Below are 67,517 nucleotides of genomic sequence, written 5' to 3'. Positions count from 1 at the left end.
ACCTTCAGGGATGAAGACTCCACCACTTCCCTGGGCATCCTGTATACATGTAAACACTAGGAGAAAACACCAAATGATCCGGGGCAGATATAATATATAACAACTGAAATTGTGATGGAGCACCTGACACAATGTTCCTTGAAACTCATAACCTGTTCAAATGTGGTCAGTACAGTGAAGCAAACAAGATCATCACTGCTGTTGTTTGTAGGCTATATATGTGGGTATGGATATGGATATGGATATGGATATGGATATGGATATGGATATGTACACAGGCACTACATTATTGTGTGTATCTAAATATAAGATGTCATAGACTATGAAAAGGCAGATCTCATTTTAGTGGCTGAAGATCAGTGCAGAAGGGAAAATTCAGTGAAGAATGATGTGTCTCTGCTGAAAAATTTTGGTTTCTGATTAATCTCTACTGCTGGTCAGCATGTTACAGATGTGTTTGCCTTTGTGTATAGTTGTGCTCTATAACACTATTTAGGTATATAACACATTTGCTGCAGGTCTATCAGAAGTTAAATATATAGCTATACTTGCAGATATTTAAATTGCTACATTTAGCAGATGGTTTTTGAATCTTTGGTCGCCACAAACAATTCAAATTTGAATTCAAATTTTTTAATGCCAAGTACGAAGGAACAGGAACACTTTTACTGGCAAACCAGTTCCTCATTATGAAACCAGAATGGCAATACTTCAGTGCTGTTTTGTTTGCAACTCTTTTTCTATACAGGCTATAGATTTTAATGAGGATCTAATTTTTTGCTGTGAGTTTATAATACCTAACTCAATAGAGTCCGCCCTTTAAACTGAATAGTTAACATGTAATCTAATATTATAGTATTATTTTATAAAATAAATGTTAAAAACAATTGATTTCTTTCCAAAATCTGTTTCTGCTTAGAGACTTTACTGATAACCACATTAAGAATAATATGCCTCTCTGTTAGTGCGTGTGTATTATTATTTAGTTGGATGTTTATACATACGTATCTCATGAGGTAAATTCTGGACAACTGTTATTGTACCCTCCCTTTCCTGTACACCAGCTTAACTTTTACTGAAACACAAGACAAAGTTTTCCCTGGTCTCTCAAGACCTTTTGGAAATCACTACATTGAATTAAAATTCTAAAGCAAAGATATATAAGTAGGGAAGGGATCTTGAGCTATGCTTTTGACCACCACTGGCATTAAGGTAGGATACAGACTGTCCCTTTCAGATTATCTGCTCTAACCTCAAACCTCCACAGGAAAGAAGGTTTTCCAACTTTTCTGTTGTGTAATCTGTTAGACCATTGAATTATGCTTGTAGTTAGGAATCCGTTCCTCAACTTAAGCAATATCCTCTTTCTTACAAACTATACTAATTATTTTTGTCCCACCTCCAGCTGCCACAGAGAACAACTGATTTCTCTTTGTTACAACCTTTCAGGTGTTGAAAAAACAAACTAAACTCTTAGTCCTCCAAACCTTTCCTTACCTGGAGTATGAAATCCATTTTTTTTTCTTTGTAAAACCTGTGTGTTGCTTTCCTGTACAACTTCCATATTGCCCAAGATTTTTCTTAAAATACATCTTTCTTAAAAGGTGCTCAAAATTACCCTCTTGAGTCCTTGCCTCTGCACTTAGACAAGGACTAATGCTTGGCCGACACTACCTGTGAGCCACCTCAACCCCAGGCTCCTTTCCTGTTGCCTGGGTAGCCTCCATTTTCTCTTTATAAATTAGATTTCTTCTCTTCCTTGAAGCATAGCTCTTTGCTGAACTTCTGCTTGATTGTTGGATTATATCTCCAGTTTGTTACCATGTGAAGTCCATGTATTCTGAGTTCCCTTTCATATGCACTTCCAGTCCTCTCAGTATGGCAGCAAACCATTGAGTGTTATACCTTGAGGTTACTTTTTTACCAGCTGACTTTATTCAGCAGCTGTTTTCCTAGTTCTTATATCCCTGGCTGTGCTTATGAAGATGTTGCATGTACAACATCAAAAATATTAGCAAACTCAAGATCCATCACAGCTCCTGACACTTGCTGAATCTATTGTCAGAAGAGAAAATCACATTGACTTGACATGTTTTATTGTTGTGAAGCTGATGTTGCCTATTTACCATTTTATTGTCCTACAAATGAATTTGCTCTAGTGTATTTTCAGTTATTTTAGTTGGCTGCTTTGTCTATAATTTCCCTACTCCTTGCTTCAGTGTCATGGTTTCCATAACACTCATGTCTCTTTGTCCTTCTACTAGTCCCTTCTTTTTAAATTCTTTTTAACTCCTCAACCACTTCTCCCTCCTCTTTTTCCTCAACTCTTTTGTGAAACCATACTTAAAATCAGTATTGTGTTTGCCTTTCTCCAGTTCTCCAGAATATCCCATTTCTTTTTGTTGTCAAAAGCTCTCACTGATCGCTCAGAAATTGTTCGGCTAAATTCCTTAGGTTTTGTGAAATCCTTTGACTACTTTTTTTTTTTTTATTATTAATAACTTATTCTTTCCTTCTCTTGGCATGTTGTAGGTAGAGTTTTCCAAGTTTAACACTCTTGGTAGCAACAAGTGCTAGATGTCTAAGTGGTTACATTGGCTATAACAATTTTAGGGAAATTCCCTCCCATAGCTCTCCCATGCTGCTAGCAACACAGAATCTATAAATATAGACAAACCACAAGCATTTTTACCACTTTAGCTGATTTATGCAACACGATGGTGAAAATGTCATCAGGCATTACCATTCCTCCCTATGTTAGAGGAGAAGTTGGAGAAGTTTTTAAACTTGTGATCTGTGGGTGCCTCTGATAAATTAGGCACAGTGTGCTAGAAATGACAGTGATTACGATCAATTTTACAAACCAGTGAGGCCACTTTCTTTCAATGCCATGTGAAAATAAATATGAAAAATCTCTTTTCCTTCTATTTAATGCACAATATGTGTTTCAGATAATCAGGTTGATTGTTCATGAGGACTCACAGCATTGCAAATGATGGGTCTGAACCAGTTTCCCAGTAGTTCCACTCCCTTGTTTTTCTGCAGTAAGTCAGCTAAAATATATACATTTTCTTCTGATTTCTGTTGTTTTAAAATACAATTTGGACTGAGCAGACTGTAGGAATCATAAATAATAAATAAATAAATCATAAATAATGTAAGAATAGTGAATAATAATTGGAAAATTCAGGGCATTAAGGCACCTTCTTAATAGAAAAGGAAATCCATGAAGAATCTTCATTTTTATATTTTAATATGCCAATATTTAATAAAGGTGAGGATGTATTTTCATAAAAAATGAACATCACTAGCCAGCCTCAAAAGAAAAATCACATATCTACATGCAAATATTTTCATTAAACGAGGCACCTCCGTTCCCTCCTTACCAAAAAGTCAGGCTACTCCCAAGATGGGAATTCCTGTCTGTGCACAGACCAGCCGCCCGAAGAAGCAAACGTATTTTAGCTTCAGTACATAGAAATGGCCTCAAAGTGTCACTAGAGAGCTATCGATAATCTGGTTCTACGTACATGTCAAGGTTTTGGACTTTGTGATCTTTTCACTCAAGCCCCACTTCTAATTTAATCCTTTTTATTGCTTGAAATACCCATTACTGTGTGTGGTGATTAAAATGCCCTGGCCACTTGCACTCAGATAGTAAGTCTTTTGGCATCACAGTTCAACTTTTAGGAAGGGAAAGAGCATGAAGTGAGAAAATAAATTTGTAAATAACAGATTCTAAAAAAAAAAAAAAAAAAAAAAAAAAAAGGAAGTTGGTAATTAATTCCCTCTGCCTTCATAATCTTGACCAAGACAAATAGAAATGTGATTTGAACAATGGTAGGAAGTGAAAGAGCCTAACCTTTTCTGCATTTAGCCTGGAAGCTTTTTCAGAGTAGAGGCTGTCTCTTGTATATGTTTACACAGTGCCTGGCACAAGCAAGGTTTATATTTAATCTGGGCCTTTCGAGTCTGTATCACAATATAAATACTTCCTAATAGTAGTTTGTATGGGAACGAACCTTTGTTTGTGCTGCTGTTCAGAAGCAGTCCCCGACCATGCTCCTCCTTCGGGATTTCTTCCCAGCTGGTCACGTCACTGTCATCTGCTATTTGACTGCCTTTAGTGTTGCGGATTCATGAGAAAGGAAGCCTGTAGTAAGATCATGGCAAATGTAAAAATGTCCAGTCTCATATGCACATGGTGTAGGTTTTACACATATGTTGCTTCACTCAAATGCTACTGGGATCATCTTGTGTTCTGCTTTCTTTAGTGTCATTTTCACCCGTGTGGCTTTCTTAAAGAGTTACACTACACATGTTCCTTGTTTTATCTTTGTCACAAAAGACAAAGAGTGTAGTATTTTTCCTAATATCCTCAAGAACAACTTAGTACTTCCATCTTTTCCAACTCTACATGACAGAGCCATGCAGAATGTTTCCAGTGATTACACCTGATATGTCTGCCATGAAGCATTTATGAGGAGACTAACTTCAGAAGTACTATTTTGTTTCTGCTTCTATATATCCACAGATTATTAAACTAATGACTATCATAACATGTATGCAATAACAACAACAAGATGCAAGTAAAGCCCTAAAGCCTCTTTAGATTAGATTAGATGAGATTTGCACTGGGATTTAAATAGAGAACAGTTGGCTTTGAATCTTTCTCCTCTGTTTATTAAAGTTGATGGTCCTGTTCTGACATCACTGGAAAGATATTTTCCCCTTCTTTCTCCCCTTTGGCTCAATTTATAATAACATCAGAAGTTTCATGATCTTGAAATGACAACTTTCTGTGTAGGCAACACAAAGGCAAAAAAAATACCAGATAACACAGCATTCATTGGATACCAATGATCACCAAAAACTATCAGGTTTACATTGAAAATAGCAAACTTTTCTGATGATTTATCCACGTGAGCCTTTAAGTACATTCCTGCATCATCACTTCAATGTATAGGCTTGTCAAGTATTAGACAGACTTCATGTGGTGGTAATAGAGAAAAAGCAAGACCCGAAGAACCTCCAGGGTATAATAATGAGGTTGTTTCCAGTGGCATGTAATTTCTGTCATTTGTAACAGCAACTTGTGAAAGTGCCCCTGTCTTTTGCCAGTGTGTTCCTGTGTGTCTTCAGTTTCTTAACACAGTCACAGTTTCTTATCCTTTTACTGCACAAGCTCTGTTTCAGGTTGCAGGTGGATGCTGCATGAAAGAATCAAATGTATCTCACCATTAGCAACATTTACAGGGGAGTTTGGGGGATTGGACTAGCTGATCTTTCAGGGTCCCTTCCAATCCCTAACATCCTGTGATTCTGTGATTCTGTAATTTTAGAAGTGCTTTGTATTGGTTAGGTTCCCTCTCATGGATCTCAGTGACAGAAGAATAATGCCAAAATAAGCCCATCCCAAAATTCCTTCTCTAATTTAGTATACACCTGCATTATTTCTCCATGTGAGCACTAACTTGTAAAGTTAGGTGTTAAACAGCAGAATAAAATACTAAAATAGAATTCAAATATACCTATATAAAAACATCCAGGGAAATGGATTCAGATACATTTTGGAATTATTCTCTCCCCACTGTTTTAAGTTTTCTTCCTGGATATTTATTAGAAACCATATGCATATGTAGGATATGCAAAAAATAGAACCAGGGGGGGAAAAAATCATATTTCTTCATGTATATTGAGTATTAGTCCATGATTTCTGCCATTTTGTTGGATTACTGAGATGGAAAATATTTGCTGTCCAGTCTCCTCAGAGGTGCTGTGTCTGGTAAGCTTCCTTTAACAGGCTCCTGAACTGCAACATGGGGCTTGTGACCGACTGGCTTCTTGATTCATTCCTGAAAAACATTACCTTCATCAATTTTGGATTTGGCTTCCTTGGTGGTTTTTGAAAGTGGCTTGGCTTTGCACTCCCGTAGAAACAGTGTCTCTCATAATTAAACTATATATTTTATAGACAGAAGGGGGCTACTTCACATCTATGACAGCCTTGCTTTAGGGGCTAGGAAAAAAAACCCCAAAGTTTCTTCATTTAGTTCTTGAAGTTGGGCAGGATTTTTTTTCCTCTCTTCTTTTGTAAAGGAGTTCTGGTCCAGAACTTTCTTTTCCAGTGAGTAGCCTATTAGCAATGGCTCCACGATAGGTTTTATTTCCTTTGAACAGCAGCTCACCCTTGTAAGCATGGATTTTGTGTTATGTAATTAATTTAAAATATTCAGGTAGGTCTACACACCAAGTTTCAGAGAGATAACTACTCCAGTATAGGCTAGCAAGTAATTTCTTGCAGCTATTAGAGCTACCCAGCAACCAGTAGATTCATGGGTGTGTTATTTTCTCTCTCTTGTTTAGAAATCAAGCTGTGAACTTCAGGAGACAAGTCTAGTTTGGACTGTACCTAAGAATAAATCTCAAGTCACTGTGGTCTCTGCTAATGGCAACCATCAAATACTTCATTACCGACAGTATCAACTGTGGTGTTGGAAAGGACCTCACAAGGCAGTGTTGCTTGGCTCAAAACTATTCCTCTCCAGTGTTCTTCTAATGCAGGCATGTACACATCTACAGGAATTAACCTAAAAATCACAAGTCCTGGAACATTTACCTTCTTCATGATAACGATGCATACACCACCAGCAGCAACACTTCCCCATGTTGCTGTTCTGAAATCAGAATTGTGTTAGGCATGATTAAAAAAAAAAAAAAAAAGGAGAGAGAGAGAGAAAGAAAACCCCATTTTTAATTGAATAATGGCTTTGCCACTTTACCTAAATTCATCATCCATCCATGTATCTTGTTTGGGTCTTTTGAACTGCAAGTATTGATGTCCTGTTTCATCTAGGATCTTAGTAGTCCTGTTCTGGACATGTCTTCCTATAACAAAGACTGAGAGCAAAGATGTACAAATAATACTTGTAACGCTCCTCAATATTTCAAAATGTTCTGAAAGCATTAACTGAAGTTTTATGTCACCTCTACCAAATGATATCATCCATATCCTAAAATAGGGGCATTCTCAAGCCAAGTCTCGTGCTCTCTTATAGAAAGTGTACTCAATAATATAGCCTAAATTTAGATATTCTTAACTCTCTACTTTGTTTAAGGGGCAATACTTTGGTCACTTACCTGTTTAGCCATAATCCTCATTTTTATTCCAATTGTTGGCCCTCCTCTGATCTCCCCAATAGGCAACGTTCCCACTTCAGGGCGATCTCATCTCAACAGCTGTCTCAGCAAACACATGGCAAAACACGCTACTACAGCTTCCCTTTCTATAGCAGCTCCTCAAAGAAGCAAAAGGCTCAAAAATCTCACTGGCTCTTCTCAGGGCACATCAATACACAGACTTTCAGTAACCTTGCACTTCACCATAGCACCACCTCCTACATTCCTTCCTGCATGTACCAGGAGGCTGCCCGCCCTGCCTGCCTCTGCCCCGCTGGACTCGGTGGCAACCGCAATAGCTCCCATTCATTGTCAATTAGCCGAGGTCCTCGGAATTGTAAAGAGGACAAATTAACCTCACTGTCTACAGTATGTTACAAACACAATATGCTATTTTTCCCTTTCTGCATACTTGAGGAAGGAAAGTACCTGCTTTATTCTATCCCAGTGACCTAAGCAGGGTAGAAAAATTGGCCATAACCTAGAAACGGGATGCTTTCAACTAAGCTACATCATTATGGAAAACACATTTTATCTCAGTCTCTTAAAACCCAGCAGACGAACGTGGAAATGAGATGGGTATCACCAACTATGACCTTTTACTACTCTTTTACTACACAAATAGTATAAAGGCTGAAGTCACAGGACTGATTTTGCAGGAAACCATTAACTGGTATTACAGCTTCAGACTAGAACATGTATTATTCTAGATTTTTTAAAGCAATACAAAAGGACTTGCAACTTAGAAAAACCCAAACAATCAAAGCAGATGAAAATCTTTGACCTTTATCGAATCATCTGTAAGCGAAGTTCAAGAGTTGGCTGTTTCAAACAGTATTAGATAAAAAAAAGCCATCCTTAAAGCACAGACATTCTCTCTCACAGAATAAATACCCCTATATGCAACATTTGCATCAAACAGGAGCTTTTGGGTATGTCAGAATTTGATACATGGACACTCGATTTGTACATGTGCTTGTGTACACAAGTGGGAAGGTGAACACACTCCAGTAGAAGCCAAAGCCTCAGCTCCATTTCCCGCCCCCACCCTGCCTGTCACTTTTTTTGCCTCATTTCCTTGCCTGAAGGCAAATTCCCTACTAACTCACATTAATAACTATCAGGACCAGATACAGAATCCAAGCGCTTGAGGTCAGACATTGTGATTTGGAGACTCTTAAATTAAGTTTAGATACAACCAATATAGGCATGAAATTTGAAAGGACTTTTGTACAACCAAGTTTTGACCTTGAACGAGGAAGACTGTTGCCTCAGTCTAAGTAAATAAACAGAAGCAAATCTCTAGAGCCTCCAGTCAGGAAAAATTAGATTCCAGTGTAAGTTTTACCTAAAAATATGACATTGTTTCAGCACAACAGAAGTTACCTTGTTCATAGCAATAATAACATTCTGCTTAAAAAGAAGCACAGCAACCCAGGAGGTAGGAAAATCAGCTTGAAATCACACATTTTAAAGTCACATGCATTTGAACTCTGAGAGAATTTGTTGAAATTACAGTACTTATTATGATTAGTATTTTCATCGAGGCATAACAGCTACCAATGCAATAAAACCCAAGGCATAAAGCTTTCCTGGTAAGAAGATTAACCATCTCACCAGTCACTAATGCCCAGCCCCTTCATTTTCCTTGTATATAAATAAGAATATTCTACAATTGCATGGGAGTGAGCACTCAGTCCCTCAGGGATGGAGGGAGGAGGAATCCTCTTGCACAACTCTTTGGCAGGAGGAAGCAGCTCAAATCTCCTCCATTTCCACTATTCCAAAGTCCCTTCCGATTCCTGCCTTCTGAAACCACAGAGCGAGGTCGAAACTGGTATCATCAAACCTCACCCGACTGCTGCGACCAGATTAGTAGACCATGCAACTGGTCTTCTTAAGATGTATTTTTAAAACTCTACCATTATTAAGACTTGGAAACAGATTTCAAGCCAAGCCACAGAATGATGAAGTCCCAGGCCAGGAGCCCAGCGGCTGGGGCCATTCTGCACCACGAGGAACTGAAAGTGCTTCAGAAAACACCACCAGCTGAGTGAGGAAAGAACATGAACATTTGAAGAGATCAGGTTAGGAAAAATCTGAAAAATATCTTTACTAGCAATTATTTTATTCATATGTACACATACAGTTTAACCAAAAAAAAAAAAAAAGGCAGATAAAAAGAAATTCAGACTTCTCTTTAAGAATCCTTGGATTTAAATATATATATATTTATTAAAAAGAGACATTGATTTTATGGCCAAGACATCATGCGTCTCAGAACAGGTTTTTACAGCCATGTTATAAAAACCCCTTAGCAAAGCAGTTATGCACTAGACTTCAAACACATGTACTCCAAGAATGACACTGGTGTGGAGGATCTTGTTTTACATCCATTTATTTTTGTCCCTCAGCAATTATAGCATAGTTTCAATACATTTCTAAAGCTATAGAGAAATACCAGGGCAACTAGAGTACATACAAGCCAAAGTTAAAATGGTAGACAGCTGAATTTAAAAAAAAAAAAAAAAAAAAAGTACGCATTCAGCAGGAAATCTACTATACTTCATTCAGTTTAGGCTTTGTTCTTTAGGGAACAAGGTGCTAACGTGCCATTTTCTCATAAAATGAATCATAATTGCTTCCAAAGAGTTTCTGCTGAAAATTTAGGTGGAAGCAAATAAGTGTAACACTAAACTTTCTCCTATAAACCTAGAAGCAACACTTTCTTGAATCAGTTTCCACCCTCCAAATACCACTGCTGCTTTTCTTGTATGAACACACTGATTTATTAAGGCATAATATGCCCTGAGCAATACGCTGGAAAATAGCCAAAGAGCCTAACAATTAAAGGCAAGCACCAAGTGATTATTTTTATAGACAAATTTTGAAAACTGTTTTGTAACTCACCTGTACTTGGGAGTAGCACTTGAGGAAAAAAAGAAAATATTGCTTTTAATTTGAGCAAAATGGCAGTGTTAATTCCCTCTTTTTCCCTCCAGGCTAAAGTTGTCAAGCTAATGGTCTAGGTACCTAAGTAGGACCAGCATACCAAGAGGTAAGTGGGACATCTATTCAAGAGCTTAATTTTTAAGCAAGTCATCATAAAAAATTCAGTGCCCCACCCTAAGCAATTCAAATTAAATCTCATTTTCCTCAAGAGGCAAGACTCTCATACACTGGATACCTCTGGTCTTAAAAGCAAGATGGAGCCTGAACAGGAGAATCACACACTGTACATGCTCAGACTGCCATCCAGTCTGCTTTTTAGAACCAGAAAAGCCTACAAATTACCTGGTGCACTGCCCAATTTCTCTAAAAGATGCACAGTATTACAGAGTTCCAGGATCTAGGAAGGTAGTTTTCAAAGCTAGTGCTAACAGCACACGACTTTATACAAATTTAGGCAATACTGGCTAGTCCCTTTAAGCTACTGGAGTATCCATAAAAGAAAGACAACCAAATTATACATTTTATTCACATTTATTTTTCGCTTTTAGTGTGCTCACAGAAAATTAGAACACCTTAAGCAGGAGTTTAATAGCAATTTTTGTAAGCAAAGTTACATTCCATCTCTAAGTCAAATTGGTCAAAGCTTCTCCAGTATTTACAAAAACATGATAGACAAGATGCTACACAAAAAAAAACATTGCATCTGAAGAGTTTTCTTTTATTTTCAAAGACAACTGGAAAAGAAAGCATTGTCTGCTGTAATCAAAAACATACCACAGTATAAACAGTAACCATTCCACTTATCACAGCTTGGTTGAGTTTAAAATTTGTGTTTAAAAGGTCCAAGATGACTGCAGTTTTACAAAAATGGGCAGGGTGGAAAGAGTTGCAAACTTCATGTGCTTCTGGATATCAAGATTTGTTTTTTTATACAATAGTCACAGTTAAAAACACCCTGCTGGTAATACATAATTACACTTTATTAAGGTCATAAACCAGCAATAAACAATAAAGCCTATACAACTTGTATTTCTACTTAATCACTGACTGATACAGCTAACATGAGATAAGTGAAAAGTTCCTATGGTTTAAATGAATTCCTAAGACTATGATCTCTTTATCTGGGTATTGATTTTTATTTTTTTTTTCCTTTTTCCTTTCCTTCTTAATCAAGACTTGTAGTGTTGTAAACCTTATAGAACATCTGCCTCACAAAATACATCGTAATAACTTTCTTTTAAAAAAAAGACTAACCCCTTACATCATTTCTGACGGGGCGCACTCCCGCCAAGGGCTGCGCACCCCAGGTTCCCCACTGCGGCCCCTGTCACTTCATTTGATATCCCTTATTGACCCACCCATCTCCTTCATATATGGGCATGTCCATAGACCGATCAGGAAAAGTTTTATAATATGAAGAGAGTTGCAAAGTATAAAAAAAAAACAAAAAAACAAAAAAACAAAAAAACCCGAACCAAAACAAAACATTAATACTGATGAAAAAAAAAAAAAACCAACCCAAAATATAGAGGGTGGGAGAGGAGGGCGGAGGGGGCCCCCCTCGGCCCGTTGGAATGGCGGCAACACACAACGATTTAAGATGGGAGCTGCGGGGGGAGAGAAAAAAAAGAAACGAGATATCTTTTAAATCAATCCCTGGTTGTAGACAAGTTCTCCGAGACCAGTACCTGGCACCACTCCAACAAACAAACAGGGGGGAAGAAAAGTCCGTCGGCGAGGGGCGGTGGCGGCGCTTACTCCGCCGGCTCGGCGGCGGGTCCCTCGGGACTGCTCTCGGAGGGGGGCTCCTGCCGCGCCGGCGCCGGCTCCTCCGCGGGGGCCGCCTCCTGATCGCCGCTGCCGGCCTCAGTCGTGGCGGCGCCGGCGCTCGCCGCCTCCTCCGCCGCCTTCGCCTTCCCCTCCGCCTGCTGCTGCTGCGGCTGCTGCTCCTCGGCCGCCGCCGCCGGGGCCTCTTCTCCCGCGGCCTTCTCGGGGGCGGCCTCGTCCGATTTGGCCTCCTGCGAGTCCCCCGCCTCCTCCTTCGCCGCTTCGGCGCTGCCGGCGGCGGCCGCGCAGGCCTCCTCGGCGGCGGCTTTGCCCTCCTCGCTGCCCGCCGCCTCGGGGGCCGCCGCCTCCTCCTTCCCGCCCTCCGCCGGGGCGGCGGCGGCGCCCTCGCCCTCGGCCCCCTCGCCGGCCTCCTTCTTGTTCTTTTTGAAGGAGAAGCCGCTCAGCTTAAAGGACTTCTTGAAGGAAAAGCGCTTCTTTTTTTTTTTCGGGGTCTCGCTGCTGGATGAGGGGGTCGCGCCCTCCTCAGTCTTTGGGGAGGACTCGCCCTCCGCCGGGGAGGCCGGCTCGGTGCTCTCCGCCTCGGCCGCCTCCTTCTCAGAGGCGGGCTCCGACGAGGCCGCCTCCTCCTTGCCCGTCTCCTCGGCGGGCGCGCTGCCGTTGGCCTGCACCTCCTCCTTGCCCGCCTCCGCCGCCGCGGGGGAGGCGTCGCCGTTCACCTTCACGTGGCCGTTCTCCTGCAAGACAGCGACGGGCGTTACCGGCGGTGCCGAGAGGGTGGGGGGGGGGACACGGGACGACGCCGCCGCCGCAGCCCTCCCCCCTCAGCGGCTTTTCCTCGCCCGCTTTCTGCTTCCGCGGTTGAAACCCCCGGGCCCTCCGCCGCCCTTCGCCGCGGCGGGCGCCCCCAGCGGCTGGCGAACCGAGCAGCGGCCGCCAGAGGGCGCCGCGGCTCCACTCAGCGGCCGCGGCGCCGCGCACCCCCCCTCCTCTCCCGGCGCGCCCCGTCCAGCCGCGGCGGCGGCGCGGGGCGGGGAAGGCTAACAAAGCTCTCCCGACCCCGAACCCCCGCCCGCCGCTGCCCCTCTCCGCCCGGGCGATGGGGCGAGGCGCCCCCGCCTCCCCCCCCCCGCGCCGCATTTGCATCTTTCAGGCGCCCGGAGAGCGGCTGGCTGTCCCGGGCGGCAGCTGCGGGGGCGGCGGGGGGTGCCCGCCCGCAACGACGCTGCTGCTCCGCGCGGCAGCGGAGGCACGGCCAGCCCGGCAGCCGGCTCACGTTGGGGGGGTGTGTGGGGGGGCGACAGAAAGCCGTGCCCCGAGGCTGCCCCGGCTGAGCTGCTGTGGACGGAGCGAACCGCGCAGCCCCTGCCCCGCGCTCCCGCCCGAGGGGGGTGACCAACGCCGCGCTCCCGCCGAGCCCCCAGCCCGGCGGCTCCGGACCCCGCTGCCACACGGCCATCCTGCTACCATGAGAGGCGTTTCGCGCTAGTCACCGAGTGTCTTCGGGAGAGGGAGGTTAAATGGCCAGAAAAGCCAAGCCATATAAGATCCTTCCGTTTAAGAGCCATTGGGACACTTCACCATAATACACGAGGGATTAAAAAAAAAAAAAAAAAGGAAAAAAATACGTCCCCCCCCCCCGCCCCCCGCAGGAAAGATAAAGGAACGAACCATTCAAAGCCGAGCCCATTTACAAAAAAAAAAAAAAAAAAGGAAATTATTCCTTTGCCTCGAGTTGCAAAGATAAAAGGATCGACCGTATTCTCCATTCAATGTGCCACTGGGGCATCAAAGGAAGAATTAAACAGGATGCGAAAGAGAGGCCGTCGAAGTTGGCTTAAAAAAAGCAGTAGGTTTAATATCTTTTAATTTTTTTTTTACCTGTCCATTCGCCTTGGATGGAGATGCAGCCACTGCTTCCCCAGGTTTCTCGGCGGAGGCTTCGCCCTTTGCAGCGGTCTTGGAGAACTGGGCACCCATGCTGTCTTATTCAACAAAGAAACTCAACAGATCCAAAAGGAGGGGAAACAAAGAGCGTTGGGTTGGTATAAATACTGGGCGACCAGCAGCAGCAGCAACACACACACACACCAGAGGGGAAAAAAAAAGAGAAGAGAGAACAGAACCGATTATAATGCACTCCTTTTAAAAAATTTAAAGTTGAAGAGATCAAAAAGCAGCAGCACAGGAGGGAGGGGAAAAAAAAGGAGGAAAAAGTCGAGCAAAAAAAAAAAAAAAAAAGGAGCCCAAGTTTAGTAAAAAGAAGTAATAAAAAATCCCAGATTTGTAGCCGTACTGTAGACAAGGAGAAAATGGAGAAATCTCCCTGGTTGCTAATAAGATGCGGAGTCCAACGCCCAAGTGCACAGATGAATGGGCTTCCCGAGCGGTGACGGCAGCCCTCCGCCCGGCGCCGGCCAATCGCCGCCGCGCCACACAAAGGGGGGCGGGGCCTGGCCGCTCGGCGAACAATGGAGCCGCGATGGCAGCGGTTTGAAATCAGCCCCCGGCCGATAATGAATGTGCCGCTCCGGCGCGGCGCGGGCGGGCGCGCGGAGCCCCGCGCCGGGGGAGCGAACAAAACACCCCGATAAAGCGGGGCGGGCGGGCAGGGACAATGGTGCGAAGGGCGTGCGGGTGAGTGCGAGTGTGAGTGCGAGTGTGAGTCCGTCCCGGCCCCGCCGCCCGCCCCCACCCGCTGCCGCCGTGAGAGAGCAACAGATAGTGTGTGCGAGCCCGGGGCGGGGGGAGAGGGAAGGAGGGGATTTGCTGCCACCACCCCCCCCCCCCCCTTTGCTCTTTTTTCTTTTCTTCCCTGGGTTTAATTGGTCGCGATTGTAAAATCGCCCCCAATTTGGAAGGTATTTGAACCACGTAGATCGGGTTTCGCCAAACGAGATCACGAGTCGAAATTAGTAGGTCTGTAGGCCAGATGTTGCAAACGCTAAAGCAGCGGCGGCAGGAGCTGCTGCCGAAGCAGAAACGGACCCCTCCCCCACCGGGATATTGTCTTGGAATAAAATATTTTGTGCTTAGCCTACGGCTCTCATTAAATTCTGCTGTCCGATTATTCCTGATTTGTGTTTTTTAAAGTATTTTCTGATGCGGCGACCCATTTCAAGATTACATTTCCATGCCCTCAAGTAGCGGGCGAAGCGACATAATCGGGGAAACATTTGCGCTTTCCCAAACCCGAGCCCCGAACATGTATTTACGTTGAATTTAAACCCTCGAATAAGATGTAACCCGAAACTAATGCGTGCGAATTAACGTTGATCTGGAGCGCTTCGTAGCGATGGGGTGGGTGAAATATCACAGAGCCGATTGATTTCCTTTCTCGGGGGAGGGGGCGGTGTGTGCGGGGAGCCGGCCGGCTCCCCTCGCCGTGCGGTGCGGGAAAGGCTGGTCTAGAGCCCCCTCCCCGTTACCACTACCCCCATTTAAGGAGCAGAAACGAGCGTCAAAACGATCGGTTTCCAAACTCGGGTAATCTCGTCCAAACACCTCTTGTTTATAAACAAGGATGTTAAATTATTGCGATAATGAAGGGCTGCGGAGCAGGGAGGCTCGGCCCAGCCTCCCACCTTCCTCTCCCCGCGGGTTACCCGGGGCTGGCGGGGTCGGTGGGCTTTGTGCGGCCGTCGCCGCCTTTCGGTAACCCCGGCGAGGGCAGCCGGTTATTTTCAGCCGCTCAAGGGAATATTTCGTTTTGCAGGGACAAAAGGGGCACTTGGTTGTTTTGAGGGGGATGGAGCCTCTCCCTCCCCCCCGCCGCATTTCACGCACAGCTCCCCCGCCGCCGAAAGCAGCCGCTGCCCGCCGCTCCCTTTGTCTCGGCGGCCGCCGCCCGCCCCGCTGATCCCGGCAGAGCGGCCTCCCGCTCCTCAGCGGGGCAGCCCCTGCCCCTGCCCCCACCTGCGGTCGCGCACCCCGCGCCGGCAACACCCGCGCCCCCCGGGGCCGGCGCGGGGAGCGGCCGCGGGCTCCTCCGGGGTGAACGCCCACGGCGGGGCGGGAGTGCCGGTGCCGCCGCCGCGCCTCGGGGCTCCCTCGGCGGGGTCGCGCCGCCGGGCGGTTTCCCTGGCGACGGCCGGGGGACGGCGGGGGCTCCTTGGCGGGGCCGGGAACGGGGCGGGGGCGGCCCTGCCCGCCCCGGCGTCACCTGCGGTCGCTGGCCTCGCCGCTGCGGGGCTGGGCTGGTCTCGGTGGGGCCGGGGGCGCAGCGGCGGCCGCTCCCGGGGGCCGCGGTGGCGGGAGCCGGTGTCCGGAGATCCCTCGCCTGACGTCCCCCCCCGCTCCGGGCGTGCGTGGGGGGTGGTGCACGGCAGAAAGCACCGTCGACAAGAGGGGATGGAGAGAGCTGCGGAGGGCTTACCTTGTGGCGTGACGGCAACGCGACCGTGGGGCACAGACAGCCGGACAGCTTCCCGCTTCGTGATCCACCTCCGCTTCCCAAGGGGAATTCCACGCTTAGTATTTTCGCTGCTCCTTTTAATCCGGATATTAAGCAGATCGTGATTTTGGTGGTGTTCTTTGTTGTTGTTATTGTTTGGGTTTTGTCTTGTTTTAACACTGGTTGCTGTAACAGATCATCTGAGAAGACCTGATGGAAGACCATGACAGGACTTCACAATCAGCATCAAAAGTCACCTGTCCACCTTGCATGGGTATATATGCAATTTCACCTATATGGGCGCATACAGTTTTACTGTATCATAGCTACATCTGAATCTCAGAGTAGCGTCACTGAAGAATTTCACAGAGTGACTGTGGGAGTTTTGATGGTGTACGCTTTGCATTATGCTTTTGGTACGTTTTTCAACCATTTCAATATTTTATAACTATAAAAGAAAAAAAAAAAAAGAACAAGAAAAAGCCTTGACTGATGTTATTCTAGATGCTTAGCCTCTGGACAAACAGAAAATCTGGAATATATGCACACTCTCTCTCTCAGTCCCAGGACACTACAACCTGGACAGCTAACTCTGCTTTCTAACCTAAACCCTTGAATGTGAGGTGCAAATACAAGATTTAACCCCTTGACTGACCTCTTGATCCCACCAGTTACCAGGCTACTCCGTGTCACACCACACCTTTAAGCGTCAAGCAAACAGATACGCTGGAGGGAAGATTCCTCATTCTTAAACTTGTACTTTACTCAAGTTCCGGTCTTTTCATCTCCTTCCAAGGAAAAAAAGGAAAAAACCCAACCCCAAAACAATCCCTCATTGGTGTATTGCAGCAGGACTAATCAGATATGAATGTGAAAATACCAATTTTCTACAGTGCCTTCCACATAAAAAAAATGTTGCTGCATTTCTTTGGCAGGAACAAGGATGAACCAGTGTAAAGGTGCTTGTGTGTAGGCTGTTGGAGATTCAGTGTCTGAAGAAAGTGGTACCTGTGTTAAGAGTGTTTGTGTTAGGGCTTTTACCACAGTAGCTATGGCAGCAAAAAAACAGATTCCTCATGTGACATGGCTGACAGTATGTCCAGGAACATGGCAGCCATGATGAAGGGACAACTCTGAGGAGCCTAAAAATGAACAAGAGGACACAGTGCCAGGGAGCTGTTTTCAGTGAGGCAGAATTCACCTCCCTTAGTTCCACCAAAGGTTAAGGGCCTTGCCACAGCTGATTTCCTGATTTCTAATTGTGTGTTGCACCGCCCAGATTAAGTTTTCTTTCTGCAGTACTTCCAAAATGTGACTCCTCTCAGCACATTTTGCCTGAGATTATTTTCATCCTCTACCTTCTGGTATGAGGGAAAACTGAGGTGTGGACTGATGAAATGGTTTGTACAGTGCTGCCCAGCAAATCAGTGTTGCAGCTGACTCAGAATTATTGATGCTTGACTGTGACTTCATGATCATTAATACTGAATCTGTGCCTCACAGCTACGGTTTCAGTTGGGCTTAAATACAAACCTTTGTGTCATGCTAGCCGGGTATAAGCATGGTATATAGCGCTTATATCCTGTCACAGAACAGGCTTCCTAGAGAGTCTGTCAAAGCCCCAAGATCATCATTGTTTAAGAGGCATTTGGACAATGCCCTTAATATTATTTAACTTTTGGTCAGCCTAGAATTGGTCAGAGAGTTGGACTAGATGATTGTTGTAGGTCCTTTCCAACTGAAATATTCAATGATTCTATTCTGTTCCATTCTATTCTGTTTTCACTGACCTTCTGTGGGGAGGCTTGAAAAAAAGCCTCTACCTTTCAGCCCAAGAGCAGCTGAGGCAAAGATGCCCCTGCAAAGTGCTTGGCCGCTTTTGAAAAAAAAAAAAAACAGCTGAATTCTGTGCCATGCTCTGGGTTATGTGGCTATGGAAATCCTGACCTTGCATCAGGTCCTGCAAAACTGCAATTTGCCACCCTATGGAAGCATGACTTCCAACTCCTATAACCACTGCTCAACTTCCCATCTCATTAATACCCATCTGCTTTTTTTTTTTTTCTTCTTTTTTTTTTTTTTCTTTTTCTTTCCCCAATACTGTATAAACTTTGCTTTTCATCTGTTCCTGTGAGGTAGGTAAATGGAATGGTACTTTCATTTGACAGTTCAGGAAAAGGAGAAAGTGGCTAAATAAGAGCTCCCTGCCGGTATGGCAGCTGCTGTCCGGAGTCCCCAGAACACACATCAGAGATACTCACCCACAGCTAACGTAAAAGCACAATCATGAACACATTTTAACTCCTGTTAAATTTTGAAACTTTTGAAAACATGTCCTAACTTGCCACATGTAGATGGGACATGAATGTATTTAACACATTTGCTGGCAAATGCACTAAAACGCAACACACCCTGTCAACACTGAGAATTTGAAAACATGTTAATTAAAAGTTTTCACTGACACTTTTTTTTTTTTTTTTTTAAATACACCTTTATCCTCGTCCAGACAAGCCTTTAAAGAAAGTGAATCTAAGAGTGGTTTTGGGAGTTGTAATCCAGTGTTTACAGAAATCCTGCAACAGTGTGTGCTTTCTGGTATTCCCATTGTGCCACTCCCCTGGGCTATCTGAGGTCTGAGGAGGTGCTGGGAAGCCTCCTTGTGTCCGCGGGGTGCATGGAGAGTTTTCCTTTGTGCAGGGAGGATAGTGAGCAAAACAAAAAAATAATAATCAAAGTTTACATAGAGAGATAATGTTCCCTATGTACCAATCTACTTCAAGGCCCTTCTCCTGTCCTTGTAGTTATGGAGAAACAATGTAACAGATGCATAAAAAAGAAAACATCTTGCTTTCCCAGGAACTGTCAGGCTAGGAGAGTGAGGGAGTTTCATTCTTGTTTTATCTCTATATACTTTATGATAATGAGAGAACAGGACAATATGATCTCAATAATGTTAAAAGTTTCAAGTTTGAAAACTAAATTCAGATTTGTGGAAGAGTTGCATCCTTTCCTGTTCCAGAGAAATGAGTATTTTATGGTGTCCTAATAAGCACCGAAGTTTCTTACTGATCCATCACTTCAGTTTTGTCAAGGTTTACTCCAGTTTGGCGCAATGCTATCGAAAGCTTTTAACCTTTGTGTCACTCACAACCATTACAAGCCCTTTACTAATATTTACCAAGCTTTTATTAACCTAATACATTCAACAACGTTTGTTAAATAGGATCCATACTGTTTGAATGTCTAGTGTGCTGGGAAACTGGAAACTTAACAGAGTGTATATGTTTTAAAAGTATCATACAGTTTATTTTTTTCAAATCTACTAAAAAAATATCTGTCAACCAACTAGATAACCAGCCTCCAGTAATGAGGCTGGTTACTTCTGGGGAAGGGGGTGGGAAGACCCACAAACTAAGATCAAGAATAAGAAAATTCAACAACAAACCCAACCCCAAACAAACAAAAATTCCTTAGATCATACAGAAGCAAAAACACCCCAGTAAAGCTCAAGCTCCTCCCCTAAAAGCAATCAGAGCAAGAAAAAACAACTAGCAGGGAAGGTGTGAATATACCACTAAATAACTGGCCCTCGCTATGTGCTGGATCTACTTTGAAGAACTGCATTTCAGCAGCAAAATAGAGGCATTGGGGCTCCACTGCATTAAGTGGTGCATGGCCAAATAAACAGAGCTAGTAGCCCTGCAGTAGGGAGTTTTAAACATTTGACATCTGTCAGTTCTAAGGATAAATACTGCACTGACTAGTTCTCCAGTAGTTTTACCCACACTAATTCAATGCAGCAGCAGTCTTCTGCTCCCTTCACTGCTGGGCTCTGGCCCTACAGCTCCACTCCCTCCATTGTGCATGCCCTGGCTTTCCTCTGACCTCCTGATAAGTCATTTTAGAGAGTTAAACCAGCAGAAAACTATTCTCTCTCTCTTACCCCTATCTCCCCCTTTTTGAGGGGTGAAGGGTAGTTTCCTGCCGGTTTAGCTTCTGTAACTCTTGGTGTGGCCAGGCAAGTAGGAGCAATGACAAGCAGGTGATAACCTGATTTGGCATAAAGTTAAGCTGTAGTTCCAATGGGATTTGCTTCAGCAGCACCAGTGTCTCACATAGTCCTCCTGCTCTTCAGCTTCTGCTCGTTTCCACTTTTGCTCTCATCCTTCAATTCTGCTAGGGGGACTGCTGTGCGTAAAAAAATGCCTGATGACCGGGTATTCATTAGAATGACATTGGTAGGTGATGCATCATTAAGTGTTTTTGAAAGACCACGCGTGCTTTAGTGACGAGTACTTTGCGTTGTGTGGCTACAGTGTCTCTGATGAACAAGTCAGCCTGGCTTTTATGAATTCCAGCTAGATTGTGGGGAAGTGGAAGGTGGGGGAGGCAAGCAGGGGTGGAACCCACACGTTTAAATAAGAGTGGAACTGTGCACGATTATGTTGAAAAGTGTCATGAGGTGTGAAATGAAACCAATGTCCCCAACTGAACAGAAAGCCAGCTAAAATAGGAAATAGGAAGCATTTGTGCTTGATTCAGAGACTTGGATTCCTTATATTTAGTTGTTGTGAACTGAAACTGATTTAGGGCTAAATCAAGCAAAGGCTCAGGGTTGTGGACTTGATAACCACCACGTCAAGTGCCTTGGTTCACTGTAGGGCTCAGGCTGTGGGGACAAAGTCAAGTGTCAAAGTCTGTAATTGGACCAAGCCGGCAGGTGGAGGCTGGTACTCTGAGTCTGGTTTTATGATTCTCGCTGCCTGAGCAAATACGTGGTAGCCACAGGTGCAAAAGGCTAAGTAAGTATGAGTTGTTGTTGTTATTATTATTATTATTACTATTACTATTGCTATTATTATTATCCTTAGCTCAGGGAGACTGTTTGCTTCAGGTAACTGGAAATAAACACTGTGGCAGAAATGTGTGTGACCTGTGCTGTCTGGTGTTACAGTAGGGCACAGATTTGATATCAGTGGTCATATAATCCCCGACTACACAGAAAGCCATGTAAAATAGGAAATAGGAAACATTTGTGCCTGTTCTAGAGACTTGGATTCCTTCTCTTTGGTTGCAGGGAAGCACATCCCTTCACTTGGGAGCTGACACTCTGACCTCTTTCCTGTGGTGAGGTGCTTTAGCTTCTTTGAAAGCTTAAGAGGCAGTTCCCTTTTCAGCCAGCAGCTCAACGGTGGGGCTCAGGAAACGTGGGTTTAATTCCCACCTCAGAAAATTTGAATCCCTTAATTTACCTCCCTTTGCTTTTCCCATGAAGTTCTAGGGTGGGGGAGTGTGGGCACAAATGTTTCCATTTTCTCTTGCTGAAGTTGTTCAGCCAAGGAATTAAGAGTAGCTCTTTGGCATGGAGAATTACATAGTAATTGCTCTAAAAAATGAGCATGATTCTGCAGTCTAATCGTTTAGCATGCTTGCCTGAGAGCGAGAGACAGCTCGCCTGTGGTTCTTGCTCCACTGAAAATGCTACTGTTACCTATTTCTTCTGAGCAAACAAGGGCTGGCACCCAATGTTAGCAGTCTGACCCACTGACTACAATACACAGTCGCGATCCCTTTTTATCTCATTCTTCAGCCCCCAAATAATCGGTTCTTTGCAAAGTGGAACAAAGTGAGCAGGGAGAGGCAGTGTGCCCTGGCACTGTCATGCTTCCAGCTAGGCAGCTCAGCTGCAGAGCTCACACTAGGGCTAAGAGAGGATTGTATGCCATGGCCCTTTTCCTACTATGTGTCAGGACCTCCTTCATATGCAAGGTAGGTCAATGCCCATGTAAACATTGATTGCTCTGGACATCACACATGCAGAGACCTCCTCTGTGTCTCTCCAGGGAGGGCCCTTGGGCAGCTCCTCCTGGAGTGCTCTGAAGAGAGGATGACTGAGATGGAAGACAGTCCATTGGTTGGGCATCTCTGGTAGCCTCTCTAGCTTCTTCTCTCTCCTGGCATTTTGAACAGCAGTGACGTATCAACAACTTTGAGCTATAGTTCCTGGGTCCAGTCTGATGAATTCAGCAACTGGGTAATGGTTTTGAATTCTCAGTGTGTGTTTGGACAACCAAAATGCACGTATGTCCTGTTGTAGATCTAGCTGTATTTTTCAGCCCCATGAGAGAGACACAGGTTCAGTGTAGATAGGTCAGACTTTCAATATTTTTTTTTCCCCCTGCACAGTGAAAGAATGAATAATATCATTCCAGTATTATATACTCACTACAATTTTATTTTGGTTTACATTATATCTACACATTTTCATATTAGAAAGGGTTGTCAAGCACTCAAGCCCAGGGAAGTGGTTGAGTTATCAGCCCTGAAGGTGTTTAAAAGGTATATAGATAAGGTTCTTATGGACATGGGTTACTGACTCAGTTAGGTTAATGGTTGGACTTGATGATCTTGAGGGTCTCTTTCAACCAAAATGGTTGTGATTCTATCTGTTTCTTCTATGTATCTTATTTCTTTTAGCACCTCGCTTTTCATAGTGACTCCATGCAAGAGGAAGAAGTTCATATCCAGTTCTGCAAACCCCTAGAAGAGTCCACCTTATTTACACAGTAAGACTAGTTGTCATTGGGAGTGTGGATGTGTAGGACGAGAACCACCAATTTAAGTTTAATAAGTAACAGAAATTACTGTCTGCACATTGAGGGGCTTGATCCAACTTCTTAGTGTAGAAATAGGTAATGAAAATCCTTTTTTTTTTTTTTAAACAGTGGTTTAAAATTTTGCAGTATAAATGTTCCTGCACCCACATACTGATTTCTAAATATGTAGTGACTGGGACAACTGAGAGGTTATTTCTGTAGCAAATATAGCAAGAAACCACAGCTATGAGGCTCAAAGGCTGCAGGCCAGTACATTACGAGTTTTTAAAACAAATGTGTTAACAAATACAAATTCAGCTGTTTGATTTAGAATGGCATATATGCATAATGCAAGAAATAGAGGGGGTTATTGATGAAAGAACTAGTTTAAGATGATTTGTGTCCATATTCCTACCCTGTGTCATACTGCCCATGTGACTGTGGTCTCTGTAGGTACATCTGCCCTGCAGAGCAGGGTGCTGGGTTGGGACACTAGCTGTAGTGTATCTTGTTGTGGATATTGGAGGCAGACAAAAAGATAAGCATAGATGAATTGACTTCACATCTTGGTGAAGAGATTTTTTCTGCCTTAAATTCTCTGTGTCTGTGTTGCCAAACACACCTTGTACTCAAGTGGCTGCCAAGCCACCATGAAGCGAAGACAGCAGAAGGGCTTTGTGGATGAATGGGAAGCTCCTGAGTAAATTCCAATATAAAAAGGAAGCACACAAGAGGCAGAAGGAGGAGGAATATAGACACTGTCCAAGTATGCAGGGATGGGTTTAGGAAAGCCAAAGCCCACCTGGAGCTGAATCTGGTGAGGGACAAGAAAGGCTTCTACTTGTACATCAGCAGCAAAAGAAGGACTAGGGAAAATGTAGGCCTGCTGCTGAATGGGGTAGGGGCCCTGGTGACAAAGGATACAGGAGAGGCCAAGGTACTGATTGCCTTCAGTCTTTGCTGGTAAGACCAGCCTTCAGGAACACCAGGCCTCTGAGGTCAAGGGGAAAGTGTGGAGCAAGGAAGACTTACTCTTGATGGAGGAGGACCAGGTTCCGCACCATTTAAAGAATCTCAATGTATACAAGTCCATTGGGATCAGATGGGATGTACATACCCACAAGAACTAAGGGAGCTGCCTGATGTCACTGCAAGAATACTCTTGGTCATCTTTGAAAGGTTGTGGTGATCAGAGCAGGATCCTAAGGACTAGGAGCAAGCAAATGTCACTCCTATCACCAAGAAGGGCAAGAATAAGAATCTAGGGAACTACAGGCTGGCCAGCATCTCTGCAATTGCCAAAGAGAAGCTGTGGAGTCTCCATTCTTTGAGATCTTCAAAAGTCACCTGGTCACAGTCCTGGGCAACCAGTTGTAGGTAACCCTGCTTGAGCAGGGAGGTTGGATGAGACAATGCCCAGAGGGGCCTTCCCACCTTAGCCATGCTGTGATTGTGTGATCTAGTGTGAGATATTGTCTTTAGTGCTACCTCAGCTATGCCCATACTCCAGTTGCAAGACATTGAGTTTCTGTGGCCTTGTGTCTCAGTCAAATGGTTTATGAAACACCGATACTAACATCCTCTTATGTGCCTTGAAAGATTAAATACACCAAAGATTGTGAGGTGCTTTCAGTAAACAGACATACAAATGCCTTCTGTACCCATTTATAAGAGGAACTTTACAATCTTTTTTCCTCTGTACAGTACAAATTACATGAAAGTGCAAGAAAACAATATCTGTAATAATGTTCTTGAAAGGAGGTCCTAGGAAGCTGAGAAAATCACAGGTTTAATGTGAACCCCTGCCTTTATAAGTTCCCATGCCTTCTACGATACTTTGTTAGAGTCTATACAGAACAGATGAAGTTGTGTCATAGTAATTTTTGTTTTTTCCTTTTAAATTACACTTTCTCACACTTTAGTGAGGTTTCCCATTTCCCCCATGCAGCTATAAAAGGCTGGCTTCAGTCTGTTTAGGCTCAAGCCATGCACGCTGGTCTTTTATTGACAAAAGCAGATGGCGATTTCCCCTACAATCCGTTTCCTTTTCACTGGCTGGCATGTGAAATGTGGCGAGCATACTGGAGGGACACGCCGTCATACCACACCAGCCTCAGCACTCTCCCCTCGTGCGGGAAAGTGCAGGACCTGCCTGCCCATGAGGGATCTGAATTACTGGAAACTATTTCACATTTGGCTTGGAGCTATTTTGACAATCTTCAGCTGTATCCTTTATTTCTTCCTTCTTAGCATGTAAATGTCCTTTTTATAGCAGCTATTCTTACAGAATTTATAGTTCTCTTTTCTTAAAGCTTCTCATTCCCACTTCCTTATTTTTATCTAAGTCAGTCCCTTTTCATGTCCTGGGCATATACCACACTATGCAAAACACATACATTCAGGCAGTGAAATCTTGTGTCTTCCTCAAATTACCTCATGATGCTGGCCTCTATTATCCAGTTTTTAATCTTCAAAGTGACAATTATGTCCTTTTTGCCATACTACCTCTCATGCTAATGAGAAGCTCCACAAAATGTATTATTATCTTCCTTTGTCTGCTTCCTTAAAGTCCTCCTTTGCTATTACATCTGCCAGTGCAGAGCAATGACTGGTTGCTCCATTGATTTCCATTTTTTTTTTTTTCCTTGGATTTCTTAGTAGATGTTTGGAGTCTGAAACCTCTCTGGGATCAGGCATATCTTTGTGGGCTGATGTTGCTTTATCAGTTAGGACAAGGACACAAAAAGTCCAAATTTGAGCTTCTGAGGTGCTTTAATCTTGACAGTCCCTGAGCAGAGTTCCACTTTCTGCATCTTACTCAGCATTGTCAAGGAGGATGTGCAGCTCACTCAGTGTGTGGGCATAAAGCCTGTAAAGAGCTTTGGAGCAGCAACTGGTGTGACACAGCACATGCAAGGAGCAATTTGTCTTTCATTCTTAGACCCCCATACATCATGGGTACTTTAATTTCTTTTTCTTTACCTCCGTCAGGATTTTTAGATTGCTTTTCATATCGCTATGTTCAGCACTATTTCTTTCAGAACCATTTCCATTTAAATTTTTCATTCATGTACAAAGAAAAACTTCTGAAATGGACTAATGGAGCATCTGACTCATTTAAATGCTTATAAGCCTAATATTGCATTCACATTACTGAAAAATACTGCCATGTTTTTCTTTAAATATGAATTTTATGGAACATCTATAATCATGGGAACTTTTTGTATTCTTAAGCATTGTGAAGTTTGTATATACAAGAACATTTAAGATGCATCATGGGTGGTCTGGAAGACTGTGAGCAGCAAGCATGAAGCACCTCTACACTAGTAAGAACAGGAAAAATTCAAGCCAAAGATGGTGGAAAAGCTGCAATTATCGCTGGTTGAGCAGTTGTATTTTCAGTGCCCAAAGAAAACAGGTAACATGATGTTTTTGGAGAATTTTTCCAGCCTTTGCACATTTGCAACAAAGTGAAATTCAGGTCTTCTACAGGTTGCAACTTCTGTGGTGGTTACAAACAGAAACTCAGGTTGAGGCAGATTCAAAATCTTCAGAGCTGCATCTGGCTTAAGCAGCCAAATTGAGGCCATTCAGTCTGCAAAGTTCATTCTTTATAAAAAACATAATTTGACTCTTCACCAATATTAATACTACAAATGTCTCAAGGTATAAATACATATTATGGAGCTATCAAACTTTTCAAGCAAGGGATCAATCGGATTTTTGGGAGATTTGGATGACTTTCTTTCTTCTTTAAAAGCTCACCACTCCCCAGATAGAGCAGAGACCAGCCTTTCAAAGGCTTCCATATCTCGCCTCTCATACTTCACACCTCATATAAAAACTCCTTATAGAGGTTAGGGCACAGGAGGACTCCTGCCCTTCTGCCCTCAAGGTGCAGGACCCTGTTTCCAGTACAAATCCTTCCTCTTCTACTCACTCCCACCCCCTTTTCGGGACATACAGGTGCATAAGTGACCTAACACAGGCCGAAACTCTAAGCTGCTTTGGCACTTGCTTGAGGACAAAGAGGAACACAGCTGACAGGGGTGAAGAAGGAGTCAGGAACTGAAGTGGATTTGGCTGGACCTGGCTGGTGGAGCAGAGGAGCAGGGCATTCATGTCCCAGACACTCAGCTCTGCAGTAGTGTCAGCAAGCTGTAATGTCATTGTCCTTTGGTACAGTCATCAGCAAGCACAGCTATCCTGCCCCTTACCACACTGCTCATTGTCGCAAGAAAGCAAACTTGCTTTGTTCTGTAGCATCAGGTTGTTCTTCAGAGCAGATAATTGTATCTCAAAAAGGCATTGTATATGATTAGAAGAAGCCAGGCTGTCTGAAAGGCTTCAGAGGGGACATTTTGGCACCACAACACCTGAGACTGGGAAATGATTGTATTATCTGGCCGTTTCACCTCAGAGATACAAGCTGCATGCAGCTGCCCACCCAACAAAAGGTTGAAAAGAGGAGTAAGGCTAACCACACCTTTTCTCCAAACTGTGGGTTCCCTTTTTGTTTTTCTTTTGAGACAAGGCAGAAAAAGCAATTTAAGTTTGCGCTCCTGCAGACTGGTGATACAAGGCTGTGGTCTCCAGCTCATTGCTACGAAGTGCTCAGGACAGGTCATCTCACTCAGTCTATAGGAAATGCACATCTCAGGGCTGGGCTAGGTTTCCCTCTGAAATGTTTCTAGCAGTACTCTTCAAAAGCCCCAGTGAGGAGGACTCCGGCTCACTGGTCCAGTGGGTGGCCTTGTGCCCATGGGTGAGAGAGCAGAGAGTGGCAAATAAATTATTAGCAGAGCACAAGGTCCCTGAACCTCAGAACATAAAGTGGGCTTCTCACAAATTGCATCTTTAGATGTGTCATAAGGTAATGAGTTGCTTCCCTTCTGATGCCTCAAAACGAGGTCTGGGGCATATCACTCTTCTTCTTTCTCTTCCTCTAACCTTCATGGGTGGCCCCACAGAGATACCACCAAATTTGACAAGGCAATGAAGAAAATGTGGTGGGTTTATTTTTGTACCTATAGTTATTGTGTTTCCTTTTTGTTTTGAGTTACTTGGAAATATATATAAAAATACTTTGCAATATCATTTGTTTTCCTGGGCAGAATTAATTTCCAGCTCTGCTGAAATGCTGCATGAATGTTATACTCTCACAGTTGTAATTGAGCAGTTGTCAAGAGTCTTCAGGAAAGGTAACAGAATATAAACTAATAGAAGTATTCAGGCCTGGTATTTCTTAATTTTATTTTTAGTAACTGATAGTAGATTATGGGTTCAATTAGATGCAGAGGAAGTCTTCCAAACACAATGTTTTCTCCCTTAAAATTTGTACTTCAAACCCCTAATCTGTATACACCCACAAGTACATCTACATGCAAATGTATCTGTTATGCATTGACTCACTAACCCATTCATCATACAGAACCCTTTATGAGTATCACAAACTTGCTGCAGTTAAACAGAGATAAGAGCAACTCAAGTTCTGGTTTTAATTCTACTTTACTTGACATGTGTGTTTACATATGTCAACTGTAGATGAGATTCCTGAAAGGCGTCCTTGGTAAAATCAGTACACATTTTAAGTAACTCTTACACTTCATTAAGGATGACGTGGTTTGGTATTTACTAGATCTTAACCACTGAAGCAGCAGATGTATGGGATTAGAAGGAAATGCAAAAGTTACGGTGTTGCACTACTCAGATCACCACTATATTTGCATATTTCTGAAGCAGAAAATCAAGTCAGCTCTGGTTTCCAAAGAAGTTATTGAAAGCTTCACTGATGACTGCACTTGCTGTTTGCACTGTGTTTTTATTTGCTCTATTAATGATGTTAGGCAGATAGACATTGTTCTCTTTCAAGCAGCTTTCACAGAGTTAGTATCTGAAGCTCTTTGTTTTCTAACTAACTTTAGTGATAATTAATAACCAAGAATACATGGAAATCATAGAAATTTGCTCTTCTGAGGACTGCTTTGTTACCAGGTCCAACAGCCCTGTGGAAGATCCATCATCCTCCATGTTATTCTTCTTACTTTGTTGCAAAAATAACAACAATAACAATAACAACAACAACAACAACAATAATATAATGTTTGTTAGAGTGGAAGGGCCAACAAAGTAAAGCTTTTCATTGTGGCAATCAAATGCTGAGTTGTAGGTAGCTCCCCACAAGCCCAAGGGTTACAGTTAGACAAGACAGACAGAAGAATAGGGAAGAGGCCATGGCAGCACAAGCAGAAACATGCATAAAGGCATTCCCTTTTTCAGGGGGTGGGAAAGGGGTGGCTTGTCAGGGAGGAAAACACCCCAGGGGAATGGAGGAGTGTTGGGGGACAGGCTGGAAGGAGTCAGGGAGATCATGAGGTGCTCTCTGAAGCTGGGGAGGTGATCAGTCAGGACCAGAGCAAGCCTTTGATTGGCACAGAGCAAAAAAAGACTTCAGGAAAACCTCTGAAGATGCAAATGTCCAATATTTCCCAGTTTGGTTCCTTTTATTTGTGTTAGCTGGCAGCTGCCTTCCTCTTTCTTTGCAGTCCTTCCCCAAAGCCATATGGAAGTAGGATTAAGGTGGGTGGAAAGCACCACCTTTCTCCTCATAACCTCAAAGCCAGGGGATCTCCTCTGAACGGCTTGGGGCCTGGCGTTACTGCCACCATCTGTTAACTGCTCCTCTCTGTATTACAGCAATAGTGGTGTTCAATGGCCTCCAACAAGATGCAAACAAGGTCCACTGTCTGCAAATATAGTCAGAGGCAGCTGGGAGATCTTGCTCCAGCCTACTGGCAAATGGGACACAGAAAACCTCCTTGCCCTCTTTTTGTGTATGGGAAGCAAACGGGTTAAATAATTTCCCTGAGGTCACACAGAATGTCAGCAGAAATGGGAGAACAAAGCTTACTTTTCCTGAGCCCAGCTCTCCACTTCAAATCTAAAATCCCTGCAGCTCTGGCACAGGCAAAAGGGAAGGTAAGAGAAGATGAAAAAGGATTAGTGAAGACAGGACACAACAGCTCACGACTGCTCATATGAGGTGCCTTAATTGAAGCTAAGCTTTAACACAGCAGAGATGCAAATGGTGTGGAATTCACATCTGAAATGAAAATACTGACAAAAGTGTAGTCTGGGACTATATTTTATCTTCTGTTTTTATGGTCTGTATCACTGTATCTGACTGCCTTGTGATTATCAATGGATTTTATTCTCACAAAATCACAGTGAGGAAGAAGAGTTTTATTCTCATCTTGGGAAGGCAGAATGTAGGCAGAAAAGTGATGAAATGTCTTGGGATCCCTAGGAAGACTGAGGCTGGGCTCAGCTATAGAGCAAAAGCTTTATAAGTTTAAATCTATTTTTCTAAATTCCTTAAATCACCTTTTCTAAATTGGGTTTTTATGAATCTGAAGTCTACTGCACAATCTGTGCTTATATTTATGTCTGAGAAAGAGAGATGTGGCTTCTGGTCTCTTGCTGAATCTTGCTTGGGGAGTTTGTTAGGGGCCTTTTCAACAGAATTGCAAGGAAAAGTGAGGGCTTGCTGCAGGGCTAGGGAGGTTGAGGAGGGTGAAATTGAAAGAACAATTTCATTTGCTCACCAAACTCCAGACTGTTTGGCAGCCTAGGGAAGCTGTTGGTGTGAGGAGCTGGAGGAATGCAAGAAAGTGCTGAAAGAGTGAGTATTGGGAAGAGGAGGTTCCAAGCAGCAGCTTCTTAACTTCTTTACTCTGGGCAAGGGATCTGATGGGAGGTGGATGTGATTGCTCCCAGTGACACCCCAGTCACCCTTTTCTCCTGACCCATGCCTCAGATGTTGCCATAACACACTCTGTAGGTCTCGCTTGGGAGCCAGTGGATCAAGGGACTGATGTAAAGGCTGGGATCCTGGAATCTCTTCCACAATTGTCTCACAGCTCATTTGGGAGGAATGTAAAGCCTCTCCTATAGGTTTACCTTGCCTTTTGTCCCAATAAAGAATTTTAGGATGCATTTTCCTTGTTGGAATGTACTGATTGTATGCTTTTAGAGACGTTTATTATTGCCTTTTCCTCTCATACTGAGTCATATAAGAGCTATTTCACTTTGCCCCCCTTCCTTCTCCCCCTGCCTGCCTCAAGAACAAAGCAAATCACTGCATATGGGTCCCACTGCTTATGAATGCAGTTTTCCTGGGGCCTCAGTCAGCATGACATTTCAAGGCTTAGATCTGCATTTCCCAAGTCGAGGCTCAGAACCTCAGATGGGGTCTAGGTGGTTATTAATGTGTCCATTAACGTGAAAGAAATTCACATCCCTGGTATATTTATTCTTATACTTAGTTTGCAACTGATATATCTGTAAGAGAGCCTGCACCTGAGACTCATTTGGGCACCACAGGCTTAAATGCCAGCAGAAATCAGTGATAATCTGGAAAAAGGACAGTTTATTGTATAGACATTAAATAGGACAGCTATTTGTATTTCCTTACTAATACTTTAAGCATTGTCTGCAGATCTGAACTTCAGCTGTCAGTTGCTCGATCACCATGTAGACAAGTATACATTGTGTTTATTGCCACACCAGAAAGCGCAGCTCATTGTGCTAAACACTGCAAATTCTATCTGCCTTATCACTGCAGGATCATGTTGTGTCCTGTTAACTGGTATCACAACAGAGGCTTTGTTTGTGTAATGCTAGACTTGAGAGTTCAACATAATGAATACTCTCTTAAAGCTACTTTACATGACGATTGTTGCCATTTTTCACAATGAGTTTTTTTAAACCTATGCCTCTATATAAGCAGTCAACATAACCTAGAAGAACTTGAAACTCCTGTCTGGATGGTGCATTTGATTCTCATATCTAGTATTTTTTTTCTAAGATACTCTATCAAAAATGTGTTTTCTTGTTATTTCTTTTTTTATTTTTTTTCTATAATTGGAGGAGAATGTTTGTACATTAAATAATTTAATTTTCTTCGGCTTAGTGCTTAAATTTTCTAGATATTATAACTTTTTTCTTTTTTTTAAATTTTATTTTATTTTAACCTAGTTTATTAGTCTCTAAAGAGCTCACCAAATTGTCAGTAACATTTATCCGATTCTCTTTTCTGTAAAGTGCTATCCCGCATGTTATACTATTTTTATTTTTTTTTTCTCTTATCATTGGTCTGTGTTATCCCAGGAAAGAAAATAAACATGGTAGGTTCTCAGATATTTGTTCGCATCCTCAGAGGAGAAAGGCTTTGGTACTAGTTTCTTTTCAGGGTCACAGAATAATGCATAGAAATGAGAGCATCTAATCACAACTATCTTCTCCTCTCAGAACAGTAGCATTATAACTGGCATAGTAAACTCAAGCGTAACAAGTATTGTTACCACAGAAAGGCACACACAGTGATACATTTATGTCTCTACACTCAAGAATAAAAATGTATGGAGGGAAAAGCATAAAGAGGTCACACCAGTACTTGAATATACCAGCTGCAAAGCAAATGAGTTGGGGAGAGTCAGTGTCTGCACTCAGAGTTCTGAGTCTCTAGTTGTGACAGCATTCACAGAAGCTGCTTTACAGATTAGGGAATTGTTTTCAATTAGGCTGTTATTTTCAGCACTATCTGAACTTAGGGTTAGAAAACACAGTGGTGGAATGGCGAGCCTGTATAAGCCTTGTCTCAACTTCATCTTCTACCTCTTTTTGTCCAGTGGAGCTGCAATACAGCTATGAAGAGTCCCGAGGCAGACAAGACTAATACATCCAAGACAAACAAGTAACACAAAGCATCAGTCCCTATGGATATATGGTGTACAATTCCAAAGCATAGCTGTCATTAGCAGCTACTACACCCAAATAGAGAGGACTGCAGACTTTGGTAAGAATTTTTTTCATTTGAAAAGGAAAGTTTGAAATAAAGAAAAATTTCCCATGACTTCAGATGGAGAAACTTTTCCAGTTGAGGATGAAATTTACAGTTAGAATGGAAGTGACAGAAAGAGGATGAGGATGGAAATTCATATTGTTTGGGTTGACTGTGTGGTACCAACCAAGACAAGTATTTTTGTCAGGGGAGAACCTCACCCTTTGTAGCCTCCAGCATCGTAAGTTAGATCCTTATTTCAGCATCGGAAGATTAGATTTCAGCATGCCAAGATACGGTGGGGAGCCTTCTTCTGTCTCTCAGTCTTTCCTTTTGTATATATCCCACTTTATAATTAATTTTGTATTTGTAGGTAGAAAAAGACAAATAAATGAAATCGAAAAAAGTTTAACAGGCAGTAAAAGTTTTATCACTCTGAATAGCATCAATAATTCAGTGCTCAGCTTTTACTAAAAATATGAACAAAATTGCCTGTTAGCTGTCATTAGTGCTTCGTGAATGGTCAGTATTTGTCAAACTCAATTCAGTGTGCACCAATAACCTTCTAAAACCATCTTTTCTTGTGTATAAGCTGTTTCTTGGTATGCTGGTCTTCATCTGTTTTCTTAACATTTTATCACAAGTTTTTAACTGTTGGTCTCACTAGTTTGTGTCTTTTGCTTTTACCCATGCTAGGAAGCAGGGACGATTAAGCATGTCTCCTGAGAGAAGATGAGTTGGCCAGCGAACTGAAATTTGGTAGGAAAAACCTTGATGAAATTGGTAAATAACTCCCTGCTTTTTCATCAGGTCTTCATTGATGGGGATCATGTTGGATTTTAATATCCAAATTGTACTGGCAGAAAAGAAACCAGTTCCACATATCTCAGGCCATCATCTATTAGAAGGTGCTAGAAAACCACTTATCTGGACCAAGGAGAGTTTGATTAAAACTCATAAGAATAAAGTAAGAACAGCAACATTGTGCAAAGTCAAGTGAAAATGTTGATAACTGACTATGGTCTTCCTTTATTTGTTCTCTTGCTAAAGCTGAACTAGCAGCCACCATGGAGTTCTTTTCTTGTCAAAAAAATGTCTGGCGAAGATGAAACTTCAGCTACATTGAAGTGACTGGGAGGGGATGCTGATATATGGTTGTGGGTAGAGATGTCTGAAGGGATGTGTGACCATGTAGACAATCTTTACATGGCAAAAAAATTTCTAGTCAAAGAGATAAATGTTAACACAAACTTAAAGAAATTAAAAAAAAAAAAAGGAGTGTAAGAATGCTCTTAAGCCCCTGGCAGCCAAAAAGACAGCAAATGTTTATTCATATACGGGCCTATGTATTTAAAAAATAATAAAATGTTGCCCTCTAAGGATGACAGCTTAGACATAAACTACAATAGAAGTTGTGACGTGATTAAAGAAGAGTGCATACCTCTGAGGATAATAAAGAACTGATTCCCTTAAACATTGTGTAAGCTTTAAAATCAGTGTCTGTTCTGGACAGCATCCTAGGAAGTTATCCAGATACCATAAATCAGGGAGAAGTAGCCACAATGTCTGGGGACTTTTATTCCTAGAATAATTGTATTTCAAAAAGATACCCTGAAAGGGTTTGCACAAAATACAGTGCAGAAAAATGTTGCAGTTAAAAAAAAAAAAAAAAAAAAGAAAGAGGGTATTTACGTTTTTGAGAAAGGATCACAGACATCCCTACTTGAAATGATAGGATATCGACCTGCAGCCAAGTTGCTATTCAGGTGATACTGACCACAGAATTCTGCTGAGGTTTACTTGCAGTACCTACTCCAGTGAGTATACCTGGTGGGGTTATTTTACAGTCCCTCTAAAGGGTTAAAAAGAAATCTAAACGTCAGAAGAGGGAGCTCAGATGCAGTTGAAATGACAGTGGTGAAGATTAATGTTCAACCTCTGCCCTTGACAAGTCTCTAAGGCTTGGCAGTGTCTCACTAGAAGTCCATAAAATGCTTAGGCATGATTGCTACACTTTGGGAATAGCCAAATTCCTGAATTCTCTGAAGGGAAAAGAAATAAAGAAATTATGTTCATCATATATATTTCACTCCCATGAGGAGGTTACCGGGTTGTTTGTATATTTTATATCAATTCATATCGCTTCCTAGAGTTGGCAATAAAGTCCTCACCAAAACTTTGGCAAGCAACCAAGAAAATGTTCTGCCAGACACCATTAATACAGATCAATCTAGTTTCCTCTTCATGAACCAGAAAATTATTTTTCTGAGGCAAATCGAGAACAGTTTTTTCCTCAAAAGCTTGCTTTTTCAAACTTACTGCATGCCAACAAATCTAGGATAATTCCTAGATTCATAGAAGTTAAGGCCAGAAGGGATGGTTAGATCATCTACTCTGACCTCCTGTACATTCTAGACCAGTACCTTTCACCCAGTTACCCTTGCACTGTGCTCATAACTGGTACTTGGCAAAAGCAGTTCCTCAGAAAGTTGTTCAGTCTCTATTTGGAGACATCAAGAAAAGAAAATCCATCACTCCTTTGGCAGTTTCCTCCCACCACATTAATTAATTACTCTCACAGCAATTAAAAAAAAAAAAAAAAGGCTTTTCTTTCCAGGTTGAATTTCTTTGGCTTCAGTTTTCAGCCATGGATTCTTAGTGCACTCCTTTCCACCAGATTCAAGATCTTATGATAGTATTATCTCCTCCTGAAGAAACTTACTCACTGTACTTCTCAATCTTTGATAAACTTTGACATCACTCATGTGACTCTACAGTGAGTCAGTTTAAAAACCTAAAGGGACAGAAAACTGAACCACATGGGAGAGCAAAAGGGTCACTCTCTGCTTCAGTCCCTGTGTGTGGGCTGCCTGTAGGGTCAGGTGTCTGCAGAGCCCATGCACATGGAGGAACAGGAGGACATCTGCAAGCAGGGCAGCGGAGCAGTGATACATCCATGACTCCTGTTCAACCACAGCAACTGGATCAGCTCAGCTAGGCTGTGAAAATGGAGTTTTGGTGACCATGACCACTTATTCCAACTTCAGAGTGTTTATGGAATTCCAGCCCAAAGTCATATTTGCAATTTGGTTTTGAAATTTCAACCTCCAGTGGTGTAAATGGAACACATGATGAGGAACTACCTTGAAACTCCTAACAGAGCAAGACTTCTAGCACTTGCAGCACTATTCCAGTTCAACTTGCTGGAAACACTTTCTAACCTTCCTATGTCATAGCACCAATAAAGAAGATGAGGACACTTGGCTTGTGTTTTTTTCCTAGAAGTAGCCACAGCAGCTGAGATTAGTGTGTGTACACATAAATTGTCCATCAACCCTGCTCATTTCTACCTCTGAAGGATCTGCCTCTCTGCTCTGGGTGACAGTGACAGGCTGGCTGACACAATCAGGTAGGCTAGTGTGCGCAGGGTATGCGGAGGCATGCAGAGGGCAAGGAGGGCTGCTGTTCTGGGCCGCAGCTTATTTTTTTGTTGTTGTGTTTTGTTTTTGTTTGTTTCTTTGTTTAGCCATGCAATGTGTTTTCCTCTTCATGATATCATGCACTGGGCACAACTGGGAGAGAGAGAAGGCACAGCTCAGTTTGGTCCAGATGCAGAAGTGAGGGAGGGAACCTGTCGTGGGGCCAGTGACTCTCCAGATGTGTGCTCCTCTGCTCTGCCTGCTTGCTCTCTTCCCTGCCCTCCAGCTCAATGGAAACTTCTGGAAACATCTTTTGTGGCTCCAAGGGATAGGACAGTATGGTGGGAGTTTTACTCCCCATTTTCTTTCCAGAGGTAACCCATTCACCTGAAAACTATTTCAATGAAGCTAATAAACTAGATGAAGCGGATTAAAAAAACCCTCTTCCTCCTCTGCTCTCCATCTCCTCTGATATTTGCAGTATCGTGTTAATTTTAACAGATTACAAATTCAGATAGAAGTGGAAAATATCTTTCTTTGTAGCAAGCATTTTAACTCATATTGATGTAACTATCACTGCTGTAAATCTGGGTAAAGTTTGTTATTTCTACCCACTTGTACAGACTTCAAAATTTTTTTCTGCTAGTCCATAATCTGCTTTCTAAACCCCCGAGAAGTCCATCAAAGGAATGGAATAAACTCTAGAACATGTAAAGTCCACTTTAGAAGTTCTGGCTTTTTTTTTTTTTTCACAATCAGGTAAAGCCTAAAGTCAGGTGAGTAGAATATATGTCCTGAATTGCAGGTGCAAGTCTTGAAAGCCACAGCTTTACTTCACCTCTCCTCCCCTTTTCTTCTACTTCTTTTGGGACAGAGACAAAAAAGAAGAGGAAGGTATGTTGCTCTTTTCATCAGCTCTTCTTAATGCAGCCTGATTTAGTGCATGTAGAAGTCATTTATATACCAAGAATGAACCATTTTGCAGCACTAGAATAATTCTATTGTACTGTATTTCTGAGGAGTAGCAAAGCTCATGGCTATTACTGTTAACTAGATTTGCACAGGAATCATAGACTATATAATAAACAGCTCAGTACATAATTCTAAATGAAAATAACATACTAATGTGTGAGTGATTTACACTAACATCAGCTGTCTCTGCAAAAAGTTGCTGTTTGTTCTCATGCTTTCATTTTCCTGGGTTGAAGATTAACTACACATATTTTCTGATTGCTTTCTTGAAGTGGTTTCATATTAGCATAATATTTTTGTTCCCACAATTTCTCTCTCACACAGATTCGTAAACTAGAATACACTGTTTTTTAAATATAGTTCTTATTCATCAAATGTGTTATTCAGACTTCTCATATTCACAACACGCAAGTATAACTGTTGCAAGCACATTTTCCCCTTGCTGTAAGCAATATTCTTTTTTGTTTTCCTTTAGATAACTATGTAAGGCTGTTGCAGTGACAGCATTTTGGTGCTTAAGTACTAACACTTTTCTTACGGGCTGCATACTGTGTGCATGAGCACTGCTAGTGAATCTAAATAAGAGGATTACTTCTATGACCAGGAACAGAATTTGACCCTACATAAAGACTGATTTTTGTACGTGCCATTAGGAGAGCTGTTTTCAAAACTGTGTGAATGACTGCAGGCCAAGTTTCATGAAGATATAACTGTGGGTAATGAGATACCAAGGATTCAGATGGCTGTGCGTTTTGCCTGTAGCAAAGGAGAGCTAATTGCTCAACAGTGAAAAAGTGCATTCAGAGTTTTGCTCACAGGTTTCTATGCTGCAAAGGGTTTTACACATACTGTGGGTTCAGTGAGCTACTTTTGCATTTTATCCACCCACTGTTTAACACTTCTTGGAGTAGAAATTATCTGATGCCACATGCCTCACATAAGAGCCCTAATCACTTGCACAGAAGGTCTCACTCTCCTACCTTCTCTCTATCCTGATTTATCTGCTTTTTTTTTTTTTTTTTTTTTTTTTTTTTTTCCCCAGAGGGCTACAGTTCAAACAGGAGTTGGAAATGTTCCCCCCTCTCGTCTGCTCAACTCTTGCATAACTGCAGCCCCATGTTTAAGGATTTTTTCCTATAAAAAGAGACATAACTTCTTCTTCAGTTCTCCCTCCCCTGGACTGAAATAGACAGTAAACCCCATTTTACTGCACATCATATTTAAAAAGCAGAGAGTGCAGGGTTGTTAGCTCCAGTCTTCTACAGGTCCTGGATGATGCTCAGGGCTGAGGGTCTATAAAACCCACAGGAGGGTTGGATTTGAGATAAATCCATCCCTTGTGAGTTCCCGTTGGCTAGATTTGGTAGTTTCTTGCTCGGCTAACCGGTGAACCTGAATCTTCTTATGAGGCCCTTGACTTTTTCCTAAATTAAATCTACTAGTCCTTGTATTCAGACCCTCATTGTCTTAAGAACTGACATGGAAGTATCACTGTGGTGAGGGTCAATGTATCTCACCTCTTGGGGGAAGCAGCCCTCAGGACTGCTGTGAGATGATCTCATTGAGATCACATGCTGCTGTGCTTTGCCTGAGTATAAACAGAGAAATGAATACCGATTGTGTGAATTCCCGAGAAACTATAAAAAACTGATTGAAAGGGAAAAAAGTAATTTTCCTGCTAACATCCTACTGCTTAGGATACTTTGCAGCCTAAATGCAGAGAGGACCTGCAGGAACTTTTCTATGACTTTGTGTCCCACTTCCTCACGAAAATTTTTCATGGGCCTTTTTTTGCCAAAGATTTCTGTGAAAATGACTACTGCAGAAGAAGTCTGATTATGACTATCTTAGAGATCTTACTAACATCACCATAATTTGCTAGATCAGGATGCCAAGTAAGAGAGATGGAGCTACTAAATATGTGGAAGAGTACAAGGTTTTGGCAGAAGAGGGCAGGATAGAAACTTTAACACAATTTGAGGTGAGTTTGTAGGGTAAACACGACTGGCAGAACAGTTATTATTAGGCTAGAGAATGGACTTAATTACTAAGGTTTGGTTAAGGAGAGTTTTCCAGATGTTTAGTGTTAATAGAAATAATTATGTGGGAAAATAGTAAAGACTTTAAACTGGAAATGTCAAGACCTTCAGTATTCATTTCAGTGCTGGCACAGACATTAATAAATAACAGATTTACTCTAGTTCTGTTTTCTGAGACCATAACAGCCATTTATGTCTCTTAAATACTTTCCCTTTAATGAGCACCCAGGTGTCCAAAGTGTACAGGCATGTTGCCTTGGCCATGCTACTGAGTATGAACCAGGAAGTCTCAGGATGTCAACAGGCTTGCCTCCATTTTCACAAATATTTAAAAACCAGTCATCACTTTCCCTGCCTGCAAATGACAAAAGAACATTTTTATCTGAGATCACGCTGCTGTTCTCAGAAATCTGTCCCAAAGTATCAGGAGGTTTAATCATTGCTGTTCCCTTAAAGGAACTCCTAGAGTCAGTTAAGCCCATATTTTCTGTTCCAAATGAAGAGAAATGAAAAGCTGCTTAGGAGTTCAAATGGCTGGGGGAGGCTCTGGGAAGTCTTTGCTGGGGTGTGTCTGTGGGAATGACAGGTTGCCTGGAGAAGCAAGAGGTGACAAAGCATGAGAGGCAGGTAAAGTGTGAGGGAGCAGGGTAAATATGAACACTTCAGGGTGAGACTGATTAAAAGCACAGATATACAGTGCCAAAATGCTCTGATCTGGCAGATGTTCCAGGCTGAGGGAAATGAAACATTGTGGATTTCTTCTAAACAAGACTGCATCAAGGGAAACCCCAGTTCATCAACAGTTTGTCTTCCCAACTGGAAACATCTATAAATAGCTAGACCCTTGAATCAAAGGAGGAGGAGGAGTATGAAAGCCTTTGGAAATGGTGACCTGAATCTAGATAAACCATTTTTTTACAGATCTGTTTTGGATGTAAACTGATGCAAATGATTGGTCACAAAGGTTGTTTTTATAAAGTGACTTTTTAAAAAAATTTTTCTTTGTGACTAACTTTTATGGGAATTTCCTAAATAACAGTTATCAGAATGGCAAAACTTGACAGGATCTTTGCAAGCTGCTCATGAGCCAAGGTGCAGGCAGATTTTTGAAATCTATGGTTCTATCTTTAACTGAAGTCTCTATCATTTTGCTCACTTTCGCTTAAATGTGAATCATGATTCTTATTCTTTTGCTTCCTACCTTTCTTAGTCCCTGCCATATCATACTATGTATTTTTGATAAGTTAGTTTTCAGCACAGTTAGGTCAACTCACAGAAAGGACCAGTGGCACCAAAGCTAGCACAAGGAAAGGGACAGAAGTCTGTGCCTGAGTGTAAAATTGGGACATACCTTCCCTTTTTCAGCTGTTGACGGGTGGTGGTATCTGCTCATCCTATATAATATGACTGTATGTGACAATACAAATACACTCCTCCTTCAAGTTAAGTGTAAGGGGATGAGTAATCCTTAGCTGCTTGAGCTGTACCCATGGTGGACAGGAGTGTTTACTTTGGGTTTGCTTTATGTCTTCTACTGTCACTATGTCTATATTGACACAAGTAAATATGAATGAGCTCAGAATGAGCCCTCATACGTCTCTTGTGGCAAGATGGAGAGCTGATTAACAGCAGAACAGCAGCAGGCAGAGGTGCATGCAACACTGCATCAGGCCCCATGGGGAGGAAAGTGCTGCCAGCATCTGTGTTCCAGAGGGAGCAGAGCAGTGGCTGCTTGAGGAATACTTTTCTGTGACATTGAATTTTATTCACTAGGAGTTTGTCATTCAGATTTCTAGTCTTTTAGCACAGACAGTTAGGACAGTTAGGCACAGACAGAGGGGACAGTTAGGTCCTGTCTCCACTATGTAAGCAGCTAAATGTAACATTTTTTTTTCTTTCACGTAGGAGGTAACTGCTTTGTGTTAACACACCAGCTAACCCCATCTTTCTAAATGGAATATTGCAGTATTCTAAATGGTCTGCTAAAGCTTGCTCTGATTTAAGCTGCTAAAACAAGTTTAACTGAACTGTACTGTAACAAGAAGGATTTATGAAAAGATTTTAACTAATAATAATTGTTTCTCTTATGAGTATATCTGTTGATAAAATACAGATGGAGACAATCCACAGAAAAGGCTAGATGCTCAGTAGTCATAATCTGGCACAGACTTAGTGGAATTAAAAGAATTACACTGATCACAGGTACGGGTCTGGTTCTTGTTTACATTTTGAGCAACAGAAACATAACATTAGAGATGATGCTCCACCAAAAGTGTACCTAGCGAGCATGGTCTCTGCAGTTGCAAGCAGTAAAAAATTATACTATATGATTCTTTCCAGAAACCATCCAAATTCCATTTCAAAATTGCTGTGATTTTTCCATCTGATAATCTTTTTTGGGCACTATTTAAACAGCTCAGACTGCTTGTGGTTAGAACCTAACTTTCTGCTCAAATTTGTTGTCAGACAGTGCTTATCCATTCACTTTTGTGACAGCGCTGGTTTTAAACTGTATAACAAGTTCTCTTTTCCCTTGGTTATATTTATAGACATCTGCCATCATCATTCTCAGCCATCCTTCATTGGCCTAAGCAAGCCAAGCCTTTCTGGGCCCATCTTATAAAATCAGCTTCCTAGTGTTCTGGTTGTCCTGGAAGTCTTCTCTGTGCAACCAGTTCTCACCAACATGCCCTTCCCTTGAGCAAATCTGACCTGAACTGTACATAACATGCCAGTAGACCTTCTATACACTGACATGAGCATTTTTATGACTGCAGGTATATGCAGCAGGATTCACAACTGTCTTGTTTGTAGCTGGGCCATTGGCAGCTCTTGGGCACCCTTGTGTTTGGTGAGTATTCTTAGGTTTTTCCCTTCTTTTAACATTTTCAGAAGTTAATCTCCCCATTCACAGTGTGTTTCTTAAATCCATGACCTTGTATTTAGTGCCTTCTACATGTAGCCTTTTTTATTACTGGAATTCTCAAAATCATTCTGTTATTTCTGCCTGAACTTTCATCCTTTTCTGTTTTGAGGTTGTCTCTAACTTTGTGTCTTACTAGCAAATTTCATCATCATCCTTCTATTTTCCAAGCTCAGTGAAAATATGAAGCAAGATCAGCCTCAATCTTACACAGTCAGAAGAGTCAATTTGAGTCAGACTTACAGAAGGATTTAGACATCTAAGATGAAGAGAAGCACATTCCAGGGTTTCCAAAATTAATTAAGGTATTGCTGGGGTGAAAAAAGCAGGAAATTTCTGATGCGTGGTTGTAAAACACTTTCTGTCTTGCCAGAAGATGACAAATAATTGTTGTGAGTGCAAATAGTATGTAAAAATGTGGTAGAAATGTGGTATTAAATCTGCCTGGATTCCTGTTTGCATCTTTAGATATCAAAATGTCTTTCAAAATCTTGAACGGAGCATGTTTCTTTCAGACAAATGCTAGACAGGGCAATTTCTGGGGCAGGTACTGTAGCCAAAGCCTGGATGACACAATTAAATGAGAAAATATATTTATTTAAATTTCCGTGAAAAGTTTTGTAGAGAAGAAAGGAATTTGACCATGGCAAGGAGAGTTTCACTCAGTATCCTAGAAAAATACAGTAGATACTCATTGCTAAAGAAATGTGATTCTTATTACTGAAAAGATGTTTTTAGTTTGTGTGTGGTGGGTGAGACATGCTTTACTGAACATTAACTGCACCAAGTAGGTGGAAGAAGTAAAAACTGTTTAGAGAGGCAAAATGTGCTATAGGTCATTTCTTGAAGGAAGAAGTTTTTCCCATGGTTGAAAAGGTTACTTGAAGCTACTATTTTCTATTCTGTGCAATTCTTTGAAGTTAGTGAACAGAACATATGGATGACAAAACAGGCCACGCTGAAAGAATGTTATTAAAATTTAAAAGTTAGGTCATGTCACAACTGTGACTGCTTTGTTACTGGAGCCAGTTTCCTTATGTGCAAACATTATTGCAGAGTAATTAATGGCTTAAATGCTCTGTTTTTTCCCGAAGGGCTTCTTCAGCACTCCTGGAGAAGGATGGGCTGTGCTCACCGTGCAGGCAGGCAACCCATGGCTTGTTTTCGGCTGGCTGTTCTGTGTGTGGCTGCATGTTTTGTGACCCTCCTTTAAAGACAGGATTACTCATTTCCATCTGGGCTTCCCTCACTGCTCTTTGAGTCTGTTTTTTCAGCAGAGGCTTGTGGAGTTGGATGGTTTATTTTTTCAAGGGCACAGAAAAATTAACCTGAAAGTAGCCATTGATTTTTGGTGTCCAAATGGAGTTCCTGAGGAGCTGGTTTTTGACAGTACCTTACACTACACAAAGCTTTCTATGTTCAAAGTACATCTCCCACTAACTTAAATCACAAGTCACAGAATTTTTCTAAAACTGATCTCTGGTACTTGTTTTGGACAGGCTGGGGTTTCCAGCTGTCCCTGGGGGCAAAGCAAGCCCTTCCCTCAGGACAGCCCAGGGTGGTGGGAGGACCACAGAAAACTTCAGTTTGTTTCTGCTGCCTTTTTCTGTTGTACACATGCTTTCATTAGCATCAGCTTTGGGGAAGGGTGGAGAGGAAATTTTTACTGCCTTTCTCTTCAGAGGTCTCTGTTTTGTCCCGGTGTGAAATAGTGGGACATTTTTGAGATCTAAAAAAAAAAACCAACACCTTAGAACAGCAGAAATGCCCCCCTGGCCAGGCCTACTCCTGATATAAACCTTCAGGACTAGTACCAGCGGGAGACCCAATGTATACATTAAAGTTTGCTTCTGACTGTAATAGGCTGTTTCATTTGAATTTTTCCCATTTTCCTCTTCTCTCTCCCTCCATCCCACCCTATCAAAGCATATTCTTTGCTTATGGATAGAAAGGAAAATTTTCTTCTTTAAATATCCTCATGAAACCCTTTCAGGTTCTATGTTTGAGGTATGTCATATTTGGAAACTTTTCAGATTGTTCCATACTTCTGTACAACGTGTATTTTTTTCTTTACTGCTAAGCCATCCTATATGAGTTGAAATTCTTACATTTTACAGTATTTTAAAAGAGATAATCTTGTCACTAATCCAAAAACTATGCAGCAGGCTATTTTTCATACCACATCACAATTCTCCTCCTACTTGTTCTTAAAGGCAATCAAAAATCCCAGATGTTTTTCCTGCAACATCTGGTTCCCTGGCACAGGCTTCTGAAGCAGCATTTGCAGTCTTAAAGTCATGTCTTGGTTTTGTCATTTAGTTTACTGATGGGTTGTTGGAATCACTGGTGGCACAGGGACTGGTTTGCTTTGACAACCCTTTCAGTCTAAAGGAGATGGCCTTGCAGGTCTTCTGGGATTCTGCTCAGAAATTTTTGGTACTCAGGAATGTGATGAACTCAGCCACCTCAGCTTCCTGTCTTACAGAAATACGTGCAGCAGTATTAATACACGTGAACTCAGAAGTGTTCCCTGTTCAGCCTCAAAAATGAAGCTGCTCATGTCTAAGTAATTAGGCATATTCTTGCAGAACATACTGTCAGGCGTTCAGAGTCATGGTGCCAGACTCTGTCCTGGGGGAAGGAGACAAGATGTAATGAGAGGGAGCTAGAAAGAGCCAGGCTGCCAGACTTTTCTACTTTTTTTATTTGTCTCTTTTGGGACCTTTACACATAAAATCTGGCTTCTCTCACATCCCCCCACCATGCTTTGATCACAAAACTATGTCTTTTGACCTATCTCTCATGGGGTGCACGCAATGCAACAGGTCACATAGGATATTGACTTTCCTTATATTGATTGACTCATAGACCAGCTCTCACCTAGGATTTAAGTGCCATATGTACTGGGGGCCTTGACAACTAAAGTAGTATTCCAGGTGAGTGTCCTAACTGTTAACTTTTGTCTGTTTCAGAAGAGGAAACAAACTTTTTATTTCCTTCTCATCCTTCCTACCCCTCTAAAGTTCTGTGTTCATCCCAACAGAAATAAACATTGCTTTGATTTTCATGGATTGCAAAAAAAACTTTTCTCCCTGCTTAAATAGTAAAGCTGCTGCTATCAAATGCATATGCTACTGCCAGAAATATGTCTCAGACGGGGGGAGATGCTGCTCACTTTTTATCAAAGAAGCAGAGGGAAATGGCTCCGTGGAGCATGCTCTGCAGTTGCTTACTGAAACCTCTGTGACTGGCTCTGAATTTCCTGCTTTGAAACATTTTGCTGCCCCAGCAGAACAGTCATGTAGCTGGCATGAGGCAACCACACCTCTCTTCTGGGCTCCAGCATGTTTTCCCATATGGACAGGATGTGGCTCTCTATGTCCCATCTCCTCCTAGTTATTTGTTTGTGTAATTAAATCTTTCACACTGCCACAGAGTTCTCGCATGCTTTTATTTAAGATGTGATTTACAGTCTGGAAATACCATCATCCTCTTAATTTGCAATGTATATGCTCTCCTCATGTTACTGTTGGTACTACCTATGCAACATCATCAAGCATACAGAGAGGTATCATTCTGCTGCTTTTTGCCTGCACATTTACTGCTGCTGGGTTACATCTTTTCCATAGTACCTAACTGAGATTTTTAGCTTACACGTTGTGGTGGGTTATAAATGAGATGGCCAAAGCAGAGACTTCATCTACCCAACTTGTATGTTGGAGATTGCTCCCATAGCAGAGTTCTCTGAATGACTTGTGAAGCAGGACTTGAAATTAGCTTGCTTTAATAAATTGGCTATAATCACTAACAGCAGATCCAGGTCTGCTCCAACAGCTGCCCAGCTCTCCCTGTGAGGGCAGCACCCCTCCAAGAAAGGATGAAACAGATGACAGAGCATCATGCATCTTTCAACAATCTGATTTTAATCCACTACCACATGTGAGGGATAACCTTTAGATGTTTTACAGGGTCACTTGCTTTTAAGGCAAAAAGCACAAGACAACTTTTTAATGTACTAAATTAATTGTCAGTAGTAGGGGTTCTGGTATCTTGACCAACAACAATATATGTGAAATGGAAAAGGATCAGCATGAGAAAATTATATCAGGGACCAGCATAGGTGAGAAGGGGGTGAAAGAAAGAAAAATGAAGACAGCAAATGTAAAACAGAGTGAGGCAGTAGCCATGAGGTCTTCTGCAAGTAGATGTGAACTTGTTCTGTGTTCCTCATCCTCTGGCAAGGTGTGACACTACTAAATGTTGTTGCTTTTTAAACCAGCCAAAACCTTGGTGTGTATAATTTGGAGAAAAGGTAGATGCATTTTTCTAGCTCTGAACAAGCATAAACAGAAGTCATCCTCTGACAATGGAAGTGAACAGAGTAATTTGTCACGAGTGGTGATTTAATGTCCTATTCCTCATTCAGGGACGGAATTCTAAGGCCAAATCTCCACTGCCTTGCATTTTTTTTGTGCTGGACACAATGGTGTGGAATACGGACTGGCATCCAGGCTGGGCTATTCAAAAAGGCACAGTAAAACATGCAGGGTGCAAGTTTGTTTGCTAACAACAGTTTCTAACAGCTCTGCCAAAGGATGCATGTGAAAGAATAGGAAGGGTAGGAAGACCAAGAAGACAGGGAGTCTGCGCAAGTGAAGAAACACTGCAATGTAGATCTGAGCAAAGGCTATGAGGAAGGATTTGTGCTATTTTACAGAAGTTAGAGTTTTGGTAGATTATGGTGAACTTGTGCTCTGTAGTACCTGTGTCATTGTGAGATGTGTGAAATGGACTGGTTGTTTTACTTCAGCACATCAATTCAATACTGAATACAGTTTTTTGTTTTGTCCAGTACAGATAAGGATCCTGCCATTGACATATCCCGGGGATGAGTCGGGGTGGTAGTGTGACAGACTCTTTATCTACACCACATACACATAATAACGTGTACTTATTAGAATCTCTTACTTTCAGCAGATTTAATTAGTATGTTGCTAAATGTGGTACTATCGCAACATGCCTACCCCAGGATTCTCTATGCTGCCAGGCCTGGTGCACCTGAACTAATAGAAAAGGCTAATGGAGAAGTCTAATGACTATTTTTAAAGCTTAAATACCACTCATTTAATCTGACACTCCACAGGCTGCCAGTTGTTTCCTCGGGATGTTCACGGAGCAGTTAAATGCAAAATAAAATCTGCAGTCAGCGGAGCTACTTTACAAATGTTCTGTAATGCTGAAAATCTTCAAAACTGCCTGGATATAGTATTCGTCAAATGATATCTGACTGGCTTTACTCCTCCCCCTCTAAAAATTTAATGTGCACATGCACTGCCACGATGCATAGGAAAAATCCTATGGAACAGTCCAGCATACACAATCTGTCAGACCAAGAAGAAATAAAGGTCTGTTGTTAATTTAGACAAATGATCAGCAGCTGCAAAATAGTTTCCACAAGAAACAGAGCAAAACCCTCACAGTTATGGATAGAATTTTTTACAATTTTATGTTGCTTTTTCCAGGGCCAAAATATACTGCATATATTCCTACTTAACTTTTATTCATATTCTCTGCTAATTCAGTCCTGTAAGCCATAGCAACAAAAAGCTTTCTTTAAAGTAAGAAAAGACCAGAGATTTTTATACTGTTTCTCAGTATTTAAAAAAAAAATTAATTGCCTCAGTCATATCATGCTAGAGAGTAAAAATGCCCCAGCAGTGCAACTGAACATTATGATTCTGCATTCTCCTTATCAACCACAGCTGTGGTGATTGGCATGGGCATGCTGGCCAGCAAAGGGCACTTCTCTGATCGCAGTGTGTATATGGTCACTGAATTGGGGCATCTCATCATCACATTCCAGAATATCTGTTATTCTAACTTTAACAGTGCTTTTCTTAGCTGAGGCAGTTTTTGTGTGCATCACAAGAATATCCCATGTCTCTAATACTTTGCTACTTAGTAGAACAGGGAGGGTTTTAACAGTTCAAACTCAAAATATGCCAAAAAAAGCAAAACATGGTGCTATCCAAAGCCTTTGCTGCTGCTAGGAAGAACTCATGGCTTCTGATGCAGGTTTCTATACCTGAGGGACAGTTAACAGGGTCTGCAGCAGTATCGCAACATCTTTAGTTTCTTTTTGTGGATTTGCAGGCCCTGGCAGCAGTGATTACCAGGAAGATGGGCTGTCACAGACACTTCTTTCCTAAGTTTGTGTCTATGTTATTTGGCCCTGCATTTGCAGGTGATAAGGAAGCAAACGCCTCTGAATACCACTTAACTCCTATTCCTTAATGACTCTTTCTAGGTATTGCGTCAGTACTGTATTAGTGTTCACCACCATAAATCTGAGTGAAATCTGCATCCATGTTATTTAAACTACACATAACAAGCTGAATGTTATTCTGCAAGATACAGTGAAACAAATCCATTTTGTGTGTAACTTCTCTTAAATCATAACTTTATCCAATAGGTCAGGATGGACTTGAAGATCTATTGGGTTATTTGAGATTAAAATATTCATATTGCCCTTTGTAGTCTGATAAAGACCACATCATCTGCTATATTTTTACCGTTTTATAAACCCAAGCAACAAGAAAATAATCCTTATTTGTCCATCTGAGACACACTCGCTATATCTCAGATGTGAATTTGGATATTGAATGGACACACATTTCTTCCAAGTTCAGAGCACATGGGATCATTCCCTTGCGCACTTCTGATTACAGTGCCTGGCAAATTTAAGAGTATCTACATAAAAACTACAGGATGCAATTGCTTCCCTCTCATCTGTGTCAAAACCTTACAGGAGAGTTCTCTGAACTGAATGTCTTGATTTAGCCCCAGAGACATCCATTCTGTGAGAACTGCATGGAGAGATGAAGTCAAAAGGATTTAAAAAGAGCTTAACATCTAAGAGAGACTGAAGCAAGTAAGCTGCAAACACACAAAAAATTACAGAACTGCATCTCCAGTGCCCCAAGACTGTCTTTATGAGCTATTATCACCTGTTTTAAATGAAACAACATCGTATAAGCTATGTAAGTACGACAGACCTCACAGTGCATTAATGAACATTTGGTTTATTGCTGTATTTTCATGGGCACCTGATTTAAAAATTTGAGACTGATCCCCCATGAGTTGTGGTTGAAGACACGGAGTTCTCTAGACTGAGTAGGATTTATGTTGACATAAGTTCAACATTGGGGGCTGGTACCACTGAACAGATGGGCACTATCCTTCTGAAGCAGAAGTGGTTGTGTGCAAGCTCTCTGATAGGTGATTCCACAAGAAGGGTGCACTTTGATACATGCAATTATGTTTAAGTCTTAAAAGGTCTCATGGTGTGACTTGTTTCAATGTCCTTCCCAGGAAAGAGTTGGCTTGCTCCTCTGAAGACTTTGAATTATAGTATGTTAGGCTTCAGTTCAGTTACATGAAACAAAACAACAAAAAACCTAAAACCAAAACCAACACCAACCTGGTTGTTAGATCCCCATGTCAAGAAATCTGTAAGTTCCCCTGGACCTTTCCACACATTTTAGTCTCATTTGCTATAAATGCTTCTGCAGCATAAAGGGCTTTGATTCTTCACTGCTCCCACCGTATGTAGTCACTGACATTTGGACAAAGTGTGCAAAAAGGAGTATAGAAGAGAATGCTGATGAAATAACACTTATTCAAGTAAAAAACAAACTTCTGCTTAAAGCACTCATTCTAACTCCAAATTAGACTTTGTGAATGCCTTGGGTGGCTCAGAGGGTTATGTCACAAACATTATTCTATTTCTTTCACCCAGTTGTTTGTGTTGTTCTCATTCTTGAAATGTTTAAAAGTTCTGTTGCCTACATTTTAAAGGGAAAGAATACCTAACCATTACTAATGAGAAATTTTATGAAATGCTTTTACATATACATGAGTGTAATGGGACAGATCCAGAATCTTCAGCAAAGTGATGATTGTTAAGCTCAAAATTTGGGTGCCTGGCCCTAAAGATGGGGTTTATGTTGCTGAATTCCTAATGCTTTGAATGCAGGGGAGTTTGTGAATTTGATTTGCAACAGCCAGGACATTGAGTGGAGGAAATGCTGGAGATAGTTGTGCCTCTGAGGATCAGTACCTGGGAAGTTTAACTCTGTGCTAATACAGGTATCTCTGTGAAAATGGATTCCCTGCCTGAAACCACTTCCTGCACTTTGGTATCTAAGACAATTGGCCTACTGAGACTTTTCGCGGTGACAGTAGTAACATGAAGGTGTGTGAAAGTAATGGGCAACCTTTTATCTTTGGGGGAGCTGTGATGAGCAATCACCTTGCATGATAAATTGCTCTTTCCTGTGAAGTATTACTTGGAGACATGCAAATGCCACCTGCTGATCTTGCAAGCAAATATTCTTTTCTCCAGTTGGAAAAGTGGGATGAGTTGATTCCAGTTTCTTGTGAGACTTTCCTTCCTCTCTCTCTATAGGTGCTGGGTATTTAAACCACAGAATTTTTGAGTAATTTCTCGGCTGAACATAAAAGAGGTGGGCTTTCTTATTTCTCTATTAAAAAAAAAAAAAAAAAAAAAGAAAAGGAAATGGTCATTTTTGTTTCTCTACTAAGGAAACAGTGGTCATTTTTTCTTCTTTCTTTACAGAAAAAAATTAGAAATGAACCAACCTTGAATTGTTTCATGGGAAACAGCAGCTTTCAGGAAATTTCATGGCATCATTTGTTCCTTCTTTTGACATGGTGTGTGGCTGTAGAAGAAAGATTTTGTGCTTCATCTCCCAGCAGTAACATAAGAACATTTCCTTTTCTAAACTACTGCTTCACTAAAGCATTTCCTAATCTTGTAAGGGGGGGAAGGTATTTTTCTAAGGTAATGACTTTACGCAGAAATGACAGAACACCTAACACTGGCATATGTCTGCTGTGCTGTGAACTTGTGTCCAGTGTGCTACGTTTCCCCCCCAATCCTGTGAAAGAATGAAGGCATCTGTTTGAAGGTTTGAAACAGTGATCCTGCAGCAGGTCACTTTGTGGCTTCTGCAAATCAGTCTGAAGCAATGGGATCTCATGTAGTGGAAGTTCATCCAGTGCAGGACATGAGCAGGACTGGCATGTGCCAGGACTGAATTGGAATTTCCCATGGAACATCTAGAGATTAAACATGACAAGTGAGGATGAAATTTTAAAATTAAAATCAAGTAGGAACCACAAAACAGGTCAATAATTCATCCCATGTTTAAGTGAAATGTCTGTAAAAATTTTTTTTGTTTGTTTTTGTTTTTTTTTTCCTCAAACACTTTTTGTTTCTGCTCCTCTTAAATATTTTAAAACATTAAAAGACTTTAGTGACTTGGTAAACTCTGACTCGTGAAAATTCAGGCTGTGTCATTGAATCAGCTGTAGTTATAAGATCTTATTGAAGGCATAGTTGTAATTCTTATACAACAATGTATTTTGAGCTGACAGACATACAAATTTCTGTCTAGTGTTTTACCATTCTAAGGAGTTTGATATCACTTACCTATTCCACTCCAAGTGTTTAATAATCTAGCTATTTCAAAACACCCTGTGGGATTTTAAATGTAGCTTTCCCCTGTTCCCCTCTGGATTCTTCAATCCCTGAGCTACAAGTTAAAAAGGAATAAATATTATGATCAAAATAGCATGCCAATGACTTTTGTATTTAGTAAATAAATATGACTTTACTTTTTGGTATTGATAGGTAATAGTTCCCATTAATGTTTGAAGATAATTGCATTAGACATCTTTTAGAAACCACCCCACCAAAAAACCCTCAAAGACCAGCATGAACCTAATTAAGCATAAATAATACTCTTAATCAAATATGCATTGTACATTTAGAAAAGTTTTATAGCATTTGCTACAGTATTATTGGTGCCTCAGCACTGAAAAGCTGATCTTACTGTTTCAGTGGTGTCCAACAATAGGATGATGGGCAACCAGCACAGACTGAAACATAGGAGGTTTCATTTGAACATGAAGATAAACTTCTTTACCTTGAGTGTGCCAGAGCACTGGAACAGGCTGCCCAGGGGGGTTGTGGAGTCTCCGTTTCTGGAGACATTCAAGACCTGCCTGGACACATTCCTGCGTGATCTGCTTTAGGTGAATCTGCTTTAGCAGGTGGATTGGACTAGATGATCTCCAGAGGTCAATTCCAACCCCAAACATTCCTTGATTCTGTGTGATTCTGTGATCCTGTGATACTAGCTAGCGCTTACAGAAGAATTATGTCTGGACTTACATAAATCATGCTCAAAACGTGGGCAGGTTGTGAGCTGCAGCAGCTTAAGCCCATCTCTAAGAGTGCCAAACCTTTAGATGGAAGATTTTGCATATTGGTATGTGACTCTGGCAGATGAGCTTGCATGGTCTGCCTATGGCAGGCAGGTTTGGACATTTCTGCCCCAAGCTGTTTTCTTGGCCCCTGTGCTGGATCCTGTTTCTCCACTGGGGAACCAGCAGCTGGGAGCCCTAGCCACACCACTGCCAAACTCACAGTTTAGGTTTAGATAAACCTGCTTTCACTATCCATAGAACGTAGGCCAAACTTCCATTGAAATGGCTGAGACATGGTCACATAGTCCTTTTTTGTGGTCTGGGAGAAGTGGCCTTGATCACTGCAGCAAACTGCTGGGCAGATGATAACTGCTTGAAATCTATAGGTTTTCCAGAGTTTGCTTCTTACTTATCTGAAGCTGCTTTATATCTCTGTAACACTTTTTTCTTTTCTGTTAAATCTTACTCCCTTATTTCCCACCAGGCACATGAGACTTGAGTCTTCTTGTACACAAAGTTGCACTGATGTGGTTCTAGCGCGTTCAAATTATTCTGAACTTAGGGAAGTAAAAGAAAAAAGCCTGAAACCTGTGTGGCTTCCAATTGTTTTATCTTTGTAGTTTTAATGGGAAGAGGTCTTTTAAGATAAAATTCTAATTATAACAACTTGAATAGCACTATCCTACATCAGTGAGCTTTCCTATCTGAAACTATACTTTCCACGTCAATGTCATAAAATATTGCCATATTAATGTATTTCCTGTGACTGAATAAAGAATTTGAAAAGTCCTGTTTATTTGTCTATTTGTCCTTGCTAATTTGTGCTCTACACTGTCAACAGAAAAAAAAAAAAAGAAAAGAAAAGAAAAGAAAAAAAGGTAGACAAGAGTTAATTGTTAATAGACACTGTGAAGAAAAATGCATTTTTATTTGTGAGACCCATTACAAAATTAGAAGTCAGTCTTGGAAATCAGACCTCTTGAAATTCCTTATAAAAAGAAAACAAGGTTCTTCTTTGCACTTCATGACTATCAAAGGAATTTTGTATGTGACTGAGAGCATCTGGCTTTAATTGTGTTAAATAGCCTTAAGCATCTGACAAAGTATAGAAGCTGAGAAATTCCACTGCGGGTACAACTTCTTCATATACCTTTCAGATGCAGAAGGAATTGGGATGATGTTTATTTCAATAACCAGCTTTAAAAAGAGAGAAACATCACATAAAAGGAATATTACAGTAAGTTTTTATTTTGGAACAAACAACATGCTCTGCATGGATCGGAACAGGAAATTGACACAGAAACTGGAGATTTTTCTTAAAATAAATTGATTTGGCCTGATTGTTATGCATTTTCAGTCTCAGACATTATGAATGCAGTGTACTATATATATATTCACACATTTATTAACAGTGGAAGCAGCACATGCTACACTGTGTGTGATTTAGTTTTCAGTTCACACATATTACAACCCTACCAAAGCACTTTAGACAATAGCATTTCATTATAAATGTGAATATTCCTGAAATTATGCAGGTTTACGGAATTATATTTTAGAACTAGGATGGAGAGAAAAAAAATCCTGAAATAAAATTTCATGACCGGCTGCCTTTCAAGATGAAGTCTTTCCTTTCATTGCAGTATTCATTCATTTCTATGGAGTGTGAGTAAACAGAAAGGAAATAGCTTTTGGCCTGATCAGCACTGGGAGGATGTTTCTGTACAAGAATACTTTGTATGCTGTACATTCAGACAGTTTTCATTGCACTGGCTGGAAGAGATTGCAAGGCAATAATGTTATTAGTAAAAAACGCTGAAGCTGAATAAGATAAATCCTCACCCAAATGTTATAACTCAAGCAGTTCAGAAGTCCAGTGAAACCGTGATATAGTTTTAAAGTAAAGAGGGCATGAAAAATGATTTTGTAAGCAGAAGCTGTCACTATATACAAATGGCTTTAGCAGTCCAGAATTATACCTGCTGCAAATGTGATTCTACAAATTATGGAGTGCAGTGGCCCTGATCCAGCAACGATATGATTTTATATCATCCATGCCCCACTGATGCAATGACTTACAGTCCTGATGTACACAGGAAAAAACAAACAACTCCAGCGACTTTCTCACAGAGAGCTGCAAAGCTTTGGTCTGTGTTAATGCCAGCTTCCTAGCCTCCTACTTAATCTGCCCTTGTATTATGATTTTAGAAAAAAAGCCTGTATTTGTTTACGCACAGACCAGAGCACTCAAAATAAGGCAGGATGGAATGAACTGGCAAAAAGAAGGCTGTCTGCATACTAAATTATTAAAGATCACATCTACCTTGAAAGAGTTTAAACAAAAGCAATGAGACATGACAGTAATTTTTTCTGTTATATAGTTTCATACGGACAGTCCTTTGTCTTTACAGTCACTGAGCTGTGTGAGTTCAGACAACTCTAGACTGAGCTATTTGTCCTTGTGGTATTTCAGATTTCACACCTCATGCTGTAAAATTTTCCAGGACCAGCTCTGTGCTTTGAAGTACACAGTGTATGGCAGTAAACATTAACAAGTCATAAATATATTTGGACAAAAAAAAAAAAAGTTTTAAAGATTATATTTGCTTTAGTCTGTGGTGATACTGTTCATTATTCTGCAATTTCAAGAATGTGTAGGATGGCAGATAGATCTAAATCATGCTATGTTGATGAAGCAATCAGACTTCATGTAAATTTTTTGTCTCAAAGGCTTAAAATAAACAAACAGATAATGAAATAAATTATTGTGGCTGTGTGTTTTCTTGACCCAAATAATTAAAAGGTTTTTGCTGCTACTTAACCATGAATGAATTTGTATTCAAATGAAATTGTCACAGCAGCAAATAAACTCTGAAGAAAATGATAGTTAAAAGTGTGAGGTTTAAGAGCTAATATTTTAATGAAGATAACGCTTGCCAGCTTATGTTAACAAAGGGCTAGTCTAATGAAAGCAGTGTGTAATTATTTGCCCTGGGTGCCAGCTGTCAGCATATAGATACTGTACATTCAGTTCTAGTGAGATGAAGATAAATGCACAATACCTCTAATAGATATTTGCATCTGTACAGCTGTGTTTATGTGTCTGTATGAAGTGATATTTTAATAGACTTTGTAAGTACAGGTCAAAATCACAGCCATACTGATTTCACTGTGTATATCATGAGAGTCACTCGCAGAACATCGGCTGATTCCCAATGTGCTGCTGAGAGGCTTCAGTGTAGGAAACGCCTCTACAGTGAAGTCAGAACTAAAGGTCATCATGGGGCTCGAGTGTCCTCTTTCTTGCTGATTTCTTACAACCTGTAACAGCAGCAGCCTCTTCCTCGGCTCACACTATCCATGCATTCCTATTTCTTCTGTTTTTTATGTCATCCCATTTTTTCTCCTGAGCCCTTGTGTAACGTTAACTCCCCTGTTTCCTGTCTTAATTGGTGTGGCCTCCTCACACTTATTTAAGATTTCACTGCTATGATTAGAGTCTTTGCAGTCTGACTCTAGAGAGTTGTGTAGACTTGCTGGGAAATAGATTGGTCCTCTGCGTGGGTCCACTTGTAGAACCATGTATTAAGTGCAAAGTCTTCATAGGAAGAAAATACTTAATTATTACAATAGTGAGTAATACCAGAAAAATGAAAAACCACACACATACATATACATAAAAGTATACATATTGAGGACGATATATGAAGGAGCAATTTTTCCCACAAAACAATACCAAGCACAAGAGATTATATATTTTTTAATTGCAAAGTAAAATATTCCAAAACTGTCTAATTGATGGATGGGAAGCTTTACCAAAGTGCTGAACATAAGGGAACCTGACATTAAATGTTTGGTATGCTGCCATGACATTTGCTGAATTTTATTTTTATGCTGAATTTAAACCATCAGTGCTGCTAAATTTGATTCTTAGAGGAATAATACAAGATAATGGAAACATAAATTAAAAAATAATGTAACTTTTGTGAATGCAGTCAGATACTACATTTTATACTTCTGAAAATGGTAAAAAAATGATTTGTTTTGTTTTGCTTTGAAATTCCTCTACGTACGAGGAGTGGAATGTTCTTCAAGAATTAGTAGGTTATTTTAAAGAACAATCCTCTAGGTTTTTCTAGACTTTTCAGTATATTTCCTTCCTTCCTTCCTTCCTTCCTTCCTTCCTTCCTTCCTTCCTTCCTTCCCTCCCTCCCTCCCTCCCTCCCTCCCTCTCTCCCTCCCTCCCTCCCTCCTTCCTTCCTTCCCTCCTTCCTTCCCTCCCTCCCTCCCTCCCTCCCTCCCTCCTTCCTCTCTCTCTTTCTCTCTTTCACTGCTGATCAGTTAAGCCCATCTGACCATTGGTCCCTAGAACCTCATCAGAGTTTAGGGAAGTATTATTACTAATTGGACAAGGTTATGATCACAGTATTTAAGCACTTTCTCTAGTGAAAGTGATTTATCATGAAGACCAAAAAGGAAAACTCCATGTTTGTGCCATGCCCACATTACAGAAAAAAAAAAGGACAATGTAATGTTTTTGAACTCATACATGTTCACAGTCTTACTACAAACAAAATGGCTCAGTTCTAACATGGGGAGACCTAGTGAAATAAACAAACAAACAAACAAAAGCAACAAAAGACAAAACAATGGAAAAATCTTGATCAGATAGGATTTTTTAAAACTTCAACTTGCCTTGCCTATATTGAAATTTTTACACATAGTAGATAGAAATTGGTATACTTTGTGTGAAAAGAGGCCAGGCTGTGAATCAGGCAAGATCACCTATGGACTGGAAGCTTTGAGCTGTAGTAGACTCAGTGGGCCTCAGAAGATAATTAAGAGGCTATCTTTCTTTTGGGGAACTTTCTTACGAAAGGACTTCAGGGGTTTGGCAAAATTTTTATGTTTAGCTACGTTAAAATTGCAGACCATGAGCAGAAAAGTATGTCTGCTGTCTATGCCTTCACTCCAGGATGCCCTTGGTCAATGTGGTTCTATGTTTTCCTTATGTGGACATCAGTTCCCCAAAGAATCAGTATGCACTGTTGTCCTGTCTTACTTTTGGAAAAAAAAAAGGAAAAAATTGAAAGGATAAAAGCATAAATGCTGATACTATTACATATCAGTTCAGCAACCCTAAGGGGACCTCTGCTCACATCTTCTTGAAAAGGGAGCTGGCCACAGGAGGAAGGATGCAACTCCCAGCACATAGTCTCCTCTCTGCAATATGTGGGGGTACATGCAGGCACTTTTTTTCTCCCCATACTTCTTTCCAAACATGGGAATCTAAGCTCTTTACTTACTCTTTATTTAAATAAGAGATCATCTAGGCTCAGTTGAGAAGACCAGATCGTATCTTCCCCTTCTTTTCCTGCAACTCCCCTTCCTTGTCTGCTTCCTATCAATAGTGAACAGGGAACAGAAGCTTTGCGTCTTTGAGGGGGGCAGATTCCCATCCAAACTCCTCTGTGTTTACATAGAGACTGGTATAATGCTGCAACAGAAGTCAGTGGAGTGATGATGTACTCACTTTTAAAAACTCAGCAAAAGATGGAGACTTCTTCCATAGAGAAGAGAGTTCTCAAAATATGATTGAATCCCAAAACAGTACATCATTAATCCAAGCAAACTTTGGCTAAAATAGCTAATGTGGATTAAACTGTCAATGAACTGGTCTTTAATTCAGATTAGCGGTTAAATTCTGCTACATTCAGCTGCTCATTTAACTGCTTTGCATTACTTCAGCAGCGCAAAGCAGCAAGTGAATGTGTCCCTGCACATTTCTTGTGAAATCACAGATTTGTTTAATAATTATTCAGCCAGCTTGATTTGCCCCTTTTACAAGTCACCTCAGTGAGATAGCATTAAACTGGAAAGGTTTGCAGTACAGCAGCTCTAAGGAGATTTTTGCCTAAGGGAACATCATGTGTTACAGAAGTCATGAGAAAAAACAAACCTTTGAATGTTTAAGTTTGATTGCAATTTCAATAGTGCTTACTGCAAAACATGCAGACTTCATATTTCTCCGATTTTCTATGGGAATTGCTTTCTCATTCCTTCTCACTGTTCTACCTCACAGTTAAAGTCTATCAATTCCGTCTTTCAGGTTGTGAAAAATCTTTCTAGTACAAGCACCCCATGGAGCCAATTATTTGCATGATTTGAAATGAGGAATTTTTCAAACGTGACCCTTTTTTCTCATCCTTTAACAGACAAGCTCCCACAAATATGTTTGCTGCTTAAAACTGTCTGTCACTGTAAAGAAAAATCTTGTTAAGAACTACTGGAAAGAACCTTGTAATTTCTTAACATAACAAGCTTCTGGGATGTCAAGGTTGTGTGCCATATATACTTTGGGTTCTGGTTCAAGTTCTGTCTTATTCCTGAGTCAAGCATTTCCCAGGACTTGCTCTCACATAGCAAAATAGTTAGTGTAGTGCTATAAAAAGTGGTGGATGCAATAAAAATGACAATGCATAAAGGTAGCTTAGAGTAATATGGAACTAATTTATTCAACATAAATATAATTCAGCAATTCTAGAAACTGCATATACAGCAGTAAAAATCAGAATGTAGACACCTCACTGAAATCAGAGTGAATTTGTCAATGGCTTCAGTGGGAAGGTATTGAAGCCTGGAATTGTTTTTTAAAGACCATTAACAAACAGAAAAGCACATTCTAAAATGTGATGATTTCAAGTACTTGGCAAATAGAATACATAACTTGCTGAGCATGGAGTTTGGAATATACAAATTGTGTTCACAGAATGGGAAGCTGAGCTTTAGTCCAGGTAAAACTGATGCCTTTACAGGGAAGAAGCTTAAGTTATCTTTTTGTCTTCTCCCGTTTAAGACTATTCCACATACCATTTGTACAATTATTTAATTTTAGAATATTTTTTAAAAATATATGATAAGCTGGCCAAACTATTTCTGTTTTAATTAAGGATATAAGCATATCTGAATGATTTACAGTGATTTAAGTGAACCAGGCTCTGTAGTGCAGTCATTAAATTTGCTAAAAAACCCAGTACATATAAACAAGCTGTAGAATGCTGTTTGATCAATTGTCAGAATAGAGGGTAAGTTCCCCTATTATTTGCAAAACATGAGCTGCATGGTGTAATCTCTCAAGATAAAAAGTAAATACATTCCTTCACAATTAGGCTTAAAACCAAATCCTAATTATAAAGGATTTGTAGTATTAATTTGCCATAGCCTCGTAAATACAGCAGGAAGAATTTAACATATGAAGACGAACACTCAGGGGAGTCTAAGGCATTTTACACAGAAGTTTATGGACTGAAAAAGGTAGAACTTGCCAGTGCAAAAGATACACTTGTCCAATAATGGGTGATTCTGACTGAATCTTTAAATTACAGGACAAGAGGTTTGGATCTTAAATGTCCCTTGCATGAATTAGTCTTCTCAGTTTTAAAAAGTACAAGATGCAGAAAAGATGTGAGAGGGGTGTTGACTGCATCTCAAGAGAATGATGTGCAGTTCTTGGAACCTGCAGGGATGACACATGCATTTCTTGGAGATATTTCCTTTTAAGAGCAATGATCAGGTTTGACCAGTGTAAGCTACAGACTGCCAGCCATGAATTTAAAGTTCCCTATTTATTATTTCACTTCAGACGCATTAGCCAGTTTCAGGCCAGCCCTAAAAACTATATTAATTTTGTGCTTATCTTTGTTAAGTTTATTAAAATGAAATGCACCTAGTTACCCAGCTGTCAAAAACAGGTTTTGCATGAATAAAGCATAAGTTATGTTTATCCTGGTTTTTGGCTTCTCCTCTGAAATTGATAATTAGTATAATGGAAGCTATTCCTTATCAGAGACAAACCAAATCAGGACAGAAGTATATGGAGTTGTGGTTACACATTTCAGTTTCTGGCTTCAAATTTCAGGTGATGATTTAGAAGTAATCAAGTAATAAAAGACAAGGTCCTTGTTGGGTGATGTTCTTGACATGTTCAAGAGATTGCCCCTATGGAGAGGGTCTGTATTTTAAATGTTTTACGTCTGCTCTAGAAAGAGAGTGGTGTTTAAGCAAAGGCTGCCCTTCTCCAGCCAACAGTTAGAGAGGAATGATTGTAGCAGCTAATAAAAAATAACCTTGTGACTTTTTGGATAGCCCCATCTTTCTTGATTATAGGGTTTCTTGAAGTCAGTTTGAACTGTGCAGGTTGGAACAATATTCCAGGCTTGTTCTACTACATCAAACTATTTTAATAATTCTTGCTATTACGAGGTATTTTAGAGCAGTAGCAAACTATATACTGTCAGGAACCATGAACACAGTCTCTTAAATAAAGTTTCATAGGAAGAATTTAGTTTCTGCACAGCTTGGCTGGAACAAAGTAGAATCTATAAAAAGTGTTTATGTTACTTTTTATGTTGACTCTGTAGGATTAAATTTAATGGAGTTACCATCACTATAATAAAATACCTGCTTGACCATATACGTCTATGTGGATGCAAAAGGGAGTTTCCCATTGTACTGTATACAGAACTTGATAGCTCTGCTCAAATTTGGTACAATTTTATTTTCTTTAAATGTTGATATATTATTTAAGCCTCATTACTTCACAATTTTTAGAATAATTGGTTTTCCTCTTTATTTTTCTTATCTTTCCTTTCTAGGAGAAAACATCCTAAAAGAAAGACCTATTAAACACCTAATAAAAATTGAAGTTATGATAAAATAAGCATAACCTTCAAAATAATTAAGCCAGTAAAATTCACACTCACGTCAAAGAGCTGAAAATAATATATAATTTAAGTTTTGGTTCCCATACAATAAATCACTTGGCTTAATTATAGGTATGTTAAAGTATATGCTATGTGATGTTTCCTTGATCAGAAGCAATGCACATTTCCCCGTATCTATGTAAACCACACATGCACACAATGTGTATTGTGTGCATACAATGCATACGCAGTATGTCCTGTATACACACGCATACACAAGTATAGTATGTTAATCTCAACAAGCAGAAGGTACAACCAGCCATAGATGAGCAAAGGGGCAACTTAGATGACAAAGCAGAAGGCTAGAAGCAAGATAGTTATGGTATGTAAGTTATGGCATGTATAGTTTATTCTAGGCAAGGCCTAAAACTCATGAAGTATTTTATTTTAAAAAGAACCCCACATATTTGCTGCATTTTTTGGGGGGAGGATGTATTTCAAGACACACACGCGGTGAATGCAGAGACAGTGAAGACACAAACATTTAAATAGAGCTTTGGAGTTGCTTTCAGAGCTGACTGAGGATCAGTTATCTCTGCACTGTAAAATAACAGTTTAATGAAAAACATGGGAGTTGAAACAGATATTTCTGAGGCATTTATGATGAAAAATATGGTGTTAGGTATGCTATAGGATTGTACTGCCTAGTCAACCAGATTGGTGTAGAAATGCCAAGAGTCAGCCAGTTGCTCTGACTGTGGCAGTGTGAGCCAGCCAAATGGTGTCTGGTCCTAATTTTCTGTATCTTTTCACGGGTGGCTGAAGAGTCTAACTCTATTTCCCTAATGTATTTTTCCAGGCATAGTTGCTGCTGTTGTTTTCCTTTCAAAGAGAACTGTACTTATCAAAACTTGACACAACCGATGAAAATGAAATTTTCTACCCCCCTGTTAACATTAAAAAGTCATGCAGCATTATCGAGCCTTTTCCTTATTATTTCACGGGAATATTTTTTAGACTTTGGGCCTGATCCAGCTTTTGGTGGCACTAATGCTGACCAAGCATAGCTAGAACCTGCAGACAGAAAATTTCTCTCATGTGAAATGCTGAGCTTAAAAAAAGTTCCTGTCAGTCAGGGAACAACTCTAGTGGCAATGCAGACAGAATATATGAAATACACATTCATAGAATCACAGAATGTCTTGAGTTGGAATGGACCTACAAGGATCATGGAGTCCAGCTCCTGTCCCTGCATATGAGATTCTCACAGTTCACAGCATGTGTCTGAGGACATTGTCCAGTCTCTTCTTGAACACTGTCAGGCTTGGGGCTGTGACACCTCCCTGGGGAGCCTCTTCCAGTGCTCCACCACCCTCTAGGTGAAGAACCTTTTCCTAATGTCCACATTAAACCTCCCCTGGCACATCTTCCTGCCATTGACACATCTTCCTGCCATTAAAGTTGCTTTCTGTCCTTCTTCCATTCATCAGCCCCCGTGGCCATTCTGAGTTTTTAAAGACAAACTGTTGCCCGCTCCATGCTGCTACCAGACCTGTGCAGCAGAGGCAGCAGAGTGGGTGTTGCCTCACTCTATGGCTTGGTGTTAACTCCCAAGGTGGCTAATATAAGTGGAATTGATGGTTGTTTGTGGGTATAGGTGGCTGCAAATGAGGGTGACTGATCAGCCAGCATATATTGAACTTACTGCTTCTGTGAGAACGACAGAAAGCTGTCATGGCCAGTAGAGAGATGGGCAGCAGGAATTGTCCCCTACACACTTGCCACTTAAACTCAACAAAGGCTGGAAGTCAGGATCATCAGTCTTATGACTGAAGAGTAATGAGCTCTCCCCACACTTAATTATATAAATAAAGTGATTTTTGTTTATTATATAAACAGAACCAGGTAACTATAAGAAAATCCTTCTCCAGTGTAAGCAGTACCTTTTAGACTCTAGGAGATTTAAATTCAAGCTACTTTTTTCACTCAGGTATGTTCCCATGAAATGCTTTTGTTCTAATGAAATGAATTGTTCCACTGAGACATTTCTGACTAACTCCAGTCATAATCCATTCAATACAACTAAACTCATGTGTAAAAAGGAATAATTTTGCAGATTTTGTTTCTGAATTTGTAATGCTTCAGAGGACCTAGATTTATGCAATATTTCTTTGATTACTAGAAAAAAAATTCTACTGTAATACTGGATTATGATATGCATCCAGCATTTTGATAATTGCACTTTCGTATCGCACTTGGCTTGAACTATTGAGTCCTACAGCGTCTTCACAATTTTGTTCCTCTTTTCCCCTCCTTTACTCCCAAAAGCAGATAATTTATGCACAAGGAATGACTTCTAAGGTATCCAAGCCCAGCAAAACCCACATATGTGAAGTGAGTGATGCAGACACTTGTGTAAGATTTTGAAGCATTGGCTTCCAGAGGTCCTGATGGAGGCTACCTAACTGCTGAGTTAACTGGCAGGTTAATGGTGCAGTGTAAAAAGCCTGCCATTCATTTACTGAGTCATATGTGCTGCATGGATACACATTCTGCCTTTATTTCTCTTGCTGTCTTGAAGTGCACAGGGAGAGGTGTGAACAATTAGTTAATGAAGAGCACACTATGTCTAGACAGAGCTAACTGGTAGCAGATGATCACTGTTTATATTTGTCAGTGAGCTGAGTGACACGAGTGAGATAGACTTGCATCAGGAATAGATATCACTGGACTCCAAATCACTGTCCTTCTTGTGGTTTTTTTTTTTTCCCTTTGTTGTCAGAAGTACAGGTCATACTGAGTCTCAGCCCCGTCATTTCTTCAGTGATGGAGAGAAGTGATGATAAGACCTTTGAAATATTTACCTTCTACACAGGGTTTCATCTTCTGGTCTTGCATTTTAAAAATAGAAATAATGATATGTAATGCTTTTGACCCAAAGCTTTTTGATTAAAGCTTAGATATTGTACTGGCAGCACTGTGAGAAACCAAAGTTAGACTTCAAGATAGATGCTAGCTTGGGACTCAGGAATCAACAGGTCACTTCCTGGCTTTCTTGCTTTTTTCCTGATTGACCTTGAGCAGACTATTTTGCTTTACTTCTCTGTGCCTTGCTTTCTCATCTCTAAAGTGTGAATAAAAGTGCACTATGCAAGGACAACTCTGTGAAAAGTATTATGTTGCTGCAATCAGGGGAAAGAATTGCAGATATTCCTGTCAATAAACTTGTGTGTGGACTTCTGTAGTACATTTTCAGTTACTTAATGATTTTGTGGAAGGTAGAAGCAAGTAGAAGTGAAAGCATAGGAGTAGATGTTTATCATTTCATCTATCTTGCTGCAGATCAGGCTTGACAGCTGGATTGCTTCGTGGTCCTACAAGCATAAAGCAATATTTTAATAGACATCCAAGAAATCATATAACTGTAATGCTTAAGTGGTACCAACTAATGGGAACCATTAGGACAACTATTGCCTAGAAGTAGAGTTTTAGGTACAAAGAAGAGATTTATGGTTCTGTCTGGTTTAAAAGGAAATGGGAATATTTTTAAAGGGGTTGTTATGAGGAAACATTTTGTCTTTTCTTTCTAGCTATAAACAGATGCTTATTCATATTATGCCAGATTTGCTAGTTAAGGCTGCTCTTCATCAGAAATGTATAAATCTCTCTTGATTGATTGGCAAGGCACAACAAATAAACTGGCATACAATAGGGGAGCTTGTTTACTGTCTTTGCATTTATTTTATAGTCCTATTCCTACAATATTCCTATTGACTTTGGTGGTCCACACTCACTTTTTAAGATCTGTTCATAAGAAGAAATTCTGAGAGAACATACTTTGTGCTGAGAGTTGGGTGGAAACTGCATCATATACAATATAAAGCAAAACTCTCAAAGCCAAGAAGGAACTGAGCACACCCTGTCTGTTTTGTGGTCAATATTTCCTTGAATAAATTACATGGAAGATAGAAAAGAAGAAAGAAATGTGATGACTTTGCTAAAGTGACCCTGCATTGTCTGTGTCGGTTTTTGAATGGCTGTCTACCAAGCCCTCCAGACTCTATCCTTGCCTGGGAATGAACTGGAAAATGATGCAACAAAACAGTGCATCGTAAATCCCTAGTAGATTGATACTGACTGAAAGTGATCATCTCTCTAGGGATGATGTTGTTTATTATACTGTTAGTTGTCTACAAGAAATGGTGGCACTGGTAGGTTTGCTGTTGGAAACCAAACACCATAGATTCCACATGGACAGACCTTGCAAATGGAATTGCAAAATTCCCTTACTTCCTAGGATGATCTTTTCACCTAAGAACTGACATCTTTCTATTAATTACTGGCACTTGTACTTTGGTGATAAAGGGCATAGATATGAAGTCTGCTTCTGGACCTCTTAAAGAGACTAAAATCCAGTCACAATTTTGGGCTGAAAAAGTTAGTTTGGACCTTTATAGGTAGATGTCTACATCTAAGTCATCAACATTTGCTGCTTTTATAACTGTGTGAAGAAGAAAAGTCACTTTTATGTCATGATCCACATGATTTATTTCACACCTCTGTGTTTGTATGAGACAAATATGAAAGTGGAAATACCATGTTCTCTCCATTGACTGTGAAGGGAGTCAAAGGTGACTCATTTAGGTGCAGATGGCAACACTGAAAACCTCTTCTAGATTATGCTAATGTGACTCAACCTGTTTAAGTTATTCTGCAGAGCCTGGGAATCATGCGGATTATACCCCCTTTTAAGATCGATGTAGCTTTTGAATGTCTCCTCCAAAGGTCACAGTGCTGACTGAATTAAAGGACTTGTATTTGAATGGGAGGACCTCTCTCTTGCCTGTTGTCCAAGGTGAAGAATTCCACTCTACACCCTTCTTCTTCCTGTGAGAGTATTGACATTAAAATCCCTTCTGTAGATGAGGCTGTTTGACAAATCTCTGCCTTGACTTACAGGAACTGTTTTTTTTTTCCTTAAGTTTGCCAATTTTGCACGTTACAAAGGGACAGAAAGAGGTCGTCTACAGTTCAGTAGGAAATTAGTGGAACACCACTGGATTCACTTTACCAAGGATTGCTTACAGACATTTAATCAGAATGAATTTCTCTTCATTCTCATCAAGGCTGACAAACTTAATGAGAAGACCAAGCCATTTGTCTCTGCTATTAAAAGCTTGAGATTTAGAGAGGAATAAATGAAGGGAGCCTTCATTATTTGTATTTATACAGAATACACACTGAATTATTTTTAGCTTTCATGCTGTATTCTTAACACATTTGAAGTATAGAAGTGGAAACTGGGAATAATTTGTCTGTGAACTACATGCCTGTAGGGTGTAAGCTAAAATGCCTTCTTTGATCTAACAATGAAGTGAATTTGTGTCATGGACCACACACTTGAAACAAGGCAAGCAGAGGAAAGATGGAGGGAAGGGTTCAAGCTTTAATGCTAAGTTCCATGTACAGTGTGTCTTTTCCTCTCCACTCTGCCCATTAGAACTAATGCACGTTAGTGGAAAATAAGATTATTCCTTATTACTTTGTTAGTGTCTGTGTTTTGACAATTTTGTTGTCTTTCTCAAAGTGCTCTTTGTACAGAGGTGGGAGAAATCAGTTCATTAGTTGACCTTTTCTAAGTGGGTTGCTTTCCATTTTTGCTAGCTGACAGTGTAATGGATTTCAGGACTTTTCATGCAGGCTTTTTTTTTTTTTTAATATGCTAACCTCGTTTGTCACAGATCAAAAGTGTAGGTCTGTGGTGTTTATGCAGTGTGTGTATATTCTGTAAAAATATTTGCATGATGATACACAGAACTGAATTCAACCCTGATAATACTATATAATATAATACTATATATCTGAGGTTATATGAGGGCTGGGTTTGTCTCTGTGTGAAAGTCAGCTGGCGGTTTTCATAATAAGGAGGAGTTTGAATAAATGTGTGATGCTTATTTGGGATATCCTTCCCTTCGCCTCTAGAAGAGACAGAAATTTTGTCCTTATGGTGCTTTCATCATCTTGCTTACCACTTGATGCAAACACTATCTTGCTGACATGAAATATTGGGTGTTTTTTCATAATAAATGAAGCATAAATAAAATAGAGTGTCCTTATGTTAAAAGGCGAGCAGAGGAGGTTACTAAAAGTGCTCTAACTGTGATCAGTAAAGTTCTTAGATGTCCCAAAGTGACTTAGGCTTGCTAGTCCAATTATTTTTTTACGGTGGTTATGCTCCTGAACCACTTAGTGTTTTTGGAAATCCAACCTACTCCCAAATGCAAGTACATGGAAATAAAAATTCTGCCTGACTCATTGCAGTAAATTAAAATCAAATGTCTGAAGACAGCATCCAGCTGTCTGCCCTGTCTTCTGGATGGTGTTGTCCACAAGTGAGGGATTTCCTGTAAGGGTGTGTTTGAATTG

The 67,517-nt window shown here is 40.9% G+C and overlaps 1 protein-coding gene across 1 annotated transcript; it reads right to left on the bottom strand.

Annotated features, from left to right (window-relative positions):
• Positions 1-10,757: 10,757 nt before the first annotated feature.
• MARCKS (myristoylated alanine rich protein kinase C substrate) lies at positions 10,758-14,540 on the bottom strand. The gene is made up of 2 exons (XM_080342316.1): positions 13,798-14,540; positions 10,758-12,653 (listed from the first exon to the last, which is right to left on the bottom strand). Exons 1-2 carry the CDS (start codon positions 13,894-13,896, stop codon positions 11,886-11,888), a joined length of 867 nt encoding a protein of 288 aa, XP_080198442.1. The 5' UTR covers positions 13,897-14,540; the 3' UTR covers positions 10,758-11,885.
• Between the last annotated feature and the right edge of the window lie 52,977 nt (positions 14,541-67,517).

This window comes from Nesoenas mayeri (assembly GCF_963082525.1).
Source record: "Nesoenas mayeri genome assembly, chromosome: 3".
Classification (NCBI taxonomy): domain Eukaryota; kingdom Metazoa; phylum Chordata; class Aves; order Columbiformes; family Columbidae; genus Nesoenas; species Nesoenas mayeri.
This window is presented reverse-complemented; position numbering and strand designations above follow the sequence as displayed.

Coding starts and splice junctions, on each gene's coding strand:
- MARCKS (XM_080342316.1), bottom strand. CDS start 13,896: ATGGGTGCCCAGTTCTCCAAGACCGCTGCAAAGGGCGAAGCCTCCGCC. Junction 12,654..13,797: donor CATCCAAGGCGAATGGACAG/GTAAAAAAAAAA, acceptor GCTGTCTTGCAG/GAGAACGGCCACGTGAAGGT.